Source organism: Lasioglossum baleicum, chromosome 6, assembly GCF_051020765.1.
Source record: "Lasioglossum baleicum chromosome 6, iyLasBale1, whole genome shotgun sequence".
Taxonomy (NCBI): domain Eukaryota; kingdom Metazoa; phylum Arthropoda; class Insecta; order Hymenoptera; family Halictidae; genus Lasioglossum; species Lasioglossum baleicum.
The window spans coordinates 2,856,746-2,917,693 of record NC_134934.1 but is presented as its reverse complement, the minus strand read 5'-3'; the positions used below and the strand labels follow the sequence as shown (position 1 = coordinate 2,917,693).

Sequence of the window (60,948 nt, the reverse complement as noted above, 5' to 3'; positions counted from 1 at the left end):
AAGACGCAATCACAGCAATTTCCTTAACCCCTTCGCACGGTACAGTAAAAGCGTCATAAAATATAAATAAATTCCATCTGTCCATTCCACCAATACAACGCAGAGCTCCAAGTACCTGGAAGCTTTATAATAAAACTTCTTATCATTTTTTTGGCAGATCATAGGAAATGTCTCAAAAATCGTGTTAATAGTGTTACGAGATTTTTTACCGTTACATATCTGAGCACAGAATAATCTGAAATTAATAATAATTTGGATTTGGAAGCTCCGAAGGGTTCTTACTTTGTTTCAAGAAACATTACTTCGACATCTTAATCTTGAAAAATGTACTTTTAGCTAGAAAAAACGTGTTTCCAGATCGTAGTGCGGCAGTATACACATAAAGTTTTCCCAATCACAGCACGTGCCCTTTTTGCCCAAAGGTTAGAAGCATTAATCGACCAGAACCTTGCACGCGAGAAAAAGGCCCACGAGCGATTTATCGCCATGAATCTCGCCCAAAACCGTTTCGTCGTCAGCAAATATGTAGGCGGTGATCGAAAAGTCCGTTTGCCGGACGGCATGACGCAATTAGTACAGAGCCATTAGTCTCTCTTTAGCGGGCAGGGCAAAAGGGGGAATCAGTGTGTGTGTGTGTGTGGAACCTGTTTCACCTTGAAGAGGTTCCAGTTGGGTCTCCTACCCGCAACCCCTCGGTGCAAAGTTCACCTGGTAGTAGCCGGCCGTGGTGGAAACGTGGCCGGACACCTACGTGGTCATAGTTACCACCGATTTCGAAACCCCCTTCGGCATCACTTAGGCATGCGCAAAGTTGACGATGGTCAGCGTTATTGAGTGGCCGCTCGCGCGGTAAAAATATAGGCTCGCTTGGCTCGTCTGCGGTCTATGTCGGTCGATTCTAAGGACATTGTCCAGTCTCTGAACTCGGCCTCTGTGTTGCGAGCCGGTTAGTAAGGCCGTGAACACCGCGCTGCCACCCTCGCAATCACCTGACACCCTATCGCGACCTAAACGCTCATGTGTCAACCCTCAAACTTTAGTTTTCGTCGCACCGAATCGGTACGAAACCGCTTGAGACCATCCGAAGAACTTGTGCTCGAGAGATACTGTGTTAGTCATAAAGCAGACTTGTATGTAAATTATGCAGGACGATCGTGTAGGGGACACTGTGTCCACTATACGTAGTAAGCTAGTCCTAAACGTTCATGTTTCGGTCCTCGAAGTATATTTTTCGCTGTATCGCATCGCTAGAAAATCGAATAGATTGGTCTGAAGAGCTTGTTTTTCAGAGATACTGTGTTCATCACGTAGGATATTTGTTTTTCAATTATCTATGATGGTCATGTAGTGAGCTAGATGTAAACGCTGATCGTGTAGGAAATACTGTGTTAACCATTTAGCTTGTATGTAGATTATGTGCAAGCATAATCTGTTAAAGATTGAATGCTAGACCTTCCGATCGTCGAATTTATAGAATCGTTGGGGATAAGAAACCGGTCTGCGTATTGATAATCTTCGTAGCTGTCTTGAAATCTTCTAGAAAGCTAGTAGTAATAAAGAGAACTGTATCGTGCACGATGACCTGACTGAGTGTCAATTTTGAAGTGTTCGTCACAGTCAGTGCGGAGACTCCTCAGGAGAGATCATTAAAGATAGTGGTCGAGAGAGCATTGAAAGCAGTGCATCTTCTCGCTGTCTGACCATGGGCCGACCGCTTTCACTTTGAGGATCAACGAAGCTCCAAGCGCTTCGGTTCTCGCCAAGGCTCGTGGAAGCTGGACGAAGATGAACGGTTCTCGCTACAATTGGAGGAGGCCAGGAGAATCTTGGATAATAAGGGACTTGTGAGACCGAAACCATGCCGGCGGAGATATCCTCGCTGGCGCCACTCGCCAACGGGGACGCTTTCCATCGTGATCGTAAAAATCCCCGAGCGTTCACAATTTTACAAAAAGATGGGCTAGACAGCAACCTCCCTCTGCTCCACGTAAACGGTGACGCGAAAAACTCGGAGGTCTCTCGTTTCGAGAATTGCAACAACAATCTACTCGATCGGAAACGACTCAGCAGATCTAACGATCACCTAGTCCAGGCTGCTTTGCAATCTAGTCATGTGAATCCAGTTAGGAAAAAAGCTAGGAGCAGGAGCCAGGACAGTCTTCGATCCTTGGAAAAGGTTCCTGCGATTAAACCTAGTATTACGTTATCGACCGAGGATTTTAATGAGGTCCTGAACGCTAAGTTGAAGAGGATACAGGACCAAGAGAAGGAGGAGCAACGTAGGAGTGCGAAACGGGGTCACACGTTTCATAGAAAGCCGTTTATCACCACGGTGAAGACTGGGGAGTTCCTGATGCCTCCACCGGAAGTCGCAGCTCTTCTTGGCATAGGACTTCCAGAACCTGAGGAAACCGAGCCCTGTCCTCTTCGATCGAGATTCAAGTCCCTCGTGGCGATGGCCAGGAAACCGGAAGTCCGGCACAGCAGCCACAATGCCAGGTGTCCGGCTGCGCTCAAGGCCACCGTTGATTTCACTCTCGGAATGATGAACGCCTCGACCATGGCTGCCGCGACCTTGGAAGAGCGCTCGAAGAGGAGCGATTCAACGTAAGTTCATCGTCGATCGAAGTTTACTCTTAGCTTTTGGATTCTGTAGATCTTTCCGGGAAGAGGAGAACAAATGTGCAGTTAATGGAAAGAGGAAATGGAGGAAGAAGTCTGAATAACCCTATTGGAAAAAACTTGTAGAAAGAGAGATGGACTTTGAAAAGTGAAAAGATCGATTCGAAGGGCGGTTGCTGGGTTTTCTGGTCTACCCTCAGCGCCCTGTGCTGTAAAAAGTTTGTTAAAATCGTGATAAAAGCGCTTGCAAAGTTTCGAGGGTATCGATCGCGTGGTTGTCGTTCTTCGGTGATTTCTTGTCGTCCCTCCGCATGAACAACGAGTTCTTTACGAAGGAATGGACTGTTTATAGGGCGATGGGGAATGTGTTTTTTTCTTCAGCTAATTGGGATTTTGTTTTTCCTGTTTCAGTGACCAACGGGTTCCTTTGGGGAACATTATGTTTGACCGGCGAGTCGTTCGTGGGAGCACGTTCGCTGCTGCGCCGACCCTCGTAAGTGGCCAATTTATTAATTATGTAACCTAGTTAGAGAGGACGATAACGGAAGAATGTGTTCCGAGCTTGAAGCTTTTACTTTCATCATTCATTTTGCCCCAAAAGTGTTTCGATATGGTGCAGTAAATGGAATACTATAGACACGTTTTTTTCTCGAAAATCCTACAGATTGAAACGTCTGTAAAAACGTTGGAAAATTGTTTTCGTCACTGAATCTAATACGGATTTGAAGATTCGAGTCTTCGCTTTACAAAGAGACCATGAAAGTTGAACTACGAAAATTTTTAGTCGTTCTCTGGAGCTTTGAACGGAAGGTGTACTGTCGATTTAGGTGTAAAACTCAGTCTTAATAATACCTTGAACAAAAATCGAAGCAACAAAGTGTAAAGCGTTCGCAGTCGATACAAAAAATCGCCTAACGTTCATAGTCTAGCGCGTAGAATTGATTAGGGTGAACTTTCACCGCGTGCCACGTTCCCGGAGAAATATTTCCATATTTGTCGCAGATCGATGGGGAACAATCGATAGCGGCCAGGCAGGCGGAAGCAAGGAGGAGACATTTGGCGAGGAAGCGTGCCCAAGCACAAGCTACGAAAGCTCTGATTTTGAGAGCAGGGTCACCGCCACCGGTTCCTGGAAGGAAACACGAGCCTGTGCAAACTGAAGTCTATTTGGAGGAAGTAATTACCATCTTTCGTCACAATAATCCTCTCCCGATTTTACGAATTTTAATGAAATCGTAATTGTGTTTGGTAGTTGTTCGATAAGCCTGAGGAGCTTGATGTTGCGACGCAAACCGATTACTTCTTGGACAGACCTCCGACTCCACCTTACTGTGCGCCGAAAGTTGGCGAGGATGCCTGCACACAAATCGAGCCGGGTGATGTTAGTCAACAATGTTACAACGATTATCCAACATAAATTATGCCGATTCGTACAATTTTGATTTCAGAGACTAGGCTGTAAGTGAGATACTAGGCCACGTCAGTAAAGTCGTTAACATTTAATTACTCGCATATAGTACTTACAATCTGGAAACACTTAATTTTTTTTCAAGCATTTATTTCGTATCGAAGTAGCGATTTTGCTGAATAGAAATTGATCTATGTTGGAGTCATATAAAGTTCCATTTAAACAGTCATGTAGAAAATGGAGTGCGATTAACTGAAGGTTAAAGAAAGAGATGAGATGTTCATTTGCAGCTGTTCGACTTCGACTTCGAAGTGCAGCCGATTCTGGAGACGCTCGTGGGGAAGACGATGGAGGAGGCGTTGATTGAAGTCCTCGAAGAAGAGGAAATCGCCGCGTTGAAGGAGCAGCAGAGAAAGTTCATGGAATTGCGGGACGCGGAGAAAGCTGAGGAGCGACGTCTGGAGGAACAGGAGAGGAGAATAAGGGAAGAAAAGGTGAAGTACAGGCGTGATAGACTTCGTTCCAAAGGAGTTCACTTTCGAACTTGGAGAATTTTCATCGACAGGACGATAGACTGAAGCAGCATGAGACTGCGATGAGAGCTCAAAGGGAGACGGAAGAACGCGTCGCTGCTGCAACTCTTCTGACTGGCTACATTGCCGAGTTACTTCCGGCGGTTCTCGAGGGGCTGAAGATGTCCGGATTTTTATTGGACGAGATCAAGGCCGGTTCGTGAACTCGCAAGAACACACTGCTAGTTTTTGTGCATTAGTTAGTCTGAAAGGTTTATTCATTTCTATTGATTTACGCTTTCTTAAGTACTCGACATCCTGCACGCGTGGTCTTCAATTTTCTTTCGATGGTCCGAGTAGCTATTGGAGTTACTCGATTGGCTATTTTTTTTAGCAGGATCGATCATTTTTTGGACTGTTTCAAATTTTTTTACTGTCAAAGCACATATACATATTTGAAATGCCAAGCGATAGTGTACTGTAGCGCAATCATTTGCGAAAAATCAAAATTAACGGGCTGTGTCTTGAATGCGAAAAGTTTTCTCTGCTTTGCGATGAAATTTTGTGGAATTAAACGGTTCGGTAAATCAATCGGCAGGTCAATGAATAATAGCAATGTCTCTTTGCGCAGACGTGGAGGAAGGGTTCGTCCCTTGGTTGATGAAGGAGGTGAAGAAGGAGATGGGTAACATGATCGAGAGCAGGGAGCTGCTTATGGGTAAGTACTAAGTATTAACAATGATTCAAAATCGTTTGATAGCCAAAGGATGGAATAAATTTATTAAGACATCGCATGAAGTCTGAATAAATTCTGTAAAATAGGAAGTTTAGCGTCAAAGAGGATTGGACCCAGCTAGATGCAAAATTTTAAGAAAAAGGAGGAGTAGAAACGGAGTTCTTGGCGCAGATTAGCGACCGGGACAATCCATACCGAAAGTATGAGATTTGCATCGCGGCGAGCTTGTCGCTGAATTTATGGGGGTGCAATTTACACCGGAGGAAGTATTTAGACACCGTTCCCGGTAATGACAGCGTTGCCTACGCTAGCCTTGTGGCCATTCAGAGACGGAAGAACTCTGGCGCCGAACGTTATTGTCCTTTCAAAGCCAAAAATTTTGAAACCGGCGAACGGACGGCCGTAAGCTCCAGGTACAATTACCGATGACCACGATCTGGTACCACCATATCGCGACATCGGCTTATGCCCTTGCTCCGTTATAAATTATCTCGGACGTCGCGTCGGTCGGTGCATCCTCGGGAACCAAAAAAATTTTGCATCTATTTGGTCCTCGTATTTCGTAGCTGAAAAAAGCTCAATAAATATATAGTTATGCTATGCAATTTTGTAGAAATTATCAAGGAGATCCTGGAGAACCGCGCAGAAACCTACCGGAAGCTCGGCGAAGAGTACGACGCGTCGAGAAAGAAGCCATTGTTGCGAAACATCGAAGACGGCGGCTGCGACCCTAACTTCGTCAATTACCAGCCACCCGCGATCGAGAACTAGAAATACGTAGGTGTAGCAAAGTAAAATACTGTTTATTTGTCGAAGAGTTTCTCCTTTTCTCTTTGCTTTGGTAGCGTGTGCCGAGCGTTTGCCGAGCGTTTTAACGCTGCTTGATCTTCGACAGTGAAACGAGCGTATCATCGTTAGCTTTTGGATTTAGGGACACCTTACCAGCACAGGAGCAGTCCCCATCCCCGGTGGCTTCTACATTAAGCAGTGTACACAGCTGCGAAACAAATCCATCTCCTCGGGGCTGCGGCCTGTGACAGGTCACCGTCGATCTACCGATCCCCTCGGCAAACATGAACCACCACTGCCAAAATCCATCAGAAATTAATTATCGATCCTCCCGGTCTGGATTATTCCCGAGAATTTCAGTTCCCCCTCCTGTGACAAGTTTATTCGACGTAGAATTAAAAAGTCGTACTACTAGATTGCGATTAGAGGATCAAATAATAAGAGCGAGCTGCCTTTGAGCAACAAACAACAAATTAATTTGGTGGTCCACCTCGTCTGGACTATTTTTCAGAAATTTATTCTCTTCGTGTACGACAAGTATATCGGATGCAAAAATATTTGCATCGATTATTTATAAATTGTCGAAGAAAACACGAGGTGAAATTGCTTCTCCCTCAACTCTCTCATTCACACTTTCCATACTGCTTTTCCTTCCTCTCTTTCTCTCTTTATCTATCTAACTTTTGAAGAATTGAGAGAAAGGATTGTAAATGAAACGGGATCCCTTTGTAACCCGTGAGGGAACAAAAAATCAATATACATGCATACATACTAATTTTACTTCTATTTTGAAGTTGTTCAAAATGATTTCCTATATTTGCAGATTTCTGGTGCCTACAAGAAGCACCAAGCAACCGTCACTGACAACCATAGAACCATTTTTTAACCACGAAAACCGACCGGCATCGTTCACAGCAATACTAATTTTACGGAAGCAAAACCGAATAAATGAGATATTTCCTACGCTTTCCATTCTTTCCTCTGAAAATGAACCAAAGCTGAGTCAACTACTACTCTAACTTACTAACCTACTCCCTCCGGATTACCCATCGCCAACTCAGTACAGGAAAGAACAGCTGAAGAGACAATCGTCGAGTCGAAAATACACTTATCGCTAAAACGGTCGATCGTAATTTTACCTCCCTCTCGCGTCTATTATTACAGATTTAAAGACTTCTGAGAAAAGAAAAACACAAAGCCTCAAAATTCAAGCAACAATCACACTCAGAAGATTTTTTGCAATAATACGATACGCTAAAGTAAGTGTGTCAGTTGGTGCAACAATCGATCAAACGTTGCAACATCTTTTAGTTTTGTCCCTAATTATAATTTCAATTTTATTTGCTAGTGATTTTTCACAACGTACACCTCCACTATTTTTGTGGAAGCGGTACGCGTTTCGGTGAACCTTTTTGTGCCATTCCTACGGAATAAGCTTAGGCTGTAAAATTTCAAGTAAATGGCCTGTGAAAAACCAATTATACAACGGAAAAAAATTGTAAACGGTCAGAAATGACCAGCAGACTGCGCGAGGGTTATGGCGAGCTAGGAAATTGTTGTATAGGGAGGTGAAAGTGAAATAGAAGCAGACTGGAATAAAGTGTTGGCGCCAGACTGTCTAGACGACTGTTAGGTCCGGCGCCGACGATACCAGCCCCCTGCAACTTTGCTACGGATTTATTAAATTACTTCAGACCTGTGCGTACCTGTTCTCGGAATGTTTACAAGTGAAGTCGACCTCTCTTACCATTAAACGACGTGACGGTTTGCTGCACACCCACAATGGTCCGGTTCCTGCGTGATTCGCGTTAATGGCAATACTGAAATAGGGATAGAACAGGTTCGCTTTTGGTAGGGATTATCGGTTATTCCTCGCTGGTCTTCTCGAAACGAAAAGCAAACTTGGAACAACAAAGAAATTTCTTCCTCCAACAATTTTCAGTTTCAATTTTCACTTATCCATTTTTCGTTATGAACACATAACATCCGCAGCGCAGTTGTTAATACACAGCAGATCTTTATGCAAAATAAAAATTTTATATCTAATCTGCGTCAAACTGAAGCGAGGTAGAAATTAATTTTCTTCGTTAATATGTTTAATAGGTTGGATAAAAATAATATAACAGTATTCTTAAATTCTGTTAATGTTTTTACCGTTTTAAATTACACAGTTTCAGTGACGACAATGACAACGAAGCTTTTTCAGTTAATTCAGTTTCAGACGATGCTAGTTGTTGTCTTTGGAACGCGTCCGAAAATTATACTAGCCCTTAAATCGTAGGGTGGATTCGTCGTCGGTACACCGCGAAACTAAAAAACCTGTCCAGGCCAATCAGGATTAGATCGATCATAATAGGATGAGGTTTCACGGTGAATCGAGATCGGCACAGTTTTAAAAAGCCACCCACCCCAGTTTAACGCACCCCTTCCATCGATGGACAACGACAAAGTGAGGGGAGGCATATTGTATTGGATTAAATTAAGCAAAGGGGGTTCCGAGCCGATACCGACGGTATTATATGCAGGAAACTTGTGTGCCAAGTGAGTCGTGTTTTAGGGAGACTCGAGCACGGGGGGCCAGGTTGCTCCGACAAAGATCGCGAGGGGGTGGTTTTCGTGTTTGTTTCCGCATGTGACCCGTGTCACCTGCGTCTCCACGGGGTCCTCTCTCTTCACGATCTCTATGGTGCTCTCTTTCTCTCTCTCTCTGTCTCTGTCTCTCGATCTACTCAGATTCTATTTTCTTTTTTAGAGAGGCGATAGATGAAGAACCTGCGTCACTGTCGTATTTTATATACGGTTATACCAGATGGTCCGTTTAAATAAGGCCACCTAAATATCTATTCAGATTATTGTGATGCAAGAAATATTTGTTACGTAATGTGCATGGTGTCAATGGACCAAATATCTGGCAAGAATATTTTCTTCCGAAGGTCATTATTTTCGGAGTTATCAAGGTCATCGATGTTTTTTGATACATAACTACATTTTTTTTTATTGCATCGTATAACTGATCGAACCCTGTATACAATTATGTACAGTAACTTTTTTAACATTGGACCATACGATTTAAACTTTCTTCAGAAGTTAGAGCAATTAGTTTACTACATGTTGCGATAAGAAATTTTTTGAAAAATTGCAATATGTCGGAATTATATAGAAAATACTGATAGTTCCTTTTTCAACTTTTTACATATAAAAAGCTCATAAGCCCCTATATTGAAAATTTAAAAAATACCGAAATCGGTTGACGCGGGAAAAACGACAGACATTGGAAGATGTAAGGTGGAAAATCGTGAAAAATTGAAATTTTCACCATTTTTAAACGTTTGCAGCTCTTTGCAACGTTGACCGATTTTGATGAAATATTCAGAATATGTTTCATTGATACCATTTTTTTAAACATTTTTGTCACGTTGTGTAGCAAACCAACTGTTCTAACTTCTCAAAAAAGTACAAATCGTATAGTCCAATATTAAAAAGTTATCGTCTTTTTAAGAGTGTTCGAACTTCTGGACTTCTGTTCTGAATATTTATAACGTGCGTGCGTGCAGAATTTATTTTACAATAAAGTGGTACATTAATTTCTTACTACAAAGTTCGTGATACCACATGTAGAGTTCGTTCGGTTCATGAATTGACTCTTAAAATCAAGTAAACAGTACCTAATGGTTAAATACGATGCTGAAAATGGGGACAGGGTTCGGAGATCGCGTCGTGGGCCACTCGACCGGCACGTGTCGTGTTACAGAGTACTCGGCTACACGAGACACGGACAATATGTCGATGCCACGTGGCAGAATCAACCAAATTTTGACCGCAAGCTCGATCATGATATTATGTATGTACTGCGTTCCTACACATAATTTCGATGTTTATCAAACAATAAACTTGAAGTAAGGGAGCGACTGCACTCGAACACCATACATTAATATTAAATTGATCAAGCACTAAAAATGGCTAGCATTAACTTACAAAATCGACAAGTTTGAATTAATTTAGGTTTGATGTGATCTTTATTATTGTACCTGCTTGACTTGAAACATTTATTCAATCATATACCACAGGATCGTCTATAACTGTAATAATTACAGGGTAAAATATCAAAAATTGGACATTTGTGCCTATAATCATGAAAGTGGTCTAAGGAAAAATTTTAAAACAAAATTAATTCAACGTAATTTTTATTATACAATATTGTGTCAAAAATGAACCGTTCATTTAATATGTTAATATCCATTTCCTTTAAATATCTCGGAACAAGAGCACATTTGACTGATTGCGGTAGGTTTAGTATTAAACAAGGGAATAATTTCCAATTGACAATTATTATTTTGCAGCGAGAGGTCTGGTGATTTTATATTTGGGTGGGAGTTCGGAAATTATTTTTCGATCGCAAGAAAAATTGTGAAATATTCGTGTCAGCTGATGAACAACTAGCGCGTACTCCCTGCAAATATTAATAATACATAAGCCAGTGTCGCCTCGTTGGGAGAGCTATTAGGGACAGACTTTTGACACTTGCAGAACCGCGACGAATCACCTTTATGGTGACCTCCCCGCAGCGGTGACCATAATTCAGGCTTCTCGCCCCGCAGCATCCACCGCGTTATATAGAATCTCGTAAAAGGGCTTCGAACAATAAGATTTGTTACGTGTGTGCCATGGGGCGAAGGGATCCGCGTCATTCGCGTCATCCTAAACCTGAGTCCGGAAGAAGTTCTTTCTTTCGAAGCGGACGCTGGTCGTTTTGCTCTTCAAGCAATCTACTGGTCTTGTTCCCTTCGATCTGAACGATCTTCATCGATTCGAACTCCTATATAAATTAATTTCGTGCAGATGTGTGCGATAAGAGATGATAATGTTAATTAAAGAAATTGTCCGAAAGAGGATATCGCAATTGTTATTCGAAGCGAGAGAGAGGCCACGAGGAAAACAATAAGACAAAGCTAGGGCGAGGTGCAGGGTGTTGCGGGCTTGTTCCGAGCATCGGAGCAAAGGGAGGCTGGCGATAATACGTAGATGATAATCGCGATATTAATATCGCATTGGGAAGCGCGCACATGCGTGCAAGGGCCCATTGGTCACGGCGGAACACTTGCTCGCTTGCTGGCTCGCGGTTCTTTCAATGCACCCTGATTTTAGAAAGAGAGAGGGTGGAACCCTAACCACGAGCCGAACCAGGATGCGGGTAAAACCCGAAATTTATCCTGACGCTCTGCCGCGAAACACAAATGTGTAAACAAATCCGGAGTGTTTGAATTGTTCAAACATGGACATTAAATATCTCTTGAAACAATTACACTTTCTGTAGATTCAATAATCTTTTGGAACTGGACAACAAATTCAGACAATCCATTACAAGAAGTACTTTTTCATTTAATTTTTATTCCTCAGAACAATGTTTATTTGCCATGAAGGCCCGCAGTTTAATGCCAGTGGAAAAAGACGAAGTTGGTTTGCAGATCGTAATGGCCGAATTTCCGGAAGGTCGTTGTGTTTATCGTCGACGAAGCATGCGGGGGGATCGAACACTTGCTGCAGACTAGACGGGGCACCGAAGAATGGCGAAACACTCGTGCTAGAGTTTCGAGGGACCAGAGATTGGGGTTGGTACAGGGGATGGTGCAGCTTGTGTGAACACTCGTGTCATTCCCTGGTCCGGCACCATTCACCCTGGATGAATCACGTCACCCGTGCAGCACGCGGTCCACCAAGAAGAACCATGCTTCTTCTGGTTCGCCTTCAGGGTGGCTTCCTTGTAATTCTCCCTTTTATTCAGGGACATTGCCTGCAACTATTTATTCCTTTCCCAGTAAATCCATACGCGAACTATAAATTCTAATCAACTCTTTAACTAGGAATCATGAATTAATTCATCACCTGTGTATGCTACTACTCTCCAACATCCGGTAATTTTCTTGTTATTTTAACACGTTCCGTACCGAGCCGTTGTTTGCTCGACAATTAAACAAACTTATGTGCTTTTACTCCTTCTTTTGGTGGATATACATAATATACATTCTACAGAGTTAAACTTGTTATAAGATATATGTTTGTAGCGCATTAAATAAATATGTCACCGTGTACCACGGAACGTGTTAACAAACAATTCTTTCACTTTATTGTGTCATGGTAAACATACTGGTGAAAAGTATATTTTATTTATGTTGACTGTGGCAACATATTTATGCCCTTCTGATTTTGAAGCGTTGCGTTATGCTTTCGTGTAGACTCATCAGTGAGAAGACACGTTATTCACTAGTGGCCAGTGAGCAAATAAATTCAGGGCCCGGAAACCTCTTGGATTTGGGGAAAAGATCTATCTTCTCCTAACGGAAGTAGTATTAAACTGGATGCTCGTTAAGGTTGGATGGGCAATGTCGCGATGAGTCGTACCAGGTCTCTACCGGGATCTATCTAAATAGAGGCAATAACGTGGAAAGTCTTCTAACCAGAACCTGATAAAAATCAGTGTATTAAGCTCGAGCTGCGTAAGCTGTCGAACTCTCTAATCGGTACTAGCTATTAGCGCAAAAATACCTGCAGCTAGCTAAATTACGTGCCGGTCAAGGCAAAGATTAAGCGAGCCCATTAAGCCCGGAAGAACGAACTCCGAGGAACGCGCGTAATACCGCGAGGGCGCAACAATCCTTCGAAAATCAGAGTTGTGTTGAATTACAATTGAATTACTTCATGCATTATAATTACAAGGTACTTCAATGATATCGTATTCAATTATTTCGTAATTCGATTCAATCCAATTACAATGTAATTCGTTTTTACAAATTCATATTGTGTGATCAAAAAAATTGAATTATGTACTACAATTACAATGTAATTTAAGTACTATATATATAAAATACAATGTAATTCAATTAGCATAACTCTGTCGAAAATTGCCATCGACGACTGGCAAATACGTAAAGAGAATTCTTATTCGCAGCCTACGGATAAAAAATCGCTGCGAGAGATAATTGATGGCTGGATACGAAATTAAAGGTATTGATAGGACCGCTGGTCTACCGATCGATCCGGCTAGATCGGCGAACGATTAGGCAAATCCGCGGCGGTATCGCTCGATCGTGATCTACGCACGCGCCCGAGAAGAATGTGCCATTTAATTTCCTAATCAATCGTTGATTCAGATGCACCTTTCGGGAACCGGGGGACACGAGGTCCTCGACGGGACACGCATCGGTTTGCAGCTGAGCCAAACAATGTCCTTTCACATGAGGCTTTTATAGCCCCATCAAACATCCAGCGGTCCAGGGCTCCTGGTGACGGCCCTTCACGACCTGCGCGTCACGCCCGAATCTACACCGAGCGAAAATTAACCATGGTGTTGGAAACGAAGGTGTTGCAAAACCGAACAACCTCTGATCGATCTTCCTACTTCAAATTGTTCGGCAAGTAGCATACCTTGACATGTTAGTTTACAATAGAAGTTGCTAGTTCTGCGGTAGGAACTATTAAAAAATCACAAATTTCGAAAAATGATGAAACAATTACCATAATGGGTACAAGTACATTTCCGGTAATGGGTACAATTTGAAAATGTGCCATAAATCGCTTATTTGTTATCAGATTTGTATCATTTCTACTGCAATGTTCTCGCATTGTCCGAGTCTCCAAATAATGGTACCAAATATTCAACAGGCACGACAATTAAAGGGGTTCTACGTGAATTATTAGCGTGCGGTATGGTTGGAAAAGTCGGAACAATGTAGAGGTGAAGCATCGAACGAGTAAACGAACGAGGAACAAGTAAAGCTGTTGAACGCAGCGACCTGTTTTGTAAATTTCGGCGCGAGGCCCGGATTAAGTCTAAACGACCGGTATTGTCGTTGTCACGGGTTGCCGACCACGAGTTTAATTCTATAGGTACTGGTCAAAATGAGCCGGGTAATCCGGCGCCAGACGCAATTTCTGAATAAGAGACGCATAAAGGATCAGGACCTCTAACAGGTAAGACGTATCTACAACAGCACAGTATATTTTGCAGGGTTCTTAATGTTGGAAAGGATCTGGAAACTATACTTTTGCCCCCATAACTTCTCCAGATCCCAGACCCTGCGATCGGGATAGCTGGGCAATAAATCGCTTCATGCGGAACGCTGCACCCACCGAGTGACTTTTCGGCATGCTTCTTACAGGCAAATCGCTACCTCGATATTCTTAGCCGACACGGACCGGTGAGCAACGACCACTTTGCAGTGTTACCTGTCGACTATAAGCGAACATTAACGACAAAAATTTTTCAAGAACTTGCGAGCTACACTCCGGGACAAAAAGATCGTCTATTTTTACCCATTTCGTAGAATAAACTGAAGAAAATGAGTATTTTAATATGTCAACATATTCTGACATGCCTGTATGTATAATGCACTGAATATCATCGACAATATTTACTTCAACAGAATTCTAGAAATGAAAACGTAAATATTGTGGTTCGCAAGTGAGACAAGTCAACCTCAAAACATAGTTAATAAAGTCCGTGATATTATCTCGTGTTGTATATTTGTTGAAAAAAGGCGAAATATTATAAAAAATGGGTCGCGGAAAGAGATTGAACGCGAGTGAAATTCACACTATAATAAAATTGGAAGAAGAACAATATTCAGTGACAAAAATAGCAAAAATTATGGATAGAAGTCGAAAAGTAATAATGAATTTCTTGAAAAATCCGGAAAACAATGGTAAAAAGAAGAGTTCTGGACGTCCGCAAAGTCTAAATGCCCGGGAACGTCGTGCAATACTAAGAGCAGCATCCAATTCTAGGATGACTGCAAGACAAATTTCTCGAAGTGTTGGTGTAGACACTAATGTAAAGAATGTGAGACGTGTTTTACAAAAATGCAAATACATACAACGAAGAAAATTGACGAAAAAGACACAAAATTCTTTTTGTACCCCCACAATTGGAGGCGATATTTAGGTGGCCGTATTTAGGAGCACCACGCTGTAGAGGTATTTTGTAAGAATGTGTAAAAACAAAACCTTGGTTGTAATGTTAAATAAATAAATATTACGTTAATTTTAATGTTGGTGCCGATGTGAAATCGAAACCGATTGTTATTATTTAAAAAATCATGGTCACCTCAATCTTCTGTTCAAATAAATTTTTTCCCGATATTTGATGTGGCGAAATTTTTAGCTATCTAAATGCGAGAAATTTTGTAAACAATGCCAAAGGAATTATTTATTACTTTTCCAATTTTTTCTTAAAATATTTTTACACATTAAATTTAATTACAAATTAGCGAAATTGCTATAAATACACATATATCTTACTTCTCAATTTTTATGTCATTCAATAAATTTGAATTTTTGAAACCGCTGAATGGGCATTTGGAGCATTGAGGATCTTACTAAAGGATAAATACAGAACTTATTGTGTGTATTGGCATACTTTTCACAATAAACATTTTCTACCTCGATTGCAACAAACTGGAGTGAAGTAGAAATTAGTTTTCTTTCCTAATAGCGAAGTATTTCTAAATTCTTCTAATGTTTTCACTGTTTTAAACTACATCTATTCATTTTTGTCATAACTGCATAAAATCCGCTGTCTATTTATGATGCTCATGATGATTTTATGTCAAGTGTAGCTGACCAACGCAAATGCTCAAGAGGCAGGTTGATGAATCAGGAACCGTGCAACCCGAACGCGTTTCACTTTCAGGTATTATATCAGATAGCAAGCTTGGTGCTAAGCCTATGTAGATTTAAAAATGTAAAAACCAGAGTTGGGCAGTAATTAATTCTTTTGTAATCGATTTCTGTAATCGATTATTTAATGTAATTTAATGTAATTTGTATAGTTTGTGTACTACGAACGAACCAAATATTATCATTCCAAAGACATTACAAGATTATCAAAATGCCTAAACAGATGCAAAAATGACGAACAAGCTAACAAACAAGAAAGGATCTAACAAAGCGGAATATTGAGATGTAGGAAGACGTTGAATTGGTGTTGCAAGCGGTTGGGTTGGATGCACCTTGCTCTCCCATGTACAGTCGGCCGTCATTCATATTCCCACCACGAAACCGCATTGTCTCCACCCCGACGATCGTCAGCGAATCAGGATTCGAGGATCGGACTGTAGGCCTGACTTATCCCTGCCGGCTCCTTAAATACAATTACGCGTCTACCCTGAGCTCCGAAAATTAGGGTGTATCGGAAGAGTGGGGATAAACAGCCCCCTGCCAGTCAATTTGAGGCACGAGCTACCGAGAACATTTAAAAGGCACGTGCGATACGCAAGTCGCACTCAGTTTACAACTTCGACACCGGATCATCCTGGTTATTGAGAACTTCTTGGTCCTGACGCTAGTGACACCCAAGCCGTCAGGTGCAAACGCGATCATAACCGAGCGTGAGAGTGCTCGTTTGAACTTGCAATAACAATTCGTGTGAACTGACTGTTTGTAAAAGTGCCTAATAAACTGGAATTACTTGGATCATTCGAGAAACCTGATGCATTATCGTTCAATTGGAGAAAATCGGCTGTTTGGATTTCTGACACTTTCTAATGGAAGCTAGGAACGCGATAATGTACCCGCCTTTCCTCGCTAATAGAGCTCTGATCATGAGCATCGAGACGGTCCAGAGAAGCTCGCTATCTCAACCATTTGCTGATAGGCCGATTGTCAGGGCTTCTGGAATACTTTCGAAAGATTCTACCACCGAAGTCATTGATGTTAACCGGCTGGCGCAGAACACTACTGCGTCGATACAATACGTAAGTTGAGGAGTCACGAATCTTTCGATTTCAACCCTTGCGCACTGTTCAGAAAATCGGGACGCTTTTCGAGTATGAATGGAGCAAAGTGGTCATTTTTATGTGCAGTGTTTATTTTAGGAGGTTAATAAGTATTGCTAGCAAAGATCTTCTTTTGAGTGGAAATGACGCGAACAGTGCACCAGGGTTATTTTATATCATTTCTCCCTGAGCAGTAGCATTTCAGAAAATTAAACAGCTGCCCAAAACAATAATTGGCAAAATACTGACTCGGAACCTAAGTGTCTGTTTGCACAACAATCTTGACTAAGAAAATCTTACTTTTCCTATTGCAGGTAGAAATCGCAGATGCGAATGGCCGGCTCTACTGCGTTAATGGGATCGTTAGTACGCCATGTTGGTTGAAGATCATCACTTTAGCGAAAGACTGTCAAAGCAGTAATGTTTTACTGATGACAACCGACGAAGGTGTGATGCTAAAGGTTGCCAGGTATATCGCTCCGGGTGAACCTCTGCTTCTTTGGTTTACGGAGCACATCATTGCTTTGCTGAGCATGCCGTTCCTGACACCCACGCACATTCAAGGTAAGCTTCTAAATCATTGAACCCCTTAGACGTTTCATTCAATCTTGAAACTATACACTTGTCCACTCCAGCCTATCGAAAATTGATCTTCCTTTCTAACAAAGTCACTTCTTCATTTCCAGGCCAAACTCGCTACATTTGCCACGTGTGTCACTGCCTGTTCGAATATCCAAACCCTCTGAAGGTTCACCTGGCGCTGAACTGCAGCCGATTGGACATCAGCCATCTCTGGTCTGTTCTCGCAAAGGAGTTCACTCTGACTCGAAGAAGGAGCTTATCCTTGAACCTATCGACATTCGAATTCGAGCTGACCAGTTGTCCACAACCATCGGTAGCAAGAATATCTCCGATCCTAATCGAAAGCAACAACTCTCCAAGCTCCTCAAACCATCCGTCACCGTCATCATCATCATCATCCAATGAACCATCTCGTACTTCCTTCAATCAACCACCCTCTACTTCATCATTCAACCAACCATCTCCTTCTTCGTCATTCAACGAACCATCTCCTTCTTCATCATCCACGCAGATTTCTCCTAACTCTTCCACTCAAGTGTCGCCACTGGAAAAGGAACTGGGCTTCAGACATTCGGCGTTCAGGCCATACTTGCATCAGACCAACATGGTTTCTAGTTTCGAGGACAGATGTCCTCCACCAAGAGAAGGTAACGTCGTGGTACCATTCAATGCCCAGCCGAATCCTCCACCACTACCTGCGGACGTCCATGCTGCTCAGATGGAGACGATTGTTAGCAACTTGGGAAAATCGAAGCAGGGACACCTGTGCATATACTGCGGGAAAGTTTACTCGAGGAAGTACGGGCTCAAGATTCATATCAGGTAAGCAGATCTCCTTGTGTTTATTAATTTCATTGTAGAGCTACTTATCACTGAATCAAAGCGTACCGTAGATTCGAAAGAAAACCACACCAGTGTACGAATGCTTCTTTCATTCTGTAGAATGTAGACTGGACTCAAGAATCTAGAAGATTCTGATCGTCGAAGGATCAATTTTCCTAAATCTCCTGAACCACGTTACTAATTGTTTTTCTCGTGTTCAGGACCCACACTGGCTACAAACCGCTGAAATGCAAGTACTGCGATCGACCATTCGGAGACCCCAGCAACCTGAACAAGCACGTGAGATTGCACTCGGATGGAGAGACTCCATACAAGTGCGAACTCTGCGGCAAGATACTCGTACGAAGGAGAGATCTGGAAAGACACACCAGGTCGAGGCATCAAAATAACGTTGAAGAGGCCACAGACTCCTCGTCCGATGGAATCGATGTTTAACACGTTCCGTGCCACGAGTACCACGGACGATACACGTTAAAATATCCTTCCAGGACGCGTGTACCACTGGTGGTACAAACTGGAATATTGATTTGATGCGCTAAAAAATATATTTTATAACAAGTTTAATATATTTTATAACGAGTTTAAGACTGTAGAATATATTCCCACCAAAAGAATGAGGTATTATAAAAAATGCAGTACAAAACAAAGCAAATGATTCGGCACGGAACGTGTTAAGGAAACGCCGATGCGGTGTTGATCATGGTGCTAACCCGTTGCTGATAAACTTCACTGCCCAATCTTATAAAATAAATGGGTAATGATATCGCGGATGAATTGTCAATATCTTTGTGATAAATACTCGAATTATTTTTGTAAGATTCGAAATAGTTTTGTATGATGTAATGGGAACACTCGATTTATTTTTGTTACGTCGTTAAGGAGATTATATGTATATAGTAAACACTTAGTCGATGAAGTTAGGCGAACGCGAATAGCTTACGGAAGGTGCTCCTACGAAATATGAGGAATTTTGCAATTGACATAGACGTAACATAATTATCAAATATGTTCGTAATAGTGCTATTTTTTTAATGAATAGGTTGTAAGATGATTGTAATGAAATCGGCGGGGGAGATCAGTCACAGCTGAGCTGCACCGCTGTTCCTCGATCCTTCATCGTAATATAAATTTAAAATTTATATTTTTTAATGTATAAGCAGCGATAGAATTAATGATTGTGATCTTAGTTTCTAGTCGATGAATTAAATACAATTGTATACATGGATGGCTTGTTTCTCTTCGCTTTCGTATACCCAACATACATCATCGAATACTCCAATATAAATTGTCCACACATATTTTAATAGAAATAGGATTTCATCAAAGTTATGATTCTATTTTCAAGTTTCAAGCAAGATAAATGATTCCACAGAAAATTTGCCCAGGTCTGATGTATGCATCGTATACCGTAAAAGTATAAAATTATAGTTCAAATCTGCAGTTTTCAAAACAAACAATATGCTTACCGTATTTCCCATAAGAATCATTTGCTTTCTTCTTTCTCTCATCACAATGTTATTAACGTCCTCGTTATTCACTATAGTCCGTAATGTATATAATTTGTAATTAGTCTCATAGGAGAGATTTCCTAATAAAAAAAATCATTTATACTTATTTCAAACGTCCGTACAGCGCCATTCACCGTAGTGATAGAACGCTCAAATTATTAGCCAAACTTACCGACAGAGTAAATCCGTGCGATAATCGATAATGTATGATACCGACGAGTATCTCGTCGGTGTGTGATCATGTCAGACTGGCAGCACCGACCACATACTATTAAAGACTGCCAGCCTTATGGGAGTTCGTGTCACTCGAATATTTCGGTGTTCTCTTACGCCCTCTAACAATAAGATATATTCTGACTGGAGTGAGAAACAGAAGGCCATCGACATAGTCGGTGCAGAAGGCTACTGAGGAGATTCTCGTCGGTGAGAAGACAAATCGTCACGGAACCATATTGATCATCATGAATTGTTACATTCTGTACCGAGCAGATATTTCAGACGATGTTGGTTTCAATATTAAAAGCAAAACTCAAGGACAAAGAATTCCTAGAAATATATTATTGAAGCATAATTTTTTAGGAAAATCAACAATTCCTATTTCAAATTTTATACGAGACACCTCAGTTTGTAATTTCAAAACATTTCATAAACGAGAATTAATACCCTTCACTTTTTTATACAAAAATGTTCCAAGAATCGATCTGGACAGAAATATTTTGAAAAGACTTTACTTTTTTGAATAAATTAAAGCGTGCGAATGTTCATGGTTTAAAAGTTATTCTATATTTCGAGTTTTATTGTCTATTTTTACGAAAAATTTAGAAGGCAAGGTGGTCAAGGGAGTGCTCGTTAACATCGTTAGAAAAAGGAATTGTTATAAACATTAAACAGCCAGATATAATAAATTTATCTGTGAATTGTATCGAATAACTTAATGCGTGCGAATGTTATGGTTCAAAAGTTATTACGTATCACGAAAACTATTAGCCACTTTGACTAAAAAATTAGGTGGTCAGATAGCCAAGGGATTGCTTGTGGACATCGCTGTCAAATAGAATTGTTATAAACATTAACCAGCTGGAAATAATAAATTTTTCAATAATTATCACGGCGATCGACATCGATCGATATTCGGCGGAGTGGGGGGTGCCGCTCGAGCTCGACAGATCGGCGAGAGCTCACCGTTGGTCAGTCAGTCGGGGCGGGGGAAGCGGGGTGTGTGGACGTGCTGCGTGACCAGGAGCGCCAGGAGAACCGGAGGGACCAGAGGTGGACCAGAGGAGGACTAGAGGTCATCTACAGTTACCCTGGCCTACCTTCAACTGTCAATTCAAGGAACAACGGTAAGTTTGATTACTAATATTTTTCAAAACTTCTTTTGTCTTTTTAAACTCGTCCTTCATACTTTTGAAAATTTTATCGAGACTTTCAATGAAGACTATTGAGTCTTCTTCAAATTTATCAATTTTATTCTTTATAAAAATTACATTTTGAGCGTCCCACTCGTATGCAGGATTATAATTGCTCTTGTGAGCTGCTTCGTTGGTTGTTTTCGCACTCGTGTGCGGGGTTATAGTTATTCTCTTAAGATAAGAGTACTTGTCCACGTCGTTGGCAAAAGGAATTATTATGAACATTTATTATGTAGCTAGAATTAATAAATGTCTCATGGCATTATCTTCTATATAATAAAAATCAATTTTGAATAAATTAATGCGTGCGAATGTTCATGGTTTAAAAGTTATTCTATATTTCGAGTTTTATTGTCTATTTTTACGAAAAATTTAGCTGGCAAGGTGGTCAAGGGAGTGCTCGTTAACATCGTTAGAAAAAGGAATTGTTATAAACATTAAACAGCCAGATATAATAAATTTATCTGTGAATTGTATCGAATAACTTAATGCGTGCGAATGTTATGGTTCAAAAGTTATTACGTATCACGAAAACTACACTGTCCAACAAATTTCAACTTTTTTTGTGATTTCAATATACTGTTGGGTCCTTCTTATAGAGTTTTTTGCGCTGATTCCGAATCTGGTTTTAATTTTTTCCCTATACGTCCAGTTTTTGAAAATCATGGCTTTGAAAAAAAAACATATTTTTCAACTTTAAACAAATATTGTGATGTTATTATAAAAGATATTGAATTGTTGTTTACAGCAAACGATTCTGTAGACTTTCCCGAATACAGTGATATCCAATATTAATACATTATGATTGTTTAAACATGTTTAAACAATGATTAAAGACGGAGATGCACCACTTTTGCACCAATTTTTGCGGATATTTTCGAATTTATCTCAAAAAATAAGGGTCCAGCGAAAAATTGAACTATACCACGCGAAAGAGCAGACTTTTATCTTGAGAAACCCCCTTGTGAAGTTTGCATGGTCGACGTTTTTACCGAACCAGAAAGCAAAATATCTTCGCCCGACATGCGTTGACGCCAGTGGTGCTCTTCCACTAGCGCGGTCGTTCGTCGGGATACGGCGCGGCGCGCTGCGGTGAAACGGCGCGTGGCTATAAGCGCGCAATTATGTCAGCTTACTTAAATGTAATATTTTATTAAATGTGTTATACTATTGTTATTTATTATTTATTAGTATATTTATTCTGTATAAATTATTTTATGTATTTTTTAATGTTAGTCTCTCGTTTATAGTATATTTAATACAAAAAATACCTTTTGTAACAAAAAAATAATTTATTCACACACTACACTATTACACTATTTACAATGCTAATATATATGTGTACACTATTCAGATATAATACACTACTAAAATACATATATTATATACACAACAACTAAAATACTATAAATAACTATAAATGTTTTTTATGAAGTTTTATACGTAGCAATGCAGATTTGAAATGCTTGACACGACTGATTTCAACAAACACAAAGCCGAAACTGAACTCTGGCATCAGTTTTCTTAAGAACCAACACGATATTTTGAAATAAATGACGGTCTACGGACAACGGAATACATACAATGTAAGGAAAGTCTGCAATGCGGTGACTGAAAAATTTTATTTTCAGTAATTGTCGTCTTATCTATGTATTGTAATTATAGTGCCAATGAACACTCGAGATTCTTCCGAGTAAAATAAGTCCAAACACAATATAAACGGGACTATTTTTATTGACTTAAATACATAATTAAAATAGTTTGCTCCATATTAAATCGATATAGTGTATTATATCTGAATAGTGTACACATATATATTAGCATTGTAAATAGTGTAATAGTGTAGTGTGTGAATAAATTATTTTTTTGTTACAAAAGGTATTTTTTTGTATTAAATATACTATAAACGAGAGACTAACATTAAAAAATACATAAAATAATTTATACAGAATAAATATACTAATAAATAATAAATAACAATAGTATAACACATTTAATAAAATATTACATTTAAGTAAGCTGACATAATTGCGCGGTTATAGCCACGCGCCGTTTCACCGCAGCGCGCCTCGCCGTATCCCGACGAACGACCGCGCTAGTGGAAGAGCACCACTGGCGTCAACGCATGTCGGGCGAAGATATTTTGCTTTCTGGTTCGGTAAAAACGTCGACCATGCAAACTTCACAAGGGGGTTTCTCAAGATAAAAGTCTGCTCTTTCGCGTGGTATAGTTCAATTTTTCGCTGGACCCTTATTTTTTGAGATAAATTCGAAAATATCCGCAAAAATTGGTGCAAAAGTGGTGCATCTCCGTCTTTAATCATTGTTTAAACATGTTTAAACAATCATAATGTATTAATATTGGATATCACTGTATTCGGGAAAGTCTACAGAATCTTTTGCTGCAAACAACAATTCAATATCTTTTATAATAACATCGCAATATTTGTTTAAAGTTGAAAAATATGTCTTTTTTTAAAACTCCATTTTCTCAAAAACTGGACGTATAGGAAAAAAATTAAAATCAGATTCGGAATCAGCGCAAAAAACTCTATAAGAAGGACCCAACAGTATATTGAAATCAAATTTGGTGTTGGACAGTGCTATTAGCCACTTTGACTAAAAAATTAGGTGGTCAGATAGCCAAGGGATTGCTTGTGGACATCGCTGTCAAATAGAATTGTTATAAACATTAACCAGCTGGAAATAATAAATTTTTCAATAATTATCACGGCGATCGACATCGATCGATATTCGGCGGAGTGGGGGGTGCCGCTCGAGCTCGACAGATCGGCGAGAGCTCACCGTTGGTCAGTCAGTCGGGGCGGGGGAAGCGGGGTGTGCGGACGTGCTGCGTGACCAGGAGCGCCAGGAGAACCGGAGGGACCAGAGGTGGACCAGAGGTGGACCAGAGGAGGACTAGAGGTCATCTACAGTTACCCTGGCCTACCTTCAACTGTCAATTCAAGGAACAACGGTAAGTTTGATTACTAATATTTTTCAAAACTTCTTTTGTCTTTTTAAACTCGTCCTTCATACTTTTGAAAATTTTACCGAGACTTTCAATGAAGACTATTGAGTCTTCTTCAAATTTATCAATTTTATTCTTTATAAAAATTACATTTTGAGCGTCCCACTCGTATGCAGGATTATAATTGCTCTTGTGAGCTGCTTCGTTGGTTGTTTTCGCAATCGTGTGCGGGGTTATAGTTATTCTCTTAAGATAAGAGTACTTGTCCACGTCGTTGGCAAAAGGAATTATTATGAACATTAATTATGTAGCTAGAATTAATAAATGTCTCATGGCATTATCTTCTATATAATAAAAATCAATTTTGAATAAATTAATGCGTGCGAATGTTCATGGTTTAAAAGTTATTCTATATTTCGAGTTTTATTGTCTATTTTTACGAAAAATTTAGATGGCAAGGTGATCAAGGGAGTGCTCGTTAACATCGTTAGAAAAAGGAATTGTTATAAACATTAAACAGCCAGATACAATAAATTTATCTGTGAATTTATCGAATAAATTAATGCGTGCGAATGTTCATGGTTTAAAAGTTATTCTATATTTCGAGTTTTATTGTCTATTTTTACGAAAAATTTAGAAGGCAAGGTGGTCAAGGGTGTGCTCGTTAACATCGTTAGAAAAAGGAATTGTTATAAACATTAAACAGCCAGATATAATAAATTTATCTGTGAATTGTATCGAATAACTTAATGCGTGCGAATGTTATGGTTTAAAAGTTATTACGTATCACGAAAACTATTAGCCACTTTGACTAAAAAATTAGTTGGTCAGATAGCCAAGGGATTGCTTGTGGACATCGCTGTCAAATAGAATTGTTATAAACATTAACCAGCTGGAAATAATAAATTTTTCAATAATTATCACGGCGATCGACATCGATCGATATTCGGCGGAGTGGGGGGCGCCGCTCGAGCTCGGCAGATCGGCGAGAGCTCACCGTTGGTCAGTCAGTCGGGGCGGGGGAAGCGGGGTGAGCGGACGTGCTGCGTGACCAGGAGCGCCAAGAGAACCGGAGGGACCAGAGGTGGACCAGAGGTGGACCAGAGGAGGACTAGAGGTCATCTACAGTTACCCTGGCCTACCTTCAACTGTCAATTCAAGGAACAACGGTAAGTTTGATTACTAATATTTTTCAAAACTTCTTTTGTCTTTTTAAACTCGTCCTTCATACTTTTGAAAATTTTACCGAGACTTTCAATGAAGACTATTGAGTCTTCTTCAAATTTATCAATTTTATTCTTTATAAAAATTACATTTTGAGCGTCCCACTCGTATGCAGGATTATAATTGCTCTTGTGAGCTGCTTCGTTGGTTGTTTTCGCAATCGTGTGCGGGGTTATAGTTATTCTCTTAAGATAAGAGTACTTGTCCACGTCGTTGGCAAAAGGAATTATTATGAACATTAATTATGTAGCTAGAATTAATAAATGTCTCATGGCATTATCTTCTATATAATAAAAATCAATTTTGAATAAATTAATGCGTGCGAATGTTCATGGTTTAAAAGTTATTCTATATTTCGAGTTTTATTGTCTATTTTTACGAAAAATTTAGATGGCAAGGTGATCAAGGGAGTGCTCGTTAACATCGTTAGAAAAAGGAATTGTTATAAACATTAAACAGCCAGATACAATAAATTTATCTGTGAATTTATCGAATAAATTAATGCGTGCGAATGTTCATGGTTTAAAAGTTATTCTATATTTCGAGTTTTATTGTCTATTTTTACGAAAAATTTAGAAGGCAAGGTGGTCAAGGGTGTGCTCGTTAACATCGTTAGAAAAAGGAATTGTTATAAACATTAAACAGCCAGATATAATAAATTTATCTGTGAATTGTATCGAATAACTTAATGCGTGCGAATGTTATGGTTTAAAAGTTATTACGTATCACGAAAACTATTAGCCACTTTGACTAAAAAATTAGTTGGTCAGATAGCCAAGGGATTGCTTGTGGACATCGCTGTCAAATAGAATTGTTATAAACATTAACCAGCTGGAAATAATAAATTTTTCAATAATTATCACGGCGATCGACATCGATCGATATTCGGCGGAGTGGGGGGCGCCGCTCGAGCTCGGCAGATCGGCGAGAGCTCACCGTTGGTCAGTCAGTCGGGGCGGGGGAAGCGGGGTGAGCGGACGTGCTGCGTGACCAGGAGCGCCAAGAGAACCGGAGGGACCAGAGGTGGACCAGAGGTGGACCAGAGGAGGACTAGAGGTCATCTACAGTTACCCTGGCCTACCTTCAACTGTCAATTCAAGGAACAACGGTAAGTTTGATTACTAATATTTTTCAAAACTTCTTTTGTCTTTTTAAACTCGTCCTTCATACTTTTGAAAATTTTACCGAGACTTTCAATGAAGACTATTGAGTCTTCTTCAAATTTATCAATTTTATTCTTTATAAAAATTACATTTTGAGCGTCCCACTCGTATGCAGGATTATAATTGCTCTTGTGAGCTGCTTCGTTGGTTGTTTTCGCAATCGTGTGCGGGGTTATAGTTATTCTCTTAAGATAAGAGTACTTGTCCACGTCGTTGGCAAAAGGAATTATTATGAACATTAATTATGTAGCTAGAATTAATAAATGTCTCATGGCATTATCTTCTATATAATAAAAATCAATTTTGAATAAATTAATGCGTGCGAATGTTCATGGTTTAAAAGTTATTCTATATTTCGAGTTTTATTGTCTATTTTTACGAAAAATTTAGATGGCAAGGTGATCAAGGGAGTGCTCGTTAACATCGTTAGAAAAAGGAATTGTTATAAACATTAAACAGCCAGATACAATAAATTTATCTGTGAATTTATCGAATAAATTAATGCGTGCGAATGTTCATGGTTTAAAAGTTATTCTATATTTCGAGTTTTATTGTCTATTTTTACGAAAAATTTAGAAGGCAAGGTGGTCAAGGGTGTGCTCGTTAACATCGTTAGAAAAAGGAATTGTTATAAACATTAAACAGCCAGATATAATAAATTTATCTGTGAATTGTATCGAATAACTTAATGCGTGCGAATGTTATGGTTTAAAAGTTATTACGTATCACGAAAACTATTAGCCACTTTGACTAAAAAATTAGTTGGTCAGATAGCCAAGGGATTGCTTGTGGACATCGCTGTCAAATAGAATTGTTATAAACATTAACCAGCTGGAAATAATAAATTTTTCAATAATTATCACGGCGATCGACATCGATCGATATTCGGCGGAGTGGGGGGCGCCGCTCGAGCTCGGCAGATCGGCGAGAGCTCACCGTTGGTCAGTCAGTCGGGGCGGGGGAAGCGGGGTGAGCGGACGTGCTGCGTGACCAGGAGCGCCAAGAGAACCGGAGGGACCAGAGGTGGACCAGAGGTGGACCAGAGGAGGACTAGAGGTCATCTACAGTTACCCTGGCCTACCTTCAACTGTCAATTCAAGGAACAACGGTAAGTTTGTTTACTAATATTTTTCAAACTTCTTTTGTCTTTTTAAACTCGTCCTTCATACTTTTGAAATTTTTATCGAGACTTTCAATGATGACTATTGAGTCTTCTTCAAATTTATCAATTTTATTCTTTATAAAAATTACATTTTGAGCGTCCCACTCGTATGCAGGATTATAATTGCTCTTGTGAGCTGCTTCGTTGGTTGTTTTCGCAATCGTGTGCGGGGTTATAGTTATTCTCTTAAGATAAGAGTACTTGTCCACGTCGTTGGCAAAAGGAATTATTATGAACATTAATTATGTAGCTAGAATTAATAAATGTCTCATGGCATTATCTTCTATATAATAAAAATCAATTTTGAATAAATTAATGCGTGCGAATGTTCATGGTTTAAAAGTTATTCTATATTTCGAGTTTTATTGTCTATTTTTACGAAAAATTTAGATGGCAAGGTGGTCAAGGGAGTGCTCGTTAACATCGTTAGAAAAAGGAATTGTTGTAAACATTAAACAGCCAGATATAATAAATTTATCTGTGAATTGTATCGAATAACTTAATGCGTGCGAATGTTATGGTTTAAAAGTTATTACGTATCACGAAAACTATTAGCCACTTTGACTAAAAAATTAGGTGGTCAGATAGCCAAGGGATTGCTTGTGGACATCGCTGTCAAATAGAATTGTTATAAACATTAACCAGCTGGAAATAATAAATTTTTCAATAATTGTCACGGCGATCGACATCGATCGATATTCGGCGGAGTGGGGGGCGCCGCTCGAGCTCGGCAGATCGGCGAGAGCTCACCGTTGGTCAGTCAGTCGGGGCGGGGGAAGCGGGGCGAGCGGACGTGCTGCGTGACCAGGAGCGCCAGGAGAACCGGAGGGACCAGAGGTGGACTAGAGGTCATCTACAGTTACCCTGGCCTACCATCAACTGTCAATTCAAGGAACAACGGTAAGTTTGATTACTAATATTTTTCAAAACTTCTTTTGTCTTTTTAAACTCGTCCTTCATACTTTTGAAAATTTTACCGAGACTTTCAATGAAGACTATTGAGTCTTCTTCAAATTTATCAATTTTATTCTTTATAAAAATTACATTTTGAGCGTCCCACTCGTATGCAGGATTATAATTGCTCTTGTGAGCTGCTTCGTTGGTTGTTTTCGCAATCGTGTGCGGGGTTATAGTTATTCTCTTAAGATAAGAGTACTTGTCCACGTCGTTGGCAAAAGGAATTATTATGAACATTAATTATGTAGCTAGAATTAATAAATGTCTCATGGCATTATCTTCTATATAATAAAAATCAATTTTGAATAAATTAATGCGTGCGAATGTTCATGGTTTAAAAGTTATTCTATATTTCGAGTTTTATTGTCTATTTTTACGAAAAATTTAGATGGCAAGGTGATCAAGGGAGTGCTCGTTAACATCGTTAGAAAAAGGAATTGTTATAAACATTAAACAGCCAGATACAATAAATTTATCTGTGAATTTATCGAATAAATTAATGCGTGCGAATGTTCATGGTTTAAAAGTTATTCTATATTTCGAGTTTTATTGTCTATTTTTACGAAAAATTTAGAAGGCAAGGTGGTCAAGGGTGTGCTCGTTAACATCGTTAGAAAAAGGAATTGTTATAAACATTAAACAGCCAGATATAATAAATTTATCTGTGAATTGTATCGAATAACTTAATGCGTGCGAATGTTATGGTTTAAAAGTTATTACGTATCACGAAAACTATTAGCCACTTTGACTAAAAAATTAGTTGGTCAGATAGCCAAGGGATTGCTTGTGGACATCGCTGTCAAATAGAATTGTTATAAACATTAACCAGCTGGAAATAATAAATTTTTCAATAATTATCACGGCGATCGACATCGATCGATATTCGGCGGAGTGGGGGGCGCCGCTCGAGCTCGGCAGATCGGCGAGAGCTCACCGTTGGTCAGTCAGTCGGGGCGGGGGAAGCGGGGTGAGCGGACGTGCTGCGTGACCAGGAGCGCCAAGAGAACCGGAGGGACCAGAGGTGGACCAGAGGTGGACCAGAGGAGGACTAGAGGTCATCTACAGTTACCCTGGCCTACCTTCAACTGTCAATTCAAGGAACAACGGTAAGTTTGTTTACTAATATTTTTCAAACTTCTTTTGTCTTTTTAAACTCGTCCTTCATACTTTTGAAATTTTTATCGAGACTTTCAATGATGACTATTGAGTCTTCTTCAAATTTATCAATTTTATTCTTTATAAAAATTACATTTTGAGCGTCCCACTCGTATGCAGGATTATAATTGCTCTTGTGAGCTGCTTCGTTGGTTGTTTTCGCAATCGTGTGCGGGGTTATAGTTATTCTCTTAAGATAAGAGTACTTGTCCACGTCGTTGGCAAAAGGAATTATTATGAACATTAATTATGTAGCTAGAATTAATAAATGTCTCATGGCATTATCTTCTATATAATAAAAATCAATTTTGAATAAATTAATGCGTGCGAATGTTCATGGTTTAAAAGTTATTCTATATTTCGAGTTTTATTGTCTATTTTTACGAAAAATTTAGATGGCAAGGTGGTCAAGGGAGTGCTCGTTAACATCGTTAGAAAAAGGAATTGTTGTAAACATTAAACAGCCAGATATAATAAATTTATCTGTGAATTGTATCGAATAACTTAATGCGTGCGAATGTTATGGTTTAAAAGTTATTACGTATCACGAAAACTATTAGCCACTTTGACTAAAAAATTAGGTGGTCAGATAGCCAAGGGATTGCTTGTGGACATCGCTGTCAAATAGAATTGTTATAAACATTAACCAGCTGGAAATAATAAATTTTTCAATAATTGTCACGGCGATCGACATCGATCGATATTCGGCGGAGTGGGGGGCGCCGCTCGAGCTCGGCAGATCGGCGAGAGCTCACCGTTGGTCAGTCAGTCGGGGCGGGGGAAGCGGGGCGAGCGGACGTGCTGCGTGACCAGGAGCGCCAGGAGAACCGGAGGGACCAGAGGTGGACTAGAGGTCATCTACAGTTACCCTGGCCTACCATCAACTGTCAATTCAAGGAACAACGGTAAGTTTGATTACTAATATTTTTCAAAACTTCTTTTGTCTTTTTAAACTCGTCCTTCATACTTTTGAAAATTTTACCGAGACTTTCAATGAAGACTATTGAGTCTTCTTCAAATTTATCAATTTTATTCTTTATAAAAATTACATTTTGAGCGTCCCACTCGTATGCAGGATTATAATTGCTCTTGTGAGCTGCTTCGTTGGTTGTTTTCGCAATCGTGTGCGGGGTTATAGTTATTCTCTTAAGATAAGAGTACTTGTCCACGTCGTTGGCAAAAGGAATTATTATAAACATTAATTATGTAGCTAGAATTAATAAATGTCTCATGGCATTATCTTCTATATAATAAAACTCAATTTTGAATAAATTAATGCTTGCGAATGTTCATGGTTTAAAAGTTATTCTATATTTCGAGTTTTATTGTCTATTTTTACGAAAAATTTAGAAGGCAAGGTGGTCAAGGGAGTGCTCGTTAACATCGTTAGAAAAAGGAATTGTTATAAACATTAAACAGCCAGATACAATAAATTTATCTGTGAATTTATCGAATAAATTAATGCGTGCGAATGTTCATGGTTTAAAAGTTATTCTATATTTCGAGTTTTATTATCTATTTTTACGAAAAATTTAGAAGGCAAGGTGGTCAAGGGTGTGCTCGTTAACATCGTTAGAAAAAGGAATTGTTATAAACATTAAACAGCCAGATATAATAAATTTATCTGTGAATTGTATCGAATAACTTAATGCGTGCGAATGTTATGGTTTAAAAGTTATTACGTATCACGAAAACTATTAGCCACTTTGACTAAAAAATTAGTTGGTCAGATAGCCAAGGGATTGCTTGTGGACATCGCTGTCAAATAGAATTGTTATAAACATTAACCAGCTGGAAATAATAAATTTTTCAATAATTATCACGGCGATCGACATCGATCGATATTCGGCGGAGTGGGGGGCGCCGCTCGAGCTCGGCAGATCGGCGAGAGCTCACCGTTGGTCAGTCAGTCGTGGCGGGGGAAGCGGGTTGAGCGGACGTGCTGCGTGACCAGGAGCGCCAAGAGAACCGGTGGGACCAGAGGTGGACCAGAGGTGGACTAGAGGTCATCTACAGTTACCCTGGCCTACCATCAACTGTCAATTCAAGGAACAACGGTAAGTTTGATTACTAATATTTTTCAAAACTTCTTTTGTCTTTCTAAACTCGTCCTTCATACTTTTGAAATTTTTATCGAGACTTTCAATGATGACTATTGAGTCTTCTTCAAAATTATCAATTTTATTCTTTATAAAAATTACATTTTGAGCGTCCCACTCGTATGCAGGATTACAATTGCTCTTGTGAGCTGGTTCTCTGGTTGTATTCGCACTCATGTGCAGAATTATGATTGGTCTTCTGACCGTTGAATTGAATTTCCAATTGTTTGCATCGGAACTTTCACAAGTCCCGCGTCGAAACATTTTCATATCTTGTCTGAAATTGGTATTCCTCCGATCGGAGGTCCCCCAGGGGCTCACTCACGGATGGTGCCGTGAGTGAGTACGGGGTGTCGCGTCCCCGGGGTACCCGAATCGCCTATAGGCCGCACTCGTGTGCGGGGTTATAGTTATTCTCACGAGCTGTTCCGCTGGTTGTATTCGCACTTCTGTGCGGGGTTACAATTGCTCTCATGAGCTGGTTCTCTGGTTGTATTCGCACTCATGTGCAGAATTATGATTGGTCTTCTGACCGTTGAATTGAATTTCCAATTGTTTGCATCGGAACTTTCACAAGTCCCGCTTCGAAACATTTTCATATCTTGTCTGAAATTGGTATTCCTCCGATCGGAGGTCCCCCAGGGGCTCACTCACGGATGGTGCCGTGAGTGAGTACGGGGTGTCGCGTCCCCGGGGTACCCGAATCGCCGATAGGCCGCACCCGTGTGCGGGGTTAGTTTGGCTCTCGTGAGCTGGTGTTAGGTTGGCTCTCGTGAGCTGGTTAGATTCGCACCCGTGTGCGGGGTTAGTTTGGCTCTCGTGAGCTGGTGTTAGGTTGGCTCTCGTGAGCTGGTTAGATTCGCACCCGTGTGCGGGGTTAGTTTGGCTCTCGTGTGCTGGTATTAGGTTGGCTCTTGTGAGCGGGTATTAGGTTTGCACTCGTGTGCAGGGTTATGTATTGTTATGTCTAACTATATTATTAGTCTGTTTCAGCTAGAATACTCCAAGAAGAAGTCATACCAAGAAGAAGACATACCAAGAAGAGGACACACCAAGAAGAGGACACACCAAGAAGAGGACGTACCACGAAGTTGTAGTTTTATTCGCCGAGGGAGGTCCCCCAGGGGCTCACTCACGGCCGCATCCGTGAGTGAGTACGGGGAGTCGCGTCCCCGGGGTACCCGAATCGCCGATAGGCCGCACCCGAGTAAGTCGAGTAATTATTGTCTTAAATTCACGTTACTCGTTTTCTTGATTCCGACACAGCCTTCTGCTGTGTCGGACCTTGCTTGTATGTACCAGTCCGGTTGGAGCCGGTATTCGGCGTCGATACATTGAGAGGGGTGGTTCATTGAGACCTGTTCACTCGTATTGCCATTCTCTCTGTTCGTAATCCTACCCACGTTACCTCAATGCTTTGCGTTGCCTGGTGGCAGGTAGTTGGCAGAGAAATTCTCTGTTCGTCATCCTACCCACGTCATCTCAATGCATTGCGTTGCCTGGTGGCAGGTAGTTGGCAGAGAGATGGTGTTACGTTTGAACACTTTTCACTGTCCATTCCTCTTGGTGAGGACACGTCAGGTATCGGCTCTGACCGGAGCTGCACTGCAAGCATTGTACGCGCCGCGTCACTTTCGAACCAGAGCCTTCTGCTCTGGTTCGCTCTTATTTTTTACTTTGAAAGAATCAGAGCCTTCTGCCTGATTCGCCTTCGATCCCCCTCTGGATCGGAGACTTCTTCTCCGATTCACACCTTTTGCTCCGCGATAATTGCTCGACTTGCGTGCGTAATTTAGTATAATTCCATCGTTGTAAGAAAGGGAGGCAGAAGGAATATTGCATTCGTTCTGACTCCCTTTCGGGTCTCTCGTGCAGCAACCTCCTCGTGGTGAGACCTGGGCAATCGGTATTATCCTCTATTCGTAAGAACTTTTAGTGTCTTATGAATAAAGGATAATATCGAGCTAATAGCTGCACATTTAATGAATATGTCGATTTTTCAATAAATTCTATCCCTATACCTATTGTCTTCCATACATTTTGTAATTTCACCTTCATTCAGATCAGAATATATGTATTATCCAAGCTGATTTGCCCCGAGCGTGAACAATGTCATATATCGTCTGGTTCTATTTAGGTAAAGAGACGAGATAGTATTTCGTCGGTGATAGTATTATAAGGCAATTACAGAATGGGTAATGTGAGCATTATATACTATACTATATCATTCTTCTTCTAATACTTGACGCGTATCTCGTCGGTGGTAGAACTTTTAGCGATGTGGTATTTCAGTTCACTGTAAGTTAGACGTTATCCCCGCGCCCGTCGCGCCCGGTTACTGTCCCGCTGAATAACATAGGGGCTGGCAGTCTTTAATAGTATCTCGTCGGTGCTGGCAGTCTTTAGTAATATATCGTCGGTGGTTATGGTAACTTTTACCAACAAGTTTGAGCATTCCGCCACGGATTGCGCCACATGTACCTTTGAATTTCAGACACTAAATACCACCCTTTGTACAGACACCCTTTACATTTTCATTTTCTAAAATTATATCCTGCTACAAGTTTAAATCTATAATTTATTAATCACATTATACGATATTCGACTCATTATACGACGTTTCCTTTGTTCTACGCAATATTTCGTAGCAAGACTTGGCCAATGTTAGAGTAGCTCTGTAAATGGAGGATTATAAACGATTTAATTAACTGAATCAATTCTAAATATACAGGGTCTATCCATTAAGTTATGTATATTTCTCAAGTTGTAAATAGATTCCGTCAAAAAGAAACCATTTCCACTCACGGTACACTGTTTGAAAAAATACGAAAAAGATTGATAAAGGGAGCGAAGGATATCTGGATAAACGTCAGAAACGCTATCGTTAACGAAATCGCTCGAGCATCCCTTATCGAGGAGCCCGATTGTGATCGTCACCAGGCTCTCCACCTAAACGGTGCACATCGTTGCTGCAGCAGCGCAAGAGAGGTCACGGGGAAAGAATGCGCCGGCACGTCCTGGTAGATCGGACAGCAGAAATTCGTCCGGCGTTAAGGGATGAAAGGGGAATCCAGAGCGGAGCTGGAAGCACGCAGCCCTGGCGAAAGAAGTGGAAATTGGCAAATTGCCTATCAACACGAATCACCGGGCCATTCAATATCCGCGCGCGAAATATTGCGGCGAAAAGGATCGCCGAGAAGCAAAGGGTCCGTGGCTCGAAGGGTGGGCCATCAACCCTTCCCCTCGTTGTTCCACCGAGTTCCTTTCTGTGCTTGCATTCTACCTCTGCTGCACTGATTCTCGCATTCCTTTGCATTCCTCAGCTTTATTCCGGTAACCCTTAATCCTTCTTCACCTTTCACGGGACATTTTTCTCGCAAATCAATTTTTCGGTAAGAAGTGAAAGAAATATTTTCTGGAAACTATAATAGTATGTGCCAGGTTAGTAACTTATAAAATCCACTCAAATTGTTTATACTACAGCCTCTAAATAGGCTTCGCAAACTCCATCTGCATACTGGATCGTTTATGTTCACGACCCACAGTGGGCCAGAATGACGAATTACGCCTATTTCAGCATTATGTAAAAACATTTTTATTAAAGAAAATTCTCTGAATTTTTTATATTGAAATTTGTAGAAGATTCAGTACTGATTACTTTTAGGTCGGAAACATTTTTTTGTCACACCACCGGAAATGTCACTTACTTATCTTCAAGAAAATGGTAATTAAAGAATACTAGCTTCCAACTTTATTTTATTGTTCTATTTCGATTATTTTAAAACAATCGTCTGCATCCAAATTTGAACAAAGATGTATTGGACAAAAATGGATTGAAGAGTGAAATTAAGCTGTAGAAATAAACGACTCGGGTTGCCGAGGGAGGATTGATTTTCAGGGAAAGGGATGGGGCGATAAACGGCTTTCGCTGGTAGCCGGATCGAGCATTCCCCGCTAATAACAGCACCATGGAGATTTCGGTATGAGGGGGGCACTGCCGCGAAGACGCGACCACAGGGTTCGACAGAACGTCGCGTCGGGCGTCGGGTCGACGCATTCAATCGCGTTCACGCAAACAACACTCGCGGGAGCAAGTGCGGGGGCGTGTGGCCGCGATACATTAGACCCGGTGAAACGCGCGCGTGGCCCGACCACGAGACACAGAGGTATTATTAATGGCGTTATCGGCGGGGGCTGTGTACCCGAGGCTCACGCTCTCGCATTACATCCTCGTCGTCTAATGTGAACGTACGGGCGTCGAGCTCCGGTAATGCCCTCACCTGTTCCTGAAGGATTACAAATGTCTCGAGGAAATCCCGGCCCCTGGGCCGCACAAAGACGCTTTGTTGGCCGTATCTTGCCGCTTTCAAAGGGACCTGATCAAGTCCGGCAGGTCCGGAAGGTGGCCGCGCGCGCGTGCCCCTGTACGTGAAAAGCTTCTTTGTAACGAAATCCGGTGAATCGGGTGACGTATTCGCGAAATCAATTCGATCTGACGTGACCGAGCACGTCGCAACAGACGATGCCTTCGGACTTGCAAAGTTAAAGCAGAAGTTGGACCCAGACTTTACCACTAAACTTACCAACACCGGTCAAAAGATCGATTCCAGACTTTTCGTTTAGGAATAGGAAAGTTTCCTTATTAATTAATTTAACCCTTAGAGGTCGGCGGCGATCATCATTTCCTTTCTGTATGATGTTGCTGTAATCTGTTGGTGATTCGCTACTTCCTAGATCCACCCGGTATATTGTACGAACAGTAGACTTTCGAGTGTTGTTTTCGCAGAGTACATTTATGTTGTAACAACGATGAGCGATCAGAGTTAATTACACCGTTACAAGTAGACAATGAGATGCAAGGCCCGGAGAATAAGTTGTACAGCTAGAAGAGGGGGGCTAATAGAGATGACGCAGAGACTCGGAAACTTCGAGATAGACTGCGGCTAGACACGATACACCACTCGGCAGTTTGGTCCTTTGCCTCGGATTGAGGAGCGACAGGCTTTCAAACTTCGATGACGTATTGCCGAGCTGAAATTCGATTACGCGTTTGAAACGCGCAGAGCGATTCCGTATCGAGCCAGCGATTGTACTCCCGGCATCCGAATTCTTGCGTCCTCCCGCGAGATTCCGGGAAAATTAGTCGACAGTTGCGATTCTGCGAAAATTGCTTTGAAGTGTCGAACGTCGGCGTAGCACTACCCTTAGCAGAAAATATTCAGACAGAATTCAAGTCGAAACGATCCTCTCTAGCTTTCAGTCTTTCGAGCTCCCATACCATTTCACGGACTAAGATTGATGCTTAAATTCTTCACCGAATGATAAAAAATTGATCTCTTCTGAAATCTGCTGTCGCGTTTGAACAATCTATTGGGAACATCTGAACTCTTCACGTTTGATTTTAGAAAATTTTGCAGGTAAGTGAAGCGTTAATTTTGGAATGAGAAATCATGGGAACGGATCGTATCAGCTCGATAACAGCATTTTCCGGAGGTTCGCGTGTCCCAAGGCCTGCGACTCGTATATTCATCTTGCCCTCTCCTTTCCCGCGAGCCATCTGCGCGAATGCGGTTGCAAATGCGGCCGCTAGTGGCACACACCGGTGTAGATGTAAAAAGGACGATTCGTCGAAAAGATAGCGAGAGAACGAGGGACCGAGGGCTACGTCAGGACTTACGAGCACGAGCGTACACGTGGCGTCCGTGGTTCCCGTCGCGGCCATTTACAGCCAGCCTTGTCTTCGGCCGTTTATGGCCGATCGCTTGAAAAACCGCGTCCGCCTCTCTCTTTCTGCCTTCTGTCACCCGTACCAACATTTACCATCGTCCCACAGTGAGCCTTTTCCATCAAGCATCTAGAACAAACTCCAAAATTTCATCAAATAAATTATAACGTGTAAATAACGAATGAACTAACTGAACGAATCAACTGAACGAACTCAATAAATAGGATAGATAACGAATGAACTGACGTGTAAATAATCTCTTTTTAATTATTAGTGGTCGCAATTGCGATGGTCAAAGTGAAGGTCACGATTTTTCATTTATTCACCTGTGTCTCCGATGAAAATTTAATGTACAAAGTTTCATTGCAATCGTTTGACACATATTGATTTGCGATTCATTTAAATCGCAGATTCTTATAATTTTTTCTATTTTTCATCGATATCTCTCTCTCTCTCTCGATGAAACTTTGTACATGTATATAACTTACTTATACCTACCAAAGGCACCTTCTAAACTCTTTCATTACATCATAATCCAACACCAGACGCCTTTAAGACGTCTTAAAGACGTTTTTCTGCTGTCTGATGTCCAGTAGACAGTCTTGTTTCTTGAGAAAGATAAATAAATCGAGGAGAACACAAGGAATATTTCTGACTCGGAAGGGGTTAAAGGTATCCCGGATTAAGACGCTACACCCCCGACAAAAGGGAAGTTTGCCAGGCGATATCGGCAGTCAATCGATCTATTCAGCCGGACGCCGGATATCACGACGGCTTCCGTTCCTCGCGGGGAAACCAAAAAACCTGCCGGATATCAAAGCGGACTCTGGAGACATCAGCGTTGCTGGAAGAAATTCCGCAGACACAGTGGAAATCGACAATAGGGAATCCCAACAAAGTTCGGGTCCAGAAGAATTCCTCCCCGGAAGAACGCCAGGACCTTCTTCTCCCCCCCCCCCCTAGCGACAGATTAAAAATCCTTCCTCCGTTTTCCTCCTGATAGTACGACGGGGGAAGCACTGACCATGAATGGCGGATCACACCCCCACAGCTGGGGAAAAAAAATTCAATTTTCCGGGCTCGATCGGATCCGATAACGACGTGGACTCTGCGCAGAAACTCTTGGGTCGGGAAAATTCACACATGCTCGTAAATTATACATTATTAATTATTAGATTGTGGATTTTATGCAACCCTCGGACAACAGATAATGAATTTTAAATGGACGAAGACTCGCAGAAATAACAATGTTAAAGGAATTTATATCTTTCAACATCGGTCTGCTTTCGGGTCAAGTTAACCCGAGGGGAACGAGGGTTAAACAGCAGTCTCTCGCCGAAAATCGACGTCGTTCGAGAAAAAGCGAGTGCCGAAGGATTCGGCAGGCGGATTGCAATCCTTAAAAGGATCTAGCCAGCAAGAAGACAAGGAAGAAGGAGCCGAAGAAGTCCCAGGTGCCCGGTATCTCCGTTTCTGGCGCGCACGCGATACACCTTAAGGGGGAAAGCCAAGGGTGAGTATTTAAAGGGTCACTTGATCGGCCACCGTGTTTATAAATATTAATATTGTTAAGATATCCACTATAAAGTGGGCAGAACTTCCATGTGATTTTTACATTTTTGCCCAAATGGAAGAAGATGAAAGCAGAAACGTAAGGAACCATGGGAACCCCGGAACAGTGACATGGAACGAGGGGAAAGAGGAATGGAACAAGACCAAATGAAACCAAGAGCAGAGTGAAGCGAAACGAGATGAAACTAGAAACGCGAGAACGAACGGTCTGGAACAGGAGTAGACGGTTCGGAACGGCGGAAGAATCTTGCCAGCTTTCTCTCTCCCCTGCTTTCGCTTAGAAAAAGCAACTGCAAGATCTATCTTTTTGCGGTAGGTTCGAAAAATGCGAGATAAACAGTTTTATACGAAACTTTCCCAATCAAACTTTGCTTATTGCTTTTGTCTTGTCTCGGGGAACGTTTGTGTTGGATGATGAAAGTGGTACCTAACTAAAGTCTCGCCTCTTACAGTCGAGCCTCTCTACAATATATCTAAAACAACTCTCAATATCTTCTATCTAACCATGGAAATTAATAACTTAATACCGAGCTGTAGCTTAGCTCCTGCGAAACAAGAATACATCCTCGCCAACTTGCTGGTCCTTTCTATCCCCGAAAAACGAATCCATCAAGAACACAGATCATCGTACCGTGGGGGGAAAAAGGCGTCAAAGGTGGAAAAAGCGACGCGAAGAATTCGATTCGGCATCACGCAACGAAATTACGGAGGCAGCAAGAAGAAGAGGAAGGAGCGAGCTTGGGAAGTGAACGAATAACGTGTAATGGGCGGGCTTCGGCGTCGGAATAGGGGTTGGTTCGAAGAAGCGAAACAGATGACGGGATGCGTGGAGTATCTTTCGTGGTAGGTGCTCGTTCTCGGAGCCATTTCGGTCTTTCAAGTGGCAAAACCTGAAAGCCACGGTCTCTCGCCGGTTTTTCGAGGTGAATTCGCGACGGCCGTGGATGGAAAGCGCGAGGCAAAGACGCGCGGGTCTGCGCCACTCCAAAGATTAATGTCCTCGAGGACAGGAGAAACGGTCTCGTCGTCGGCCGCGATCGAATCGACTCGTTCTTAAAGGTACATATCGCCCGTTCGAAGATGGATTTCAAATACTATCCGTTCTCTCTCTCCACCACCACTACCATCCCCGTTTCTCGACTTATTTTTCGTCGCCGGTAATAAAACGGGCTTCTCTTATTTCTGTGATATCATCCCCCCTCTCTCTTTTCTTTCGTTCTTTTTTTCTCTTTTTTTACGAGGTTCCCCGGGACGATATTATGGATCAGCCCCGTTGTCGTGGAGCTCCTCCTATGAAAATGGAAATCAGCCGCCGCCGTCACGCGCGAGCACGCCTGCCAGATATACCTACGCACGAGAATACACCGCGCTCCTGCCTGGTTAATATTTCACTCTCCATTATTCTCTATTTGGAGAATATGACGAGGATGAAGGATCGCCGACACGCTGATTCTTCCGGAACCGTTTCCTTGTCAACGGAACTAGAACGGTGCACAGACCCCCGCAGAAATACCCTCGGTTCGACTACTTCCCGCTGGGGTTCGAATCGCGCTTTACCAATCGCATAGAATCTTCCCCGATTCTTCCTAGAAATTGTTTCTTAGACGCTGCTCCACCATAAGGCCGATGGAACCGTATGAAAGAAAACGACTAGAAAAAATCGTAAATCAAGTTTCTTTCGCTAATTCGAAAGAGGAAGCTTCAATCTTAATCTTCAATCTTTTCAATGCTTTTACAAACGTTTAAATTTATAGCATTTCCGAGAAAAAGCGTATCTTCGCTTTGTCGCCTGCTGCGTCGTGGAAAAATATTTTAGAAGAAAATGAACGATGTCCTGTGAAAGTAGATGCCTCGAGCCTCAAAATGACACCAAGATTATTGTGGTAGGTTTTTTCTGAGAAACTATAATTAATTTGAATGTCAGGAATTTTTTGAAAATTTCGTGTTCGAATAGTGAAAGTCGGACGAACTTTTTCGAGATGGCTAGTAGATTTGATCTGATTCGAGGACTATCGGATAGGAAATAAAATTTTGCCGGAGGACGGAGATTAAAGGAAATCCCGCGGAAAGCCGCGATCTAATGGAAAACGCAAACAGGCCGTGCTCTCGAGCGACGTCGATCGAACGGCACCTACGATTTTCCTGAGAATTCGGAAGCCTCTGCTCTTCGATTTCCCACGTCCGCCGACAATCGTCGAACGGAACCGCTGTTTGCCCAAATAATTCCCGAATTAGCGGGACACCGTTGCCGACAGACCATGTCCCTTTGACGGACGATTTCACCAAATTTTCTCCCAACTTGGTTTAACACTTTCGATCCGAGGGTGGCACTACGACGGCATTGAAATCCAGAGCCCAGGTACGAAATGTTTGTTTTCTTGGATAATGGAAAGATATTTTATTTTTGTCTTCCCTTTACAATATGTATACTCTGTACACATTTTTTTCTCTCTTACACACACACGCTCTCTCTCTCTCTCATCCTTCCACTCCTTCCTTTGACCTTCTGCATTTCCTTTCTCTCCCCATCTAATTTTTTTCATTGAATCCTCTCCACTCCGATTGTTGAAATAAAACAGTTCTGGAAAGAACTAGAAATCAAAGAGTCGGTTTAGGCAGGACATACCGCGTATACTCTAAGTATAGTATAGTTTCTATTTGCCGTGTTCATATACAATAAAGTTTAGTTTAAAATTCAGTTTAGTTTAATTAGAAAATATCCTTCAACACAGATGACTTGGAATCTCGCAGTAAATCGTCAAATGCTTGAAGCAACTATTCTAGGTTTTCGTCATATGCACATATGTATAGGCGTATTTCTATAGCCCCGGGTTTAAAGTGTTTTAACGGGGCGTGTGGTTAAACCACGCGACGCCGCGCAATTTGCGCCGATTAAATCGAACCCCGGGGAATTATGAAGCCTGGAACGGAAGGCTGTCCGATACACGCTGAATTCAGAGGCTGTTTAACGAATTTCGACGCGGCCCCCGATGCACATTAACGAAGAATGTTTAAAAACGCTCGCCAGACAAAAGACGGGGCTCGGTCTGACACGCGGAAAATGTGAAATCGTGGGAACCTCGCGGAAAACGCGAATAAAATTGAAAATATGCAATGTAGGGTGGCGGAGATTTAAAGGGAAAATGGTTAAAATATTATTTGAAATAGTAGATGATGCATGGTTCGGATAAAACAATATTTTAGATCGGCCGGGGAAAATATTTTTGTTCCGACGCTGCGCGTGAAATAAATATTCACGGTAATAATGTGACGCGGGGAATAAAATATTTTTATTTCCACACTGGCGGATTTTGAATGCCTATGATATATTGTAAAGAGAAAGCCTCGAAATGTTCTCGTAAATTCTAATTTGCAAAGTAATAGCTCGTCGAGGATCAAGATTTTTTTTGAAAATATTCGAAGCGTTTTCTTCGCAGAACTAAACGAAGTGTTAAAGTATTCGGTAATGAAGAGAACGAATGTCCATTAAAGTTGTCGATTGTAGCAGGAATTTGTAAGAAGATCCGCAGGTTTATTATCGCGATTAAAATTCCAGTTCGTCTGGCATAAAGAACAAGGGCTAAAGAATTAGTGTCGCGGTGGGTCGAGAAGAGTGTTAACAGGCCGAGACAGGAGAAAAGACGGTGCCCATTATACGCGTGTTCCGAGTTCCATTTTCTGGTGGATTCCAGCGAAACGAGGAGACTAGTGTGCCAGGGTGCTAGAAGACTAAACCCGTTGTCTCGCGGACAGAATTCACTGGGAGCGAGTCACAGTAAATTGGAACATTTTCGCTTTTCATTAGCTAATCTTGAGATGCGAGACTTTTTTCCGCCCTGCTCCAACCACGATGATTATGCGAATATTCGAAGGAAGAGATCATCGAGGAGGAAAAGATTGTCAAGAGTTTAGATGTGATTCGTAAAATCTTTCTCTCGTGCCGGAACGGTATTTGCCGTTAATTTCGATGTACTGCACGGGAAGAGGAATCGATTCCAACGAACGTTGTTGTTCGTCTACCATGCCCCGATTCACCGATCTATATTATATTCAAAGCGCAACGCTCGCATGGGAGACGTTGTGCAACGGAGCTCTTTAATGAGCCGCTCGCGAGCCATTCGAAAGAATAAGTTCCGCCGCAGGCAGACTCGCTCTTCCGACCGATATCCGGTGGCCCGTTTCACGGACGGAATAACGTCTCGTTTGCCTAATTACCTTCGGTCATACTCGTTTTGGGATATGTACAATGGCGGCCGGGATATCGTCTAGGAAACGAGTGCTCCGTTCCGAGGAAATGCGTTTTCTCAGTTCGGAACTTGACCCCCTTCCACCGATTTCAGGTAAATTGATAAGTAGACTGCGGGTCTGTAAGCGAGATAAAAATGGTCTGCATGGTTCTGCGTTCCCAGGGCCGGACCAGCGGTCGAATCAGCCCGGAATCATCGCGCGGATTCGCGCGTCGGGGTTCAACGTTCTTCTCGCGACGGCGACTTTCAGCGTTCTTGGTTGAAAAAGCCGACGGTGGTGGGCTGTATCCACGCCGGCGGTCGATGGCTGCGTGGACGAACATATATAATAACGTAAACTAGGTGGCAGGGAGGAGCTGTCCAGAGTAAACAACGCGGTGGCCCAGGACTAATCGGCGTTCGGGCTGGGTTATGGGTTCCCACATCGAATCCCGTGGCATTATGGGACCCGTCCAGCTCTCACGCCTCTCTCCCTCTCTCTATCTCGATCTATCTTCTCTCTCTATCTCTCTCGCCCCCTAACACACTGACTCAGACACACGGCCACAGAGAGAGAGAGAGGAACGTGTACAGACACGATGGCCACTGCAGCCTCTGGCAGGACCAGCCTAGACCAGTTTACCATGGCTAGAGCCACCAATAACTACGGGTACGTGAGAGCCCGGCTTAATGTTGTCAATACACCGTTAAACGGCCCCTGTTCCTACCGGAGAATTTCGAAAGTTCCGAAACGTTCCGAGACAGGATCGTCGCGGCGACATTTGCTGCGGTAATTAATTCTCGCCTCGCGTTCACGACATCGGTGGCTTGTTCCTCGGCTGGTTCTATCGCGATAATCTCTCCTTGCGACGAGTTCTCTTCGTGGCCTTTTTACCGTGGAACGTACGTGTGATAGACTCGCCGTCCCATCGATAACCGACCGGCAACACGTCCATTAAGAATTATTAAAACTTCTGCCGGGATACCATCTCGATCCCCTTCGGGAATTCTAGGCTAGACGCGTTTTGTTCGGACTCTCCACCGGAAACGGAAAGAGCTAGCAAAGTGCTATTCCTTGCGGATTCTTCCATGAAATTTTGCAAGACAGAAGCTCTATGATTTGGACTGTCTCTCTTCGGTCATTTCGTGCAACCAAGCTCGCCTGGGCATGGGCAGCGGACCGTCGCGTCGGAGCAAAGTTTAAACCGTTCCGGGCGAGTTCTAACAGCCGCGTGAACGCACGAACGAGATATATCGGGTATAAATATTAATAGTCAATCATCTGGGAGTGTGGTCCTGGGGTGTGGGTGCTTCAAAGAGAATCTTCGAATTCGGTTGGCCAGGACAAGGGAGAGAGAGATGGCAAAAGGGAGAGTCTAGTCGACGTGTACCGCCGGGAGCGATCGAGCAGACACACGGACAAGGAGAAAAGCGGACGAGAGGTCCGTAAAGGGACCGAGAGAGAGAGAGAAAGGGAGAACTATAAGGGAGGCGAAATTGCCCGCTAATGTCATAATTATATAGCCGGGGAGAACGCGGCGAGAGCCGAAGACGAGCAGCGGGTTCGATCGAGGATGAGACGGCATTGTACTCCGCGCGAATCAGCGCGAACTAGAGTACGATTTTAGACGGCCCACTGTGAGCCGGGATCGCAAATACCTAACAGGATTAGTATCTCCGTTAGGTAATTATACATTGTTGGGCATAAACGGGACGGTTTTGGGTAGCTTTAGTGGTGTGGGATTTGTTATGCTACCGATTGTCGGGCTAAGAGACTGCCGTGATGTTCCTACCCTTATCAATTTTTCTTTATGAGGAGTTAGAGCAGGGGTGGTCAACCTATTACATACCATGCGTCAATTTCTGTCACATACAACTCGAGCACTTTTTCTACGTACTTACGTTCATTGTTCGAGTTAAAATATAAAAACACTCTGATTTAGAGTGTGATTATTAGGTAACGTTTCGTAGACATATTCTTGTAAAGTAATCGGTCATCAGGTTGTGTCCCTTAACACTTTTAATGCGTTTTTGACGATCTAAATCTCGCCCCAACGCAAATTTTTTAGATCATTATTTTTTTGTGAAATCTAAATATGATCTCTCTGGAAACCACTTTTATGAATTAAATACATTTTTTCTCAAAAATTTTGAGCGCAAATCGTCCGTTTGTCAGTTCCAGAACAGACCCGCGTGGTAAAGTTGTTCTTATAAGTCAGTGTCAGAACTGATCCGCATTCAACGTTTAACCATTCGCGCTCAATGACGACTCTTGTTTCCTTATTATGCATTTTAAATGCTAAAAATTGAAGATTTGTAGGTACGTAAAGTAATAACATTCGAATCCCCAATAAAATGGCTAAAATCTAAGATGTGCAGTTTCAATGCTCCTCGCAGATTTGCAAGTTCAAAAATCATTATCTCACAACGAGAACTCGAAGAAATCCTCGACCAAAAGAAGACGAGCCGAGCAAACGACGCTCAAGAGGAAAGCGTCTCTTCTCATTCCGAAGGATCCCACAATACAGGAAGTAGGAGAATGCCGTCTCGAGACGCAAACAAGAACCCGAACCTCGTTCCCGTAGTCGATCAAACTTTCAATCTGGGGAATCGTTCGGTCTTCGAAACTTAATGGAGTCAGCCAGGCGCGTGTGCCTGGGCCTGTTCGCCGCGAAAATCCTGGGTAACGAGCAACGACGACGAGGACGACGACGTCGTCTCCCGCAGGCGGCGGTAGACGCGAACAACTTCCGGCGCTGGAGAAAACCCTTGCGAAAGGAAGTTCCGCAGACTGTGTGTGGAGGTCTAGCCGCCGATCAAGCCCGTTCTGGTTCCTCGAAGGTTGTCAGGCTTGCTTGGCAGCGAGCGGAGCGGCTGTTGTCGCGGCGCAACCGGAAGTCTGAGCTGCAAATTGGAGGCTGCCGAGGCGTGTGCCTCGGAGCGGTTGCTTTCACCGGTTCCGCGGCTTCTCCTTTTCCGTGGGCTTCGCTCCATTGGCTCTGCTCCCACCGACAACAAATTAATCAGCCGACACGATGGCCCGTTTCCATCGAACGTATTCTGAGAAATTAGAGAACCGGGTCGATCCTTCAGATGTCACTATCAACAAGAGACCAGCCTCTGAAAAATTACATTAAAATGAACGCGGACAGATGTTACTCAACACTAAACCTACCGAGCATTAACCCTTTGCACTCGGAGCTATTTTAACGGGAAAATTAAACATTTCTTCCGACCAATGTATATTTCCATTCTCAATGATTTTTCAAATTTGGCGAATACGAAATTGACATAATACCTCATACAAGACCTAAATGTGTAATAATTGATTAGATACTAACATCAAGCACCCTTTTCATGGCTAACTTTTTCATTTTCAGCAATTTCTTCACCATCAGACTCATTTTGTACAGTAGCAATTACATCTACATTTGCAGACTCAATCATTGTAAATTATACAATTCTGAAAGAAAGAATCAGTGACCGGTCAATTTTGGTTAAAAACCGGTCTAATCTGACCGACTTTTTGATACTTTCTCTATAGCTATAATTCTACAACCTTGGCAATGATGGATGAAAGTGCATCGTGTTTAATAATCGCACGACATATAATCAAATTGAAAACATGTTTTAGCCAAGCTACTGCAAAATGAGTAAAACAGCTAAACTGCGGGAAACAACGGTAAAAAATGGATTGTTTGAAGGATGTACTCGAAATGGTAATGATTGTACAAGTAGGTTGTAAGTTGTTGGTCGATTAGATGAAAGAGGGGAACGATAGTGTGGTACGAAGTTTGAAAATCCGCGTCCCGATGTGTCGTGCATTCCTCGCGCGAGTCGATGAATCATTCGCGCCTGGCTCTTTGTGGTGGCCGAAATACAAGGGCTGCTGGCCCCTGCGGGCCCACTCGTCTAAATCTAACACGATAAGTAGGCGGTGCCGATTAATCATTGTAAACTCGGCCGGTACCGCTCCGATTCCCTCTTTCCTCCTCTGTCTCCCTATCTCCTCTGTTGCGAGCGTACGTGTATATACCTTCGCGGAACACGTACACGCATGCACAGGGTGGCACGGAACGTTTAACCCATTTGCATCGCGGGAAACTATGAAAAATAATACCGTTCTCACCAATTTTTCCTGTATTAACATTCGAATAGAATCATTTCGAGAGAGCCGAGGAGGTACTTCCGTACTACAATAATTTCTACATAATGTTACGGATCAAGTCTGGATTGCATGCAAAATAATAAATTGTTCGCATCGATTACAATGCATGCTTGAACTAAGGTACCTGTTAAACTTATATAAAATACAATTCAACCATTCACAGAATGTATTTGAAGACAGCAGTGTAAAGAATCGAAAACCGCAAGGATTCGCTATTGAATGCGTTAAATGTAATTATAATTAAATATATTGAATGCGTTGATAATATCGGCGTGAAAATGATTGGTTGGCGGGTAGAGCGACGAAGTGCAGGTTCTAAAGCAGATCCCGTGGGCCCGAGAGTGGTACCAGTCGGATAAGAACGGTCCCATGGAATATGGAACAACGGGAATTATTTAGCCACCCTGTGTGTGCGTACGCGGACTACGGACCCCGTGCGCTCGCGGCGTATCCCGTGAGATTGAGACCTCCTCGCGTCGGGACTCACGCCGGGCCCCGTGTGAGGCCCCCGGCCTGCCTTGCCCTCCCCGTGTCCCCCTCCCCTCCACCCGCGCCCCTCAGGCCCCGTTCTGGGCCCCCGAGACCGCCCTTTCCGCCTTTCTTTTAGAGCCGAGGGGCCCACGATGGAGGTCCGCCGCGGCTGCCCACACACCGCGCGACGCAAGAATCGTCGAACGATTTCTTGGCGCTCGGCAAGAACCATTTACATCTTCTTCGACCGAACTCGGTGACTTTTTTGCACAGGCGCAGCGTTCCCTAGATCAACCGGGCCCCCGAGGATCGATCTTGAAAAGAGACGCAGGTAGACAAAGGTGGACGCGACTTTCGGATACTCTAGACTGTTTAGACAGGCTCTATCAAACTTGATCTGGACTCTTATGTCCCGTATACGCGTTCCACAGAAATGATTACACTTCGATGTTGGTTGCTTTATGTCTCCAGGAGTTGTAGGTGTGTGGAAGTCGAGAAATATCTTCCTAAAAACGATCTAGGTAAGCGAATGCAGCTATGCGTGCAACCAAACTCCTTCTTTCATTGGTCGTCGTTTATATAATATTATCGATTTAGGGTAAAGGTACCAATTACCGCCACTTTAACGATCTTATTAAACAAATGAAGAAGGCAGCCATTAATTTCGAAATGTCGATAATTTGTAATAATAACTGCTGACAATGAGAGACGAAAAAAATAAATACATATTGTACGTATTCCTACAATACTCATCGGCAATAATTGATCATTAAAAGAAGAACACTCCATGAGACAATCTGTGAGTAAAAATATCAGAGATTGCAGCAAAAATGCAATAAAGGTCGACGTCCAAAAATATCGACTAATTGGGCTATTTTTCAAAGCGTTACCGATAAAAGCACAATATTGAAAATTCCTATGCAGCCAATTCAGGATCGACCTCTCCTACTCAAAATACTATCCGCATTTCAGAAGATGGAAAGAAATATAAACGAATATAAATCAATTTATACAACAAAGGCGAAAACTGCCATCTCGTATCGATGATAATTATTTTCCATATATTTCCAACAATGCTCCTGAAATACAAAGAGTGGGAACTGTCCTATAAAAAGCTTATCAAATAAAGAATGTAAGCTCGTAAAAATAAAGAATACAGCCTCGTAAAAAATTTGATCAAAGTTTCATTTCAAACAAAATCAACCATTTCTCAATCATAAATATCGTCCACAAATTTTATCTTCCATCATCTAGTTAAAATAAAATTCACAAATGCTCTTGACACACAAAGGGTTCGAACTGTCCTGTAAAAAGATTGCTGGATAAAGAATAGCAGCTCGCATAAATATAAAATACGACCTCGTAAAAAATTAATCGATGTTCCATTTACCCGACAAAAAATCCGCAATTCCTCACTAATTCGCTACAAATTCCATCTTCCACCATCGACTGGTAAAGAAGCCGCTAAAAGAATGCTTGGAGAAATGAAGAATATGATCAGGTAAACAACTGATCAAAGTTCCACTTCAGGCAAAGGACAATACGAGACTGTAAGCCGAACGAGGCAGTTCGAAGTGGATTCGAAGGGCTGGATCTTTCACAGCGTTTACCCAGACGATGCTCGTCGCTACCTCGTAATATCTATGATACATGCAGCATCTGCGTGCCGGGTTCCTAAAGTGGTTCCCTCGAAATTACGTCGGGCTTGCGGACGGAGACTTTGTTGCGACAGCGTAAGCAACCCTGTAACGCGGCGCGTTCGAGCAACCGTGGAAAGTTTTTCCGTGAAACTGAGGCCGGGATTAACCCCCGGGGTTGCGGCTCCGGGACACCGAACTTTAAACGAACCTTAGATGCAAGTTTCATTAGGTTTTTGCGACCGGCAACGCTCGCCGAACGTTGCTTTCAACTCTGTCAACCCGTTCAGGACCCGGTGCGGCAACGCTGCCGTTCTCGTCTTTGTACTTTGTCAATGATATTTGCTGCTCTTTCTCCCAGAAAAAGAAACTGTTCCAGTTAAATATCCACGTGATTCTAAAACGATATTTTCTTGACACTCCTCACAAATAAGCACCGAAACTTCGGATTAAAACTTCGTTAATATTTCTGTTGCTTTTTAAACAAGAACTTTTTTCAAAATTAAATTTTTAAAATTAGAAAATTTAAGAATAATTTGATTTACATGTTCTCTACATTAGAAAATCCTAGTAAGTACCATTTTAAACACTTTTATTATCGGACCACTAGTTCGCTCGCCAAAATAAAATCCCTATAACACCGTACAAATCTGCAATACAAACATCAACTTCGACTCAGCCTATCTCCTACGATTTTCACAATATTCCCATAAAAAAAAATATCAGAACAAGCCCAGAGATTGAACTACCGAATGCAAAAAGCCGCTCTTCGAAAACTTCCGCTCTCTCCGCAAAAAAAAAATCCAGAACCTAACCAACGCACCACGCTCTACAATTCTGGAAATCCTATTCCGGAGAGTAGACCGGAGCTTACGATCAATTCGAGCTTGATATTCCGGGGCCGCAGATGTTCGAGGTTAACAGTGGACGATTCGGCGGGTTAACAGTTTAACAGTCATTGGATCTGCTGGCCACGGAAGACGTGTCGGTGCCTCGCGGAGACGGATAATACAAAATTGCAGGGAATCGAATATTCGGGGGGCGAGAGCAAAATACTTTTGCCTAGAGAGCCATGGACCGGTTCCCTGTGGAGTGCCTCGGCCGGCACCAGCAGCCAGGAAGTGGTTAATTACATTTTCCCCGGAAGCACGTCTGGCAGAATGCAATTTCGATCGGCTCGGTCTGGTAAGTCCGCGCGCTACCCTCTCACTCTCTCTCCCTCTCTCTTTTTACTCTATACACAGCGTCGCGGCGAAGGAGACCGCGAGGAAATATAAAACGGGAACCGTATTAGCATTATCGTCGTCGAAAAGGCATTTGCCAGGCGTTATCGGGCGGGCTTTGACGTGCAAATGCGTCCCCGCCGACACTCGTCGCCACGCTGTGCTGGTCCGAGCCGCGAAATGCCGAGGGATGTTTAATTCCGCGGTAGTTTTTCCTTTGTGACGGTCCCCGGACACTCGTCAACCATTAATTTTCCCTCGAATCGGCCATCTGAACCTCTTTCAACTTCTCCGCTGCGCCGCGTTCATTTAAACCTCGCTTAACCTCTTCGCCACAATGGGCGAGATATCTCCATTCCACGATATCAAAGAAACCAAGTTATGGACGAGATATCCCGTATATCTTTATTATTAATATGAAGTGTTTTATTTGAGAATTTGACACAAGTAATCGAATTTAAGACATGCGATCGCCGGGGGAAGGTGCTTAAAGATGATAAATATAAAAATACTCCATATTTTACACAATTCGAGTTTATATTGTTTATTTCTAAAAATGTCGAAAAATAGCATTTTTATTGCTTTAACCCCTTCCGCTATAATATTCCCTTTCACCTTTGCAGATTGCAGAACAGTTGGGCATACAATAAAGATAGATTTTCTTCTTTTCCTTTTCCATCGAAAAATAAATCTTCGCGCAAGTTCAAATACGCATAAAATAAGCGATTTATTGGAAAGAAGTTGATTTCCGTCACACTGTGAGCGTCACCGCGAATTTGTATAAGAAACTTTGCGAAGCGACTTAATGGGCGAAACGGCAAGATCAAGCAGAAGAAAGAGGATCGATATTTCCAGGTCTGAAAGCAGAAATCCGTCTTAAATCAAACTCGGTTTACACCTGGAGACCGGGGCGGGTCGTTCATCGGGCCGCGCTGGGAGCGTTGCGAGGCACGGGTACGGTCCAGGCTCTCTTTTTCACCGCGGGCGTATCCACTTCATCGCGCAGTTCCATCATCGTAAGAAAACAAGGAAGGAAGAGACGCCGCCGGCCCCCGGAGGAGACTCCGAGAGCCAGTCATTACAGGAACCCAGCACAGAAACGAAAATATTGATAGAACGTCAGAGGTGCAAGCGTTCACGAGCGAAAATCCAGGGGCGGTCCCCGTCATTAATCATCAGCTCTCCCCGCTCGATCTTTTGCGTCCCCTAACCTCGGCCCACTCTTTCCTTTCTCTTTCCACCGACACGAAGAAGTGTCTTATGCCAGCCGATCCGCCGGTGAATGATGTGGTCCTCGCGGATCGTGCCCAGCATTCGTCGTCGATGAGGAAAACCTATTGGAAAACCTGCGACATCGTCGAACCCTCGGCAAACATGGTTTTTAATTTTCCGTCGGGAAACGTCAGACCTGCGCCCAGTTTTCACGTTGCAAGATTTAGCAAACTTTAACTTTTTGCGAACGAAGTATTCTTTTTCAAGAAGCCAGACGTTTCTACTTAATCCTATACGATTTTGTTCATTCGATGAGTATAACTTCTTCAACATTGAACCATGACCTGGTCCCCAACAAAGGTAAAACAATTAGTTTACTACACAACGCGGAAAAAAATTACGAAAAAATTGCAATTGGTCGGAAAACGATTAGGCTCACAGAAAATCGATTCTGCAGCTCGTACAACGGTAGTTGACACAAAGGGCCGTTGCCCCGACCGCGAAGGGAATTTCAAAGAATTCTGAAACGGTCCGATGACACGAGTTTATTTCCGTCGATGCTTATCCGAGGTTCCAACGAGGTAGAATCGCCGATTGTTATAAAGTCCCTGCGATACGAGCGTCGAACAGCCAGTTGCGAGGAAAACACGGAAACGGTTTCGCAAATTACAGCCGAACGACGAATAAAAGGTCTCGAAGGGACGGGTAATACGCGGGGATAGGGTCGCAATAAACCGCCCCCAACGTGTATGTATATATATATATATTTTTTTTATCCAGGGGCGTCACGTAGTCGGGGAGTCTGGGTGCGTAAACGAGGAAAACGGCGATAATGATCGCCGGTGAAATGAAAGCGAGTCGTGTTCGCGAACCCCGGGAACGCTAATGCAACAAGATCGTTAGAGAATTTCGAGCGAGGACCGTCGCGCCGAGCCGCGCCGCGACGCCAACTTCCAGTTAATTTCTAGATGGCTGTCTCCTCGGGAAGATCAGGAAAATTAACAATAACAGTAATAATCCTTATAGCGCCACCGAGCCGTGCCGAGTACACGAAAGACGAAAGTTGCGAGGCTGCGTCTATGCAAATAACAAAAATTGCTGATGGTTTTCTGTAATCCTAGATAATCGGGCTATGACAATTCCCACTAACAAAGTGAATATTTAATTTTTAATCCTAGATAGCAATCGTGCGTGGAAATGGCGGTGCATATCAAGAACTTGGACATAAATGAATTTGATTTATAAAGAATTCTTTCAGAAGAACTACATATTACACACCGTTTTTCACTAAGATTAACAATTTTATAAAACAATCTAAAATAGTCAACGTTATTACCTAGCGTTAAACTCTTCGTCAGCCCAAACAAGCCTCACAGATGTCACCGTATACATTCCGAATCAAGCAACCAAGCACCTTTAAAACTATCATTGAAGATCGCAGCCTCCATTTCCGCTTCCATCGCAACAAATTCAAGGTTTAATCTATTCTCTGATAGTACGACATCCCGCGGAAACGATGGCAGTTTCTATCCGTGGAGTAGGGCATAAACAGGCAGACACGAAACATCCAGCCGTAAAACGGGCTGTAGAAACAGATCGACTAGAGAGGGATTATTGTGGCGCGGATAGAAAGCTGAAAGGATCGGTGTACACCGAAAGAAGACGAAGAAGAGTCGGAAGAGGAAGAGGGGTCGGTTCGTAGCCATCGCGGAGCCTCGAGCGTGTAACACTGATGATCGTCTAGCCCGAAAACCATCAATCTTAACTAGCGGATAGGGTGGCGGGGATGTACGGGGAGTGTGGTGGTACGAAGGGGGTAGGAATAACTTATCGGAATCCCATTCGACGTGGCTCGTTACGCGTTCGCGAAGAAAAACAGCGCGGTTTCGTTTCCCCCGGTTGCTCTCGCGTCCCGCGAGGGTAAATAACTCATCCCCCGTCCAAGCGATTCCCGCGCTATGGGGGTTGCCGATGGTGGTGGTAGTGGTGGTTGGCGCCAGGCTTCTTTACGAGGTCCAGGACGCCAGGGGGATGTTCATCCCTCTCTAGCTCTTTTCCGGCTACGGCGTCGGTGACCTTAGCCGCCACTGTCGATCTCAACGACGTGATTCGTCGACGACAGTTACGACGGTGGCGTTTTCTTGTTGGCGGGCGGCTCGGCTGTCTTCTCTCTCGTCAAGACGGCGACGCGTATAAAAGTATAGCGAAACGCAGCCAGGGGAACCCGTAAACCTTCTCTTGTTGACGTTGTCCTTATCTCATTCCGTGCGGCAGACACCCGCCGAAGCAATAGAAGCTGTTTGCGACTCTGGCGCCGTCGCTCCCGGAACCACGGCCGTTTTCCCGCTGATATCCGCGGGAAAAAATCTACTTCCCATTCCTATCTACCGACGGTCGACGGTGACGACGCGTTTTTCCGACGGAGCGACCCTCTATCCACTTCTCTGTTTCTCCCCGTTTCGATCTTTCTGTCTATGTAGTTCGCAGCCGAGGTGGATCGTTCGTTAGTGGATCGTATTTTTCGACGTTTTCGCTTCGACGTTGCTCGACGCTTTTCTGTCCGGCGGATGAGCGATTCAAACTGACGCATGAATTTTGGTATATTTCGACCTGGAATGTGTCGAACTATCGTTTAAGGGTGGAATAAATTATTTAATCGATGCCCGAGAGGACGTTCGTGTAAATATTTAAATTCTATTATAGACAAATTATTGCGTCTCCCATTTTTGGTAGACGCGAGACTCGAATAAACGATGAAGAGAACTTTTACTCCACATTCTCCTAAATTGTCTCCCGACTTTCTGACCGGAACATTCGTGGCAGCAATGACCACCGACAGACTCCTCCAACCACTTTCCGACGATGTATCATGCGACCGCTATACTGATCGTCCTAAATTCTAAAATACTGTCCGAAACGAGTCGGCCGCGGCAGAGCATCGATCGCAACGGCGACGTCTACGAAAAGTGGGCGCGCTCGAAACTCTTCCCGAGAAGTTTCGAGCGAGTTCCCACCGTTTCCTGTACTTTCTCCCAGACGATAGTTTCGTCCGTGTGCCCCGGCGAATCGATAAATCGTCGGCCGTTCCTGGAAAGAATGAAAGAAGTATGTATTTCGCGCGGCTCTACTATTCGCCTTGCTCGATTCTGGCCGTAGCGCGTCGCGTCGTCGCCACGAAAGAAATCGTCGTCGTCGTCGTCGTCGTCGTCGTCGTCGGTGTAAACGTACAGGGATCGGGGCGTCAATTATGGGGACGCGGTCGAAGAAATCGTTATCGCGGCAATCAGAGTGTGGCGACACACCTCGGCCCATCGTAAATCGCATCCGTCACTGATTGGCTCGACCTCACGAGAAAAACGCGGCTTCGAACGGTGTAGACCTCGCAAGAAATTCTCAAATTCGTTTACGTGATACCTGTGATTAGTCGCCGTCGGTTAGTGAGGCTGCGATTACTCTGCGAGCTAATGACATTTTCAAGCTTCCCTCTAATACAGCATAATTATTGAAAAGCCTGTTAACCCTGTCACTACCATCGACGTGATATCTCGTTTCAATTATAATTAAATTTCCTTATAAAACTGACATTTCGTTTTTCAAATTGATCTAAATTATTCTACTCTGAACTGACATATAAACCTTAACTTATTGGTATAAAATATTAACCCTTTGCACTCGGTTCTCCCCTCTGAGGCAGCACTAAAAATTGCTATACCATTATTGGAAATATTATTTACATTATGAAATCTAATCAATTACTAAACATTTGTCTATTGTATGAGGTATTACACCAATTTCATATCCATAAAGTTGCAAAAACCATAGGCCATGGAAATATTCTAGATCGGAAGAAATGTTTAATTTTCCAGTTAAAATAGCTCCTAGTGCAAAGGGTTAAAAATGATTGCTATAAGGGGGAGGAGAAGAGGGGTTGAATAACTTATTGTCCAGTCACGGTAAACTGGACAATTCCCGCACAATATGGCGAATGTCTTCTCGAGGACCTTCGGGGACGTAGATCGCGATCGAACAGTACTCCGCCGAATGGTTCTCGGGCAAACTCGGGTTGTTTGGGGCAATCGGACCGTTCATAAGGAGATAAGTATGACGCGTTCGATTCGGAAAGTTTCTTCATTTCGAGGTACACCGGACGATCAGGAGTTCACGAATCATTGACCGTGCGATTCGGATTCTTTCCCGGATATTTTATAGCCGCCAAGATTCCGACCCCGACGGGACGACCTCGATAAACTTTCACAAAGTCTCTGGTAATTGCACGAAGACAAATCATCGATTCCTTACCCTCGGGCAGAGTTCAAATTAATTTGTCAACCTCGTCCGTGGAAGGGGCTGAAAAATAGGAGTGCTAAAAATGGCTTCGCTCAATCATCGATAGATCCACCGATCTCGAAAATTTACATTTCCTTGCAGACTCGACAAAACTGCGTTTCTTCCAAAAGCGTTTGGAATCTTTATAATTTTAATCGTTCACTGATGAATCGATTAGCACGAAAGAGAATTTTTTAAGGTTTAATAGAAACGTAGTCTATAGTCTAGTCATTGTAAAATAAATCATAGTACACGGGGCGAAGGAAATTGATTTGAAATGGAAAAAAGTTGAGCAGCAGCCAAATGCTTTAGCAGTGAAATGTAAAATAAATTCGAAAGCTCGTTAATTGCTTCGACCTCTGAACTGTTCACTTATAAAATAAATCTGGAACCTGTGATTTAATGAGTCCCGTAGTTCTATCATTAACGAGAATGTCTTGAAAATTTGATAACTTGTTCGTTTTAATTCAGCATAACGTCAGTATCCATCCGTTTATTTTCTGTGTCTCTTTCCCCACTCGTGTAAGACATTAATACAGAACGAATTCGAATCCCCCATGTACTTTTAAAGCCGTGACTCCCATCAATTCAATATCCGATTACAATCAGACCAATTAAAATCCAGTTATTGCCGGAGCTAATCGATTGGTCATTTAATTTGTAGGTCGCTGCATACATTCTTCCTACAACGGAGGGTGCGTTTTCCTCGATTTTCAGAACACCGTTTTATAAATACTTACTTCGAGCCATGCATTTGCAAGCGCCACTCGATTGCACGTTTAACAACTCTGGAATAATTAACATGTTTCCCCGATTATACCGAGTTCCGCAGTCGATTGTACAAGCCAGCGTCAATAGTTGCATTTGGATCTTGCTTACCGGAAGACTATTTTTACCACGTTCACATTTTAACACTGAACGTTTACCTAATTTCGAATTTACTAAAATACAATCGCTTTCTACGGCCGGCAATAGACTTTTGGGAATTACACGGTGTCGTTCGAAAATACTTTCGAAATGGCCACTTCGCTAGTAATAATTGGTGTATACTTCCTTATCGATTTTCTGTAGTACACAACCCTTTCACATGCTCGATTCTCAGTACACGAAGTTGGAGACTGAATGAAGCAAACGAATAATTTTTGCGAATTTATATGGATTTATTTAGAACTGATCACCGTCACCATTTCTTCAGAATCATTCTGAAATGTCACCTGGGATTTTTGATAAATAGAATTGATACACTAACAGAGAAATTTATCGTGACACTAATGATATGCAAGTGATTGAAGAGCATTTGCTACTGATCAAATTGAAAGGGTGAAAGGGGAGAAAGATGAGCGAAAAATGGAAGCTCGCGGGGGCGTTCAGATCGTTGCGTATCGGGCAGCAGCTGGCCTTAAATAAATAATACGGGGGGTTCGAGGGGTCCGCGTTTCGACGTGCTGCACCGACTGCCGTGTCACAGGGCATTCCATTTTTCAGTCCGGTCGAGTAGTTGCACCGCGTGCATTATGCAGCTCGGGCTGACGGACGAGCAGACGACGATCCTTGAACCATCCCGTCACGCTGTCCCGCGGTACAAATACGTGTCGCCAGAAGCGTGAATCTAACTTCTTTCCATGATCCAATGACCTGATACTATTTATTTTACGATTGCAATGATCGGAAACTTCGTTGACGCTTATGATTAGACAGCGAGAAACGAAATTACTTTTTCCGAACGACATAATATATTATTTTCTACGTAAATGAATGTCTATTCCACTCCAGTTTGTTGCAATTCCGGTAGAAAATCTTTGTTTTGCATAGAGATCCGCTATCTATTTGTAATTGGGGAACTGACAACAATTTACCGTATTCTGTTCGAGGTCTTCGTCCCGAAAGCAGAGAAATTTGAACCTATTTTTACAATTCGTCGTCGACAAGTATCATTTATTCGTGCCGGTATTCCAGAATAAAAGTCGGGAACAATTTTAGTGAACACATGCCTGTCAATTTCATGATACTACAAATCAGTCGCTTCCACTGACTAGTTAAGAATAGTCGCTTCTATCTAGTATTAACACCCATTTCAGTTCGGCTAGAGGTTCAATTACCAGCAAGAGAAACTTCGCTAATTCGCTCAATATAGACGTGGCCTTTAGCTTCATCGTGAGGCTCGTTTGCTCGAAAACAATCTGACAAAGTATTTCTGACGAATTACAGACAATTCATTCTGGTGACGGACGTCTGCCATTTCTCGGAATTCCTGGCGACTTATGTGCTACTTCCTATTTCGGGCCTCTGCACGGTTTTCGTTTGCTTTTAATCTTTCAGTGTTCGGTGTATCAACGAATACTCTTTTCTTTAAACAACGTTTTCGTGGCGCGAGCTTCAAAGTTAGCAGCAGCTTGTGCGAGCATCTAAATTTAGTGATTTCATACTATAAAAGACCGTCAACGCAGGGGATGAAACGTATAAAGGAGCGCTAAAAAGATTGAACGCATCGTGATAGAGCATTCAAATGCAATAAACTGTGAAGCTTGCTAAAGATTTCCAACGTGTCTATCAACCATTTATGGAAAAATTAAAGTGATTTAATGAACAGGACCTCAACTGCAGATTTATACATATTTTATTACAGAGATCGCGCGCTTCTTTAAAGCTTCTAGATCCTATAAATTTTAATGAAATTGTGTAAGCACTTGTGAAACTCATTTTCAATGGTCTGCAAGGACGTGATCAACGTATTCATTTAGACAATTCAATTTTTGATTAAATCAATTTGGACAATTTATTTAACGTCGCTAGAGCTTATTGTTGATTGCACGCAGCTCAGCCAGGTTCGGTTAAAAAGTAATCCCATTAATGATTAACGATTATATTATTATAATGATTATATATACAAATAATATGCTCGTGATTAATTGATTAGTAAGTAATCCGGCAACCATGATTAATGAATAACTGAAGCACCCAAAGCAAATCAGGGAGCATGTTTAGCTCAGAAATTTAGGATTAATTATTACGTAATACCAAATGGAATCACCAGGCTGCGAAAGCCCGGATGAAACACGAAACAGTAGAAATATCAACTCAACTTACTAAAATTATTAACACGTTGTTTATTACTCATGAAATTATTAACGAAACCGAAACTGGAGAGTTAAGAAATAACTTTCCGAGCGACCTAAACAATTTCTATTTGACTTGAACAACTTGTAATTAATACAATATAAGATTGTTTATTATCCACGAAAATCCGCAGACTACACGATTGCGGATTGACACGAGAAACAATGCGATTACAATGTGATTACGATCTCCCCGAGTGTTTCAAACAATCAATCACGCAACTAACCAGAAAATAATCAATTACTAACTCCGGGGCCGCATACAGGATACTCCCGGGAGTGTTTCGAACCGTTTCGAACCCGTTTCTCGGTGTTTCAAGGGTGCGTGCGTGCGATTGTATTCGCGAAAGTCGAGCACGACGAGCAAGTCCGCGGCTCGTTAGACTCGCAAACTCGTCGGGATCTGCAACGTTTAAATTCCTGCTTTGATTCGCGGCTCGTCGACGGTACTGCCTTAAACAGGATTACACCATAATTCCTGCTTGCGAAATGTCGGCTCGAGAGGAAGAACGAGGCGAGGGGCGACGGGAAGAAGAGAGGTACGTCGCGTTGCGGGGTTCGGGCTCGTTCGCGAAATCCGTTTCTGCTCTTTCGACAAAGTGATGCATCATGATGCAAGAATATTCGCCGGTCGCGGGGAATATTCGCGCGTCTCGTAAATCTTGTCGTCCCGGAAGGCTCGCTACGGGCTCTCTCTCTCTCTCTCCCTCCCTTTCTCTCGCTTTCTCTGTTTGAAATATTCACCGGACAAAGTATCGCGCATTCTGATTTCGGAAGCGAGGGAAAACTGAACGAGCGGACACAGTCTCGAAGCTCCTCGGACCGTAAGAAGTTGGTCGAACGACGAGATATAAGTTCTTCCGACACCCCTTCTCGCTCTTTTATTGTTATTGTCGTAGATACAGCGTCTTTATTGCGAGGAGCCTGCAAGCTGCCGTAGCACTGAGACACTGCGGCTGTCCCATTTGAATCTGTCTCATTGAATAGATTCAACTGCTGGCGGTGGGAATAATAGTATTATGGTTGCGAAGGCTGGTATAATTTGATACAGATTGCATTTTTTGCTGGTGCATGCAATCGGGATGCACGAATACTCTTTATAAAACAAGGAATGAAACGTTTGCGGCTGAAGCTGTTTACAGGCTGATTGGAATACTAGTATTTGTGCTAGGCACAGAGGATCGGGACAATATATTTAACAGATTTAATACACAAGAAACAGGCGATGCTACAAATAATAGTCCGAATAAGAGACATACGGGTATTCTCTATACAGATGTGGCAAAACATTTGTGGTTAGAAGCTATTAATTCAAGAGACATTTTAACACGAGCACCGTATGATATTTAAACTAAAATAT

General features: G+C 42.3%; 2 protein-coding genes across 3 annotated transcripts; both read left to right on the top strand.

Moving 5' to 3' along the window:
• The first annotated feature begins 747 nt into the window (after positions 1-747).
• Positions 748-9,400, top strand: Rsph3 (Radial spoke head protein 3). Of its 2 annotated transcripts, XM_076425695.1 has the most exons (9): positions 806-2,607; positions 3,034-3,115; positions 3,625-3,798; positions 3,875-4,003; positions 4,321-4,524; positions 4,596-4,758; positions 5,174-5,260; positions 5,892-6,055; positions 6,891-9,400. In XM_076425695.1, the coding sequence occupies exons 1-8, from the start codon at positions 1,859-1,861 to the stop codon at positions 6,047-6,049; spliced, it is 1,746 nt and encodes a 581-aa protein (XP_076281810.1). In that variant the 5' UTR covers positions 806-1,858; the 3' UTR covers positions 6,050-6,055; positions 6,891-9,400. The 2 variants fall into 2 exon arrangements, with proteins under 2 accessions (XP_076281811.1, XP_076281810.1); XM_076425696.1 differs by lacking the exons at positions 5,892-6,055; positions 6,891-9,400 and having other exon boundaries at positions 748-2,607; positions 4,596-4,814.
• A 6,647-nt stretch (positions 9,401-16,047) lies between these two features.
• Positions 16,048-18,715, top strand: Prdm13 (PR/SET domain 13). Its single transcript, XM_076426029.1, has 4 exons — positions 16,048-16,815; positions 17,151-17,400; positions 17,523-18,240; positions 18,462-18,715. Exons 1-4 carry the CDS (start codon positions 16,606-16,608, stop codon positions 18,694-18,696), a joined length of 1,413 nt encoding a protein of 470 aa, XP_076282144.1. The 5' UTR covers positions 16,048-16,605; the 3' UTR covers positions 18,697-18,715.
• The last annotated feature ends 42,233 nt before the right edge of the window (positions 18,716-60,948 follow it).

Bases quoted from the DNA above. Each gene is read 5' to 3' on its own strand.
- Rsph3 (XM_076425695.1), top strand. From the start codon at position 1,859: ATGCCGGCGGAGATATCCTCGCTGGCGCCACTCGCCAACGGGGACGCT. The intron at 2,608-3,033 runs GTAAGTTCATCG...TTCCTGTTTCAG, and splicing joins TCGAAGAGGAGCGATTCAAC to TGACCAACGGGTTCCTTTGG. The intron at 3,799-3,874 runs GTAATTACCATC...TGTGTTTGGTAG, and splicing joins CTGAAGTCTATTTGGAGGAA to TTGTTCGATAAGCCTGAGGA.
- Prdm13 (XM_076426029.1), top strand. From the start codon at position 16,606: ATGGAAGCTAGGAACGCGATAATGTACCCGCCTTTCCTCGCTAATAGA. The intron at 16,816-17,150 runs GTAAGTTGAGGA...TTCCTATTGCAG, and splicing joins CTACTGCGTCGATACAATAC to GTAGAAATCGCAGATGCGAA. The intron at 17,401-17,522 runs GTAAGCTTCTAA...CTTCATTTCCAG, and splicing joins GACACCCACGCACATTCAAG to GCCAAACTCGCTACATTTGC.